The sequence below is a fragment of the Saimiri boliviensis genome, chromosome 16 (assembly GCF_048565385.1).
Source record: "Saimiri boliviensis isolate mSaiBol1 chromosome 16, mSaiBol1.pri, whole genome shotgun sequence".
Classification (NCBI taxonomy): domain Eukaryota; kingdom Metazoa; phylum Chordata; class Mammalia; order Primates; family Cebidae; genus Saimiri; species Saimiri boliviensis.
Window position 1 is genome coordinate 49792132 of NC_133464.1, and position 72089 is coordinate 49864220.

Here is a 72089-nt window from a genome sequence, read left to right on the forward strand (position 1 = left end):
CAGGGTCTATTTATTACCATGTCAGCTGTTGTCATAATTTTACGTACATCCTAATATATAAAGCTTTTTTTTTAACGACTTAATGACTCTTCAAAGAGCAATAAGTCCTGTGATTTGCAAATGAAAAGTAGATGTTTTCACTCAAATGGTTTAAGCACTGTGGAAAATTTTCAGTTAGTGCCAAAAAAAAAAAAAAAAAAAAAATTAAAATTTCGAAGTAAAAATAAACGGTAATCAACCATCCAATAACAGTTCAGAGGGGATGTAAAATCAAAGAGAAAGAGATTATTGAAATCAAAAAAATAATGAAAACGTTTGTAGGTTCAGAAGTTATGGGAATTAGGACTAGGAAGAACTGCAAATAAGAGAATCGTGATTGTCTTGCAACTTTGAAGAACATACCCACTTTAAACTGCCCTATTTTCTTCAGAGGCAAACTGGTGTCTGTCCGAACATCTGTCCTGAATATAAGTTTGCAAAAGTTTTTCTATAAAAGGGAGTCTAATATTCATGAGTGAGAACCCACTTTTTATTTTTAGGAGGAAAGTTATAAACAGCTCCTACTTCATGAAAACTCTATGCCTCCCTAAATATGCCCAATGCTTCTCTACTGATTTGGGAATATGAGTGAGTCTCACATTGAAGTGCCAGAAAAAGCTGAGGCTGTGGAATTAGGTAGGAATAAAAATGAAAGAATAAGGTAAGGAAGTTGACTATCTATTGATATCTTAAAAGACAAAGGAAGCCTCTTTAAACTTAAAATCTTTGATTCTCTGCTCCATTATGATTCATTTGTAAAATATACCACTATCTCCTTCAAATGTTATTCCTAAGACATTTATAACCCTCAGGAATGTCACATTAATTATAAACATTAACTTGTTACAATTATCAGTTATTAAATTTAAACATTTTAAACCATTAATAAAATCAGATTATTTTCCATGTTTTGCATCCAATGGAATAGTTTTCTATTTGAATTATGAAAATTTTTTGTGCACTCTGAAGGATCTGAGTAAGTTATGATGAAAAGAATATGGACAATAAAAACAAAACTAATCTTAATATAAAAATTTTAAGGAATGAACAAAATATTAGCATTTAGTTCCCTGAAATACAATGCCAAATCATTTGTAAATTCCTGTGAATGTCTGTGTGTAATACACATTATTCTTAGGTAATTTATTCAGAAGTACTTTCTACTTATTTTCAATGATAGAGGATTGCCCCATGGTTAATGCATTTGTGTAAAAAATGAAAGAGATCTGTAATGGGGGCATACGGCTTTGCCATTATTTTAAGTATGTATACTTAAAAGTGATGATTCTGATCTGTATGGTTTATATGAATAACTTCCACTTGGGAGATATGTTAAATTTCTCAGCATGTTGGAAGATCATTTTAATGTAGGAAATAGTAATTTATTATATGTATATTTGTTAACTGACATAGTGATTCTTAAAACAGAACACTTTTCTTTCTCACTGTTAAGATGAGAATCCTGGTATCACTAAGTGCTTGCAATCAAATTCCATATCTTTATGGAGAAAGAAATTAATATTAAACATTGACATTTTATGTATAATATGACAGAGTAATTTGTTTTGTTACCAGCGATTTGATAAATTGCAGTTTAGCATGAGCAATCTCTATAAGCATGTGTAAATGAACTGTAGACAAAAATATTGTTTATGGAATTCTGTATTTGTATATATTAATTGCCTGGGTTTTAAAGGATGACTGATGCATTATAATGTAAACTTCAAATGCCCTTCAAATTAACAGCCAGAGCATGAATTTAAATCTTACAAAGAAATAGCTTTAGAAGCTCTACTTTTTAATTTTGAAGATACCTATGAATATAAAGCTTTCTCTTATTTTAAAAAAAACTAGACTTTAAAAGCCTACTAAACACATTTTTAAATGCATTTATAAAACACAGTTTGTGTTAATGGGTAAAATTTCAGGGTTAAGTGAGAAAAATAAGTATCCCAAAGCTTCAAGCGTTTCATCCTCAAAATCAAGCATTGGTAGTAAAATGAATGAAATACTTGTCCCCAACTCTCTTCTTAATAAAAATACACTGAATTTAGGATGTGTGGCAAGTAGGGCTTTTCAGCGAGTCAGCCAATGGTGGTTATCTAAATGAACCAGAATCATCAACTCCAACAATGCTCACCTAATTTGTATCTTAAAACAATGTTTTCCCAAATTTCCTAGTATTCTATAACTAACAAAACCAAGAATTCTGATCTAAAACATTTTTTTTAAAGAATTTAGATAGTTTTTCTTTACCTGTTTTTATAGTTTCATTTCCATCTCCAGACAAAATCAGGGAGTGCTAAAAATAAGAAATGTGACTAATTTTCAATTACCTGTAATAAACGGAAGGCAAATAGGGAACCAGCATGATGGAATAAATTGCATCCACTGATAGTTTAAAAACCCAATTTTAAGCATTGCTTTCAACCTCTTTCTTATTAACAAATAAAACTGGACTTCTCTGAGTTCCACTTCCTGTTTCTTCCTCTGAAAATTCCCCCAATGGAGTTTGTGACCTGAAGATGCATCTCCAAAACGGGCACAAGGGGACCAAAGGAGAGCGAGAAACAGGATTACAAAGTCGATGTTTCATTCCAAATGCATAAAATCATAATAAATAACTGAATCACATTAAACGTTGCTTCAAAGAACTGATTTACTCATTTTAGAGACAGGTTTCAAATGGACCCTAGGGTTGGACTAGAGTTTATAGGATAGTAAGGTTCTTTCCAATATTAAAAGTACATGATTTTGTATATAACACAGAATTGTAGGCACATAAACTTCAGGGAGGCCGAGGCAGGGGATCACCAGGTCAGGAATTTAAGACCAGACTGACCAACATGGCGAAATCCTGTCTCTACTAAAAATACAAAAACTAGTAGAGTGTGGTGGTGAGTGCCTGCAATCCCAGCTACTCAGAAGGCTGCGGCAGGAGAATCACTTGAACCCGGGTGGTGGAGGTTGCAATAAGCTGAGATTGTGTGCCCAGCCTGAGCGACAGAGTGAGACTCCATTTCCGCCCCCACCAAAAAAAAAAAAAAGCAAAGTAATTTTATAATTCAGTAGTAAGAATGTTTAATGTTCATTTAAAATATACATCATTGTTCATTATATGAGGAAATGTAGATTTGTGCACAAACTTGATCTAGAAATCACAAAATCTAGTTTATTCTTAATCTTCTGATGCTTTGAGCAAATCATTTAATTTGGCCATAGTTTCCTTATTTGTATAAGGAAGAAAATAAAGATGTTGAGAACTATATAATTATTTATAAATTCCTTTCTGGATTTAATTTGATTAATCTAATTAAAAATCAGATGTAAGTGAAAATTCCTAGAAGAAAATAATTTTATGGGGTGAAAATTTGTTACGGAGAATTTGTACCTGAAATCTATGTTATTCTTTGCTGTATGTCTGTGGGTGCGCACGCACTCGCAAGTGTGTGTGTGTGTGTGTGTGTGTGTGTGTAACCTTTATTCTTTAAAATTTAGTGATGATGAGACCCATATATATGGGAGTTCACAGTGCAATTTTTCAACTTTTTTTGTCTAAAAATGTTCATCATAAAATTTTGGAAGTAAAAGTGAAAATTACCTCTAAATAAATTCAAGGTACATTAGAAGATAATTAAATATTGCATGAGTTCATCTTTTCTAATCAGACAAGTGTTTCTGGGTATATGGGACTAGTAGCACCTTCAGACGGTGCTGGTAAGAATGTAAAATGCAATAATCACTTTGACATGCAATTGGGAACTTTCTTCAAAATTTAAACATATAATGACTAGATAACCCAGCCATTTTACTCCTAGGTATTTACCCAAGAAAATTAAAAAAGAAACATACTTCACACAAGAATGGATATTTATAATAGCTTTACATATAAGAACCAAATGCTGGAAACAACTTGAATGTCCATCAACATGTGATGGATAAACTGTTTATCCAAGGGAATGCTCATCAGCAACAAAAAGAGATGAACTCTTGATAAACGTGGCAATATGAATGAACTTCAAAGCCATGCTGTTGAAAGAAGCCAGGCAAATGTAAATATTCTATGGTTTTAGAAAATTCAAACTGATGAAAGCCTATTAGTTGTTACCTGAAGACAAGGTGGAGAGAGGTTAGAGAACAGACCGTAAAACGGTGTGAAGAAACCTTTTGAAATGACACAAATATGTGTTGTGGTGATATCTTATTTTGGGGTGGTGGTGGCATGTGCATATGTTGAAAATTGCCAAGTTTTACACTTTAAGTATGTGCGATTTAGTTTAAGTATGCCTTCATGAAATTTCAGAAATTGGTAGAAATTGGTCTTTTCAAGCATTTTTGAACACACCAAGAGAAATACTATCAGAAGTATGATAAATATAAAGAATACTATAATATTAAATTTACAGGGTTTTCCTTGTGCAGAATGGCTTTTATGATTTCCAAGTGGCTTTCCTGGCTATGTGTTGTCCATCGTGGGTATGCCAGCTTCATAGACGTGCTCTGCAGGTATGCCACCTGCGCCATCACAGAGGATTCTACGCTTGGCTTAATGCTCTACTCTTGCCATCTCAAAACGTCTAAAAGTTTTTGAATAATGGGTCTTTATTGTCATTTGCCACTGTGTCTGGCAAATTATGTAGCCAGTCCTGTCCCGGATTTTAAAATCTTTAGAGAGGCAATTTAATGCAATTGAGACTTATGGTAATAAAGAGTAGATCTGATCTCCAAGTGTCTCTGTCCACATTTTGGAAATAAGTGACAAGATAAGGGAAATTAGATTGCAGTGTGGGTTTTGGGGGTATCACTGGCAGAATAGAATGTTAAAGACTCAAAGCACATGCTAAACAAAGGCTTTCCTGACTAAACTAGGAAACAGCAATCACCGGAGTTCTGGATATTTAATGAGAAACTCTCAGCAGGTTGAATTTCTTCTTTTATTTTTTTTCTCTATTTCAGGGTATTAAATTATACATCATTCCCCTGATGTATGCTCAGTAGTTAGAGGCCTCCTGTAAGCGTTATTAGAGAGTTGATGATGTACATGTTATTTGCTATGGGGCTTTGTAGAGACAAACACATTAAACTGTCCTCCACAGATGTTTTTCGTACCACAATTATCGAAACAGCCATGTACTGTACTAAAGTTTCCAAGCAAAAAGTAGAAACAGAGAACCATTGTAAGACTACTAACGTTATTCAATCTCCTTCCCCCTCCTCTTTAATTTTTACTAACAAGCATAATGAATATCAATAAACCAACCTGCACTATCAACAAGTGAAGTTGATTAATAATGTATCCCTAGGTAACTTGCTGGAATTTCTTTGTGAAACAAAAGCTTACCTTCTCTGTTCCTTCTGTTTCTTCTCCCACTTTAAAAGCTTCAGGTTTTTTGCATATTGCTGAGTGGAGACCAAGAAAAAGCTTTTGCCTTAGCTACACAGAAACCGACAAGAAAAATAACAAGTCCTAGGTCATTTGCTTGATGTCTTAGAGCTAGCTGTTTTTTAGAAACTGTTTATAAAATATTCTGAGACTTTGCTGAGCTATGAAACTTCGTCACTACAGGACAAGTACAGACAATAAAAATTCAGAAGCTGAAAGCAAGAAGGAGGTAAGTCGTTCATATTAATAACCATCAATTGGGCTTGCAGTAAGGATTAATATATAATGGTGGGTATCAACTTCACATTTCAGCTCAAAGGCAGGTTGTTCATATTACTGAGAAAACTAGTGTAAAGAAAGAACATGTTAGAGTCAGAACTCAGAGAACATAGGGCTGCAGTGTGTCACTGCAGCAAACACATTAGATTATTATATGACTAATGTCAATGGCCAAAGGCCTTTCACCCAAATGAATTTTGTGCCCTAAATATTGACAACTAATTCTACCCAGGGTATAGGGATGACCTTGAGCTAATTATTGATCAGGTGTCTGGCTTGAGAAGATCTCAAGATTTGCACTTGCAAACAGTTCAAGAATTATGACTGTGTTCTGGGTCATCCCAGATCCAGAGAGTATGAGGAAAACCACAATTACTAGAGGACCTCAGGATGTCCAGGCCCCAGATGTGCTGCTTCTGCCATATTGTGCAATGACCTTCAGGGTTACATGATTGTCAACTCTGATATCAGAGGTAATTCATTGCCCCCATCACCTCTTAAACTGTTAAAATGAATGCTCTATAAATTCAAAATAATATATCACACAAAAAGATTCCTAACCCAAGGGATCCTTAACCCAAGTTATATTTAGCCACATTGCCAAAGTGAACATTATTCCTGAATTCCACCTTTGTCATTGTTTTTTGGCTGTTGTTTTATCTTTTCAAACTTTACTTTTGTTACATCAACTTTTGTCCTACAGGCATGTAGTAGAGAAACCCTATCACACACACAAAAGTAGAGGAGAAAAAGTTATAGAAGCAAATTTACTTCCCAAAAGGAAGAAACTGTTCATTTTTCTAAGGTATAAGGCAGCATAAGACGTCTGTCTAGACTATCTCAGAAGATCATGCATAAAGAAAGGTAAAAAATTCAGAAGAAAAGAAAGCCTTTGATAGAAGCCAGGTCCTGCTTCTACTGTAATTTTAAAGGCAAAGATTTTTTATTTCTATTATAATACAATTGTATGGAATAGAAGACTAAGTGAAAAAACTAAACATTTAAGAAAAGAAGATGGTACATATTAAAAAATATTTTACATTATTTGGAGAAGGGAGAAGACATGAAATTCCTTGGTAGCATGCTGAATCCAGCTTGGTTTAATCTATACGAGGGTTTCTCACCCTTGTCACTGTTAACATTTTAAGCCAGATAATTCTTTGTCTTGTACATTCTAAAATATTTAGCAGAATGCCTGATCTATACCCATTACAATGGTCCCTCAGTATCCATGGAGGATTGCTTCCAGGACCACAGATGCTCAAATTTCTTATGTAAAATGTCATGGTATTTGCATACAACCTCTGCACATCTTTAAACCTTAAAGCATCTCTAGATTACTTGTAATACCTAATACAACATGAATTCTATGCATATAGTTTTGCATAGTATATTTTATTTGTATTAGTTTTAGCTGTTGTATTATTTATTTAAATATATATATATATATATATATATATATATATATATATATATATATGTGTGTGTGTGTGTGTGTGTTATAGTTGGTGGAATCTGCATTGGTGAAACCAACAGATACAAGAAGCCAATTCTATATGCCAGTAGCAATGTCTCTGTCTCCCAGGGAATGACAAAGAAAAACGACTCCAGGCATTGCTAAATGCCCCCTTGGGGGAGCTAAATGCTCCCAGTTGAGAACCGCTGCCCTGGACAGCACTACCTAGAAGATCACTTGGCACAGCCTCCTCGCAGAACCTTCACACAAGTGGTTTTATCTTCCTGGATTGTCTTCTTCAGGTATACATCAACTACATACGCTTTTCTTTCAGACTTTTACAAATGATTTTTTCTAAAACATAAAATGTTAAAAGTTATATTCCTTTATATTAACTAATATTTGCAAAGCACTTATATTTAGAACAGTGTACCATTCATTAAATTAGTTTTAAAAATAAGGCAATTTTCCTCCAAAAAGAGTTTGCAACCTACAAACAGGAATCCAAATCCCTAATATACATTACAGAGTAAATTAGCACCTTAAGAGAGGTCAAACGGTGTGGAGATTAAAATAAATATGACACCTAGACATACTGGTTGAATAATCTCAAGACTCTTTGCAGAGTAGTATACCCTAGGCCTATTCTGCTTCTTGAGGACATGTTTAAAAGCCACTGAATTTAAATTCATCCCCCAAAATTTCCTTTTCATTTTTAGGCATGTTAGGAGATACAGCAGAAAAACCATGAATTTATCTTAAGTGACTTAAATTTCAAGGCACTTAATTTGAGGTGCCTGGTTATTCCTCACTATTCCATGCTAATATTCTTACATCACATTTCCTGCAAATGACATTTATTTGCTCCTCACAGAACTAAGGTAATTAACTGATAGTATTACTAGCTACCTTTTATAGGATAGAACTAAAAGCCCAGGAAATTTCAATGATTTTTCAGGACTACTGAAGAAAATTACTTTACATCATCATTTTAAAACTAGCTATTCTCAGCTTAAATGTGGTTTAAAAGCTATGTCCTAATGAGTTTAAATTACAACCGACAGTAGCTTGAATCAGAATACCGTTTGACTGTAACCTAAAACACAGCTAACCTTGTTATTAAGAGATGGAACAGAAAAACGTTTCATACTTAAACCTTACCTATAAATATTCTTAGTGACCAAAGCTGTAGTTTCAAAAATAAATACATATCAAAAACTTGATGATTAGAAAAAAAGCTTAATTATTTTTTTCATTTTTCTAAGAAGAAGAACAAGTAAGTTAGGAGAAAAATACAAGATATCTATTAGCAGACAGGAAAACCAAATAAGGAAAACTAAGTTATTTCTTTAACTAACAGGCTAAGCAAAATAGACAGAAAAACAAATAGTTTTATGACTATGCCACAGAAATTTTCAGTATAGGAGATTAATTCACAGTAGTTTATTTTAACATATCTAAGAGTCAAAGACATGGTAGATTCTAGAAGAGTAATCTTCAGAATAGATAAGAGGCAATGCTATGACTAAACATAACTGAGGGCTGGGTGTGGTAGCTTACAACTGTAATTCCAGCACTTAGGGAAGCCAAGGCAGAGGGATCACTTGAGCCAAAAAGTTTGAGACCACCTTAGGCAGCATAGTGAGACTCCATTCCTTGGAAATATAACAAATTAATTCAATAAAATATAAACAAAGTTGAATAACCAAAGGATAGCTGATGTTTAAATAGACCTCTTGATCTAGTAAGGTATTTAAATTAATACTGATATTAATACTTACCAATTTATTAATATAACATTTATTATAAGTTATAATATTAAAAATTATTAATTTTTAATGATGCTTTATCCTCAGCATGAAACCACATTTTTGGGTAACTTGTAGGTTTAACCTACAAGGCGGTAATCATCTTGCCATTTTGCAAGTTAATTTAATGGTTGAGCATGTCGCTTTAGCACAGCTAACCCAAGTTGGAATTGAAACTCAGAACCAAAAGAAATTTAATTTGGGTTGTTTTAAGCCTCTAAGCTTGTGGTAATTTGTCGTAGCAGCAATAGAAAATTAATATATTACCAATATTTCCAGCTAAAATAAAAATATATAATTTGTCAGATATTTCTGAAAAAAAGTATTTGCATTAATGAATGTTTTATGTCCTCCAAAAATTAATTTGACTTCACACTCTGTAAAATGAGAAAGTTGAATTTCCTAGGCCATGGTAGGGTAGAAATAGAATATTTTGATCTGAAAATATCAGATTACATTGGCTTTTAATTCTAGGTCTAGTGTATTCCAGGATCAGCAGAGCCATATAGTATCTCTTTAAGGAGATGAAAATCAGGAAAGACCTTCCCATTAAGTTTGTTGTATGAGTGAAATGGAGAGTCTATCAAGTAACACCCAGAGCTCAAAGCAACCAAGAAATTTTAGAAGTCCATAAAAGGTTATCTAACTAAATATTTTGTCTTGGTGATTAACTGAATATAATCTTTTATGTACATCTGTGTTTTCTTCTGCAACCAAATATATATGTTTGCATGTATGTGTGTGTTTCTATGCATGCATATTCTTTTCTCATAACATTTAAATATGGAATTAAAGTTTTCAATTCATAGGAACTAAAGCTACTCTATAAGTATTTTCTGTTGGTGATGAGGAAAACAATGCTGATATTGTTAAGAAATATATTCACATTAACCTTAAGAATTCATAGTCTTTTGCACTTTTTCTCGGATAGTGCTTGAAAACGCCATATTCTGCTTTCAGAGTTGCAAGAGCACTATTTTCACTTTGACTGGTTGCCTGTCCACCTAATATCACATTTGTTCCTCTGATCGGGGAATAAAATTGAAGTTACTGGGTTGTTTTTTTTTTTTTTTGAAATTGACTGCTTCTGATAAAGAATCATTACTTTTCTAAGTAAAAACTTAAAATTATTTTGTCATTAGTTGTCTGGATTTTGAAAATACTCCCAAGTAATTATCTCATTTTGGTAAAATAAATTTGATTTCAGTAATCCATTTAAATTTAGAAAATTCTAAATTATGTCAGTGGCTATTGAACTACATGTAGTTTTTTCACATTTACTTGATTTATTTCAGTTTACTTCATTAGAAAAATCCACACTGCAAAACATAAGCTGAAGTGAGACCAGATAATAAAAGTGGTCTTTAAAAAGATTCATAAGTCCTATCACCTTTAGAAATATTGTTAAATCAAAGGACCTTTTCTTTTCTTGTGTTTAGGAGGTGGGGTTTGGCTCTATCACCCAGGCTGGAGTGCAATGGTGCAATCATAGCTCACTGTAGCCTGTCACTCCTGGGATAAAGTGATCCTCCCACCTCAGCCTCCAAAGTAGCTAGGACTAGGAGCACACCAGCACTCTTGGCTATTTAATTTTACTTTTTTTTTTTTAGAGATAAGTTCTCACTATATTGCCCAGTCTGGTTTTAAACTCTTGGCCTCAAGTGATCTTCCTGCCTTGGCATCCCAAAGTGGGAATTACAGGTGGTATGAGCCACTACTCCCAACATGATTTTCCTATGAAGGTTAACTTTAAATAAAGATTCTTTCTTACTTTCAAACTTTTTCCTCAGGACACAATTTTTAAAAAAGTTTCATTCTTTATATTATTTTACATAAAAAATAACCTTAAAATATACATACTAATCACTTACCACTCACTAAAAATTAAATGAAATTCTGAGTGCCTACTATGTAGAAGGCATTATGCTGTAGCAATAAGCATAATCAAAATTATGAAATAAACAATAGAATCCTGAGAAGCTAGCTGGAAGTGTTATTGAGCTTTTGGCTAGACTTAGCTTGGGGCAGCTCAGGCCAAGTCTGGAAATAATAAACTACACTGAGGAAGCGCAGGATGTCAGGCCGAAGCCCGATGAATGAGATGGAAACACAAGGCTTTAGTCAGTGGGCTTTGCTCTCACTGCCTTAAGTGTATGAGATGAACTTGGAAAAGTAGAACTTTCCCCTAGGCAGGGAAAGAGATGCGTGGGTACTTCTCCAAGATGGGCAGCTGCCAGTCTAGAAAACAAGCTAACCAGTGTGTACCAGTGACAGCCAAGAAAGCCAGGAAGCTTGCCAGGCAGGCAAGGATGATTAATATTCAGCCATTTATCCACCCACCAGGACTCATTCACACTTCAAACAACAAAAGTTGAATACAAAAAGCAATTATTTTACCCCATATAGGCATTTGCATTGCCTTGATTGCTAACTAGCTTGCTTAGTAGTCACTGTGATTAAATTATCCATGTTGTCTTCATTTTCTTTAACCTGATACTCTGGAAATACACAGTAAAATTGTTGGTGATTTGTTTCCAGCCAAATATTCTGTATTATGTACAGAATTTTAGAGCCCTGTAATACCTTCATATGCTTCTTGTTCTAAATTACCTTAGAAAATTAACAGGATTGTATTTCCTATACTAATGATAAAACTGGGACTCTAAAAAGACAAGGACGATTTCAAGAGATCAAATAAAGGTGACTGCAAACCTTTATGCGTTATGCTACCCTTCCCCTGTCATATTTGCTCAGTGTTGCTCTATTGTTATTGGAGCCCCTGCTGTTAAGTAAAAATAAATCATAATTAGCATTAATAAGTTACCTTTTGGGTAATAGGATTCCTAGGTGAGTCTGGCACAGATTCAGCCTTCCAGGAGAGTCTAATTAGAGTGTTATTATTCTCTAGCTATTACTTGCCAATTATTTAACGTAGTGTTTGATCACCAGCTTATTTCAACATCTAAGATTATTAGTGTACAGTTGAGACATCTTTTTGAGATTAGCTTTTACACTTTCTGGAAACAAGTATGTTTCTAGGGCAGTAAAGGAAGGAAAAGCCAAGATTATCTTGCTTGAATGATTTAGAACATTAAATATCCATCTCTATTTCTGTGGCATGAATTCATTCACTGAAGTTCATAACAGGATAAGGTTCATGAGGCTTATGAAATTATACCCAAACTCCATTTATGAACATCTGTCTACTTTAAGCCTCTGTAGTTTTTATAGTATCTGGGAAAAGTTGGAAGACTAGATTAAACTCTTAGAATCTCCTGAATCCACTGGTTAATAAAACATACAAAATATAATAAAGATTCAGTAAAAAAAAACAAAACAAAACAAAACAAAATATCAGCAACAGTTTAAAAAGGAAAGAGGTAAAACTTTACACTTTAAACTGTGGAATATAACAGCCAAATAAGAAATGGAATGTTTTGAGTTTGCCTAGAGTTCAACTCCTACTTCTCACATCTCTGCTTGAATACAATCAGGAAAGAAGGTAATGAAATGACATCTTCATTAATATCTTCCAATTTTCTGAATTGGGGGGATAAATTGTCAGTGATAGGAAAGGTCAAGGGACAAGATTTTTTGAGTGGTAGCTCTGACCTATCTGAGAACTTCAGTAGAGACAAGAAGTGTATAGAGGACTCTCCAGGACATTGTGCTACCAGGGATGGGGGTATTGGAGTCTATAAAAGGGCCAGTGAACAACAGCTTTCTTTTCTGTAATCAATTCCCAAACCTGTCAAGAAATAAGACAAAAGAATTAGCATATAGAGATTTAAAAATTACCTTTACTACTAATACAACTGTGTAAGAGAATATAGAATATACCTGCAAGAAAGTGGGCTTCCTGATACAAAATCATATAATTAGACTTACTCATGCCTTAACAACCAGGACTGAAAATCTCCACACCTCCCCATGTGAAGAAACACCTTTGTAAAAGTTAATGGAATCAAGGAGCAGGTCAGAGTCCATGCTTCATAAGGTGCCTCGGTTTTCAAGAGGAGAGTGGCTTAGTTACACATGCCTACTTTCATGGCCCAAAACACCGTGTAACACTCACTTTAGCTGGTCTTATTTTCAAAGTTAGTAGTAGAAAAAGGTCAGGTCTGTTTAGGGAAAATATCTTACAGGTGAAAGGCAGAGGACTGAAAAATAAGCACCCTTCCCAACTGGGCTTATTCTCCCTTCTGGATAGAGTGGGCTCTGCTATTAGGTCTTAGAAGAGAGATCAGAGACTTCAGAAGATCCCAGTCTTATCCCAGCTCTCCTTCTATCCCTGAGAAGTCCTAGGTCTCAGGAAAATTAATAGAAAAAACTGGTAATACAGAAAGAAAGGTAAATTAGTCACAGATAAGAGGAGTAACAAGAGATCTCTCTCACATTTCATCAGAGTAATTATGTCTGTACCTGAGAGATAAATGAAAAGTAATGGCATAGCAATTTTGCAAACATACTATAAATACATGTGAAAGAAAGGATGAACGAAGAAAGAAAGCATAAAAATGAGATATGCAGACAGGAGACAAAGTGTTCAAAATGGAATAGAATATGTAAGAAATCAAAGCACAACTATACAAGAGCTACAGATGAATACAAAATTTAACATAATATAAAAGAACTCAAAACTGAGGTAATTAAAAAAACAGAATGAGATTAAGAAACACAGTAAATTTAAAAGAAGTATAGAAATAAACAGTACCATTACAGATACGTTGCTTAATAAATAAGAACAAAATAGATATGGATGAGAAGAAAAAACGAACATAATTATATAGGTAAACAAAAAGAGGCAACAATAGAAACTAGTGATAAGGTGAAAAGTACATAGAACAGACATAAATGACCCAATATAAAGATGTTTGTGGTCTCTCAGATAAAAATAATATATGATGCACAAAAATATTTGGAAATATAGAAAAATACATATGAAATGGAGGAAGATATGACTGCCGATTGAAAAGATAATATCTCATGAGAAACACTGATGAAAATAAGCAGCAAAAAGGTAATCATGGTTAACCTATTGAACTATAAGGGAAGAATTTTGACTTACAAGTATAAAAAAAATCACTTACAAGAGAGAAAAATAATTCTAGACTCAGATCTAGCAATTATCAATTTTGGAATTGATTAAGGAATAAATACCCTTGCTATTATTTACAGCAATAATGCTAAAAAAAGAGTAAATTCTAAAATTTTTTAGGAAAGACATTTTGACTCAAAATCACACTTTGACAAATTTTCCTTCAGATTGGACATCAATAGGCTAATGCTGAAAATGAACTAATTCAGAATAAGTAAACGTTAAAACAATTTTAAATGATAGAAATCCAGTGAATAGAGAAATAAATCATAATCACTAAATGTTAACATGGATAAGTCTGGTGGTTTAGAATGATACAATGAGATATTAACTTCTCCTGCTTTATACTGTTTGAGTTTATTTAAAATGAACATATATAATTTTAATAAAAAAAGAACACTGTACTTCTCAAACACAAATAGCATAATTTTATTAGTGGAAAATTTTAAAAGTTTAATTTATAGTAACAGAAATAAATTGACATTTGATTAGGCCTAGGTGTAGGCAGCTGCCTGCAAAAATCATGGGGCAACTTTTCAGTGATGAAAATTTCTACAACTTGACTGGGGTTGTGCTTACCCCAGTTTATTAAAACTCATATAATATTATACTGAAAATAGGAGCATTTTATTCAATGTAAATTATATTTTTATAAAATAAACTTTAAAAATTAAATGTGAGAAATTCATAAAAACTATCAATAACATAGAGATGGGTATTTGCATCTCAAATATCCACACAAACACTTGCACACTCACACACATACTTTCAACCTAGTGGCTATGATGATTTTCCTACTAAAGTGCAATCAAACAAAATTTGATTCCAGAATTTAGCAAAAGAGGTTAAAGAGAAGCTCAAAAAAAACTAAAATGACTGATCCTCTTTGAGGTGCACAAAGATTCCTTGTAAGAGACTGTACTCCCTTAAGTCTTTTCCCATTTCCAGTGATTGGTATACATGTCATCAGTACACAGTGATTTTATAAGTTTCAGAAAAAATATTCAAAATCATTTACCAAATTTTCCCTTTAGACTCTAGATTCAATATGTTGTAGTACAGAGGAAGCTGATTGCTACAATTCAGTGTGCATCTGCTTTGATTTCTTTCATTCTGAAATATAGTCATTATAATTTAATCCTTACATATTTAAGACATGCTTAAAATACTTTAATTCTAAATTCAAGCTTTTAATACTCTGTGAATTTTTATGAGACATATGGCTTTTACTTTCATATTTATGTTTTACCCCATACATCTATGTATATACTGTATATATAGGTAGATAGGTAGGTAAAGAGATGATAGACGGATAGATACATATAGAGATTATTTGCTTTCCCTAGACATCTCCAAAAATCCACATATCCTTTCCAGGTCTTGCAAACCATATTGAGAGTAGGATCAATGTGAAACTAATTAAGTTCAGCTTTATGCACCCTAACTTGCGGGAGCCTTTATTAGTATTGCAAGTTGCCATGGTTGCCCAAGCTTACTGCTTTGAGACTTTTTCAGGCAATGGTACAGAGAGATGGAGCCCAAGTGGAGCTCAGTGGACTTCCTGAATTGAGGCAACAGCGCTGAGAATGTGTAGACACCAAGAGGCTAGAGCTCACAGGGCAGAGTACCAGAGAAGGAAAAGCTACACAGGCAGAAAAGGGGAGTAACATCTTAAAAGCCCCAAGTTGAAAAAGAAACAACAAGAAAAACCCGGCAATCTAGAATGTCTTGCCAAATTACTACCACTGATTATTTTACCGTGAGGGCCAATGAAGTCTCACAAATTCTAGGTAGTATTGTTTTTCACTTTGCCTATTTGATGGGCAAAATATATTATTTCATCTTCATTGCATTTAACCAGTTTGGAGAGATGCAGAACATTCTGCATAAGTATATTGGCTATTTATATTTCTTTTCTTCTGGGACTGTGAAAAAAGAATTTTAGAACAATTTGTAAACACAGGCAGGGATGATGGAAATCTGCCTTTATGTTGTGAGACCCCCTAGCCACAGCGTTGGGTTTGAGAAGCTGAATTTCTTTGAAGAGATCCTATAAATAACAAGGGAAGACATCAAAAACATTGAGGTACTGGATATATTTTACATATATATCCCTATATACATTTAAAATGTTGACAACAGAAATTTTGAGAACATAATATATAATGTTGGGCAAAAAGGACAGAATAGATCTCTTTCTGTTATCAAAATTCTTACGAGAATTTTGACTCAAAATAAAGTAAATTTGAGCGGCAATAAGTGTGGCAAAAAGCCATAGATTCAGTAGTAAAAGACAAACAAAGACTTGGACTCAAGTTTCTAGCACTGTTCTTGACATATACAAAATTCTGAATAAATATGTCATGAATGAATGAATGAATCAATCAATGAGCAACTGAATAAATGGTGGAAAACAAATTTGTCTAAGTGGTCTTCCCAGTAAGTTTATTTTTTCTGTTAAAATCCTTGTCATGTAATTTCTTACGCATCTGCTAAAACGTAGTAGATGCTGCTAGATTCTTCAGATTCTAGTAGAGAATCTGGATCATACTGAACATAAAATATTTATTAAGTGGGCAAATGAATGAAAAAATGAAGAAATGAAAGAATCAAATATGATAAAATATTTTATGCACTAGGGTTCACAACAAGTTATCTATTCCACATTTCTTATATACAGACAGTTTCATCACTTCAACAGCACTATGGCTTAATACAATGGCGCATGTCTGTAATCTTTAGAAGCCAAGGCAGGACAATTGCTTGAGGCCAGTAGTTCAATACCAGCTTGGACAATATAGTAAGAGCCTGTTTCTTCAAAAAAAATTTTTAGTTAGCCGGGTGTGGTGGCACACACCTGTCATCTTAGCTACTCAGGAGGCTGAAGCAGGAAGATCGCTGCAGTGAGCCATGATAGCACCACTGCACTCCAGCCTGGGCAACAGAAACATTGTCTCAAAAAACCCCCAAGAAATGACAACAGAAAAAACAAACAGCCTTTTATTCCCTAACTGAAGATGAGTTCTGGGATTTAGATATTGCCTGAATTTGTGTATTGTAGAACAAATATAATAAAGGTTTGGAATCATGTTCTTCATAATTTAAAGAAGAATGCAATTTTCTTTCTTCTCACTGTTTCCAAACTATCTCTGAATATCATTTCTCAAACTACACATCAAATTATGACTTCATTTTGCAAATAAAGTCAGTGCTTTCTGACTAAAAGGCAGCAGTTGGTCTGGAGGAATCAGGATTTATATAATTTACCAAAAAATATCAATATATTAATTTAAATTTGCTTTTTTTCTGGTTTGGCAGTTGTTACTTTTGCCCCAACATTAAAACACAGGTATCATTCCAAAAGTTTTATTCTTCCTGCCACAATCTTACGTGGCCTTCTATCACTAAGTGCCACTGAAACTTAAAATGGCAATTTAATACATGCCTTAAGAAGTTGTGAATTTTACTGTAATTTTAGATTGAATTTTACAATAAAATATAAATTTTTTACAGGAGACTAGTCATTCAAAATTAGTTTTATTTATTCCCACATGATCTACTTTGCAAATCTTATCTGAAGTTTTGCTGAATCCTAAATGATAGGTAATGTAATTGTAAAAAAGAAACAAGGAAAATAAAGAAAACAGATTTGTCAAAAGAAAATTTGTAACTACATATCAGAATTAAACTTGTCACTACTTTGAATTGGATTTTTATTATCTTTTAAAATCAAATTAATTTTATTTTCTTAAATCCCCTAAAAGTGTTCACCTGGTGTTCTGGTCTTTTCTAAATGGAAGCTATGGAACATTCTTTAATGTAAAATATATGATTTAAATATTTTGACTTGTATTTTAATAGCATTTGCTCCATATTTAGAGAACTCTTTTTAGAGTCCAGTTTTTTTCTATTTTATAACGTTAAGTGAAAACACAATTTTACAACTGTAGTTTTGATAAAGACAGTTTCAATTACCTCCTCTTAAAAAAAAATCACAAATACATATTGATCCCATTAGGAGAAAATACATGAAGAATGCTATTTTTTAAAATTTGATCTCTCTGATATTATTAAATGTTGCATTTAAGAAAAATACACATTTTCAAATATCACGTTTCACTGCTATTATTTTTCTATTTTTTAAACACTTTAGAACTTGTTTCAAATACCAACATTTAAATGTCATTTTATAAAACTAAGCAATGCACTTAATTATCACTTTACTGGTCAATTACTGAAATACCTTGCTTGTTTGGAATAATTCAACATAAGATTTTTCTATGTTCCCAATCTGAAAATCCCTGAAATTTCTGAAGCCATACATACAGCAGCCCTTTCAAACTGAGTAAAAGAATATATCTTGCTCTTCAATCTTGATGACATTTTATGATTGTCTGTGGCTTCTACAGTGGAGACATAATAGAGGAAAATGGGAACAATCTGTCAAAATGTATGAAGAATTGCTAGAAGTCATTTTGTTTGTTAAAGGCCAGTACAAAGTTCTAGGGCTTGGTCAATAAAATAGACCCAGATACTGTATAAAATCACACATGACTTTACACGTGTAAAAAAATAAATCAATATTTGTAAGAAAGTCTTATATTACTACAATTTTAAATGACTACTTATGTATAAGGGATGTAAACAAAAAGCTTCACTTTTTCTCCACATTAAAATTGATATTTTTTTCCAATTTTGGGACATATTTCTGTTTAGTAAATACCTTTAGATAATACTTCAGAGTAACTCATCAGTATCTATTTCCTGGGTAGAAAAAGAGGAGCTGGAGGACTAGGACCAAACTCAGTCATCTCCACTATTGCTGTTACCCACCACGTTCAAATCACTTCTGCACATATCCGCATTACTGGGTTTTAGGAGGGTCAGAGGAATGGACAGAGTTGTGGTCACTTTGTTCCTTGTATAGATGTTTCCACAGGCTTCTGAGCTCTGTGCTATTTGTGTGAGCTGCTCATTTTGTATGGAGGCATATTTCTTGCCAAAGGTGACTAAATCACATATTGTCATCTTCAGTGAACTTGTGTTAGTCATTCGCCACTCCTTTTCTAACTTGCCATTTATGTTACCAGAACAAGCATCCTTTGTAAGCCTTATCCAAATTCTGTTTTATTTTTGGATGTGCTTTAAAAAGAAAAATGCTTGGCTGAAGAGTCACTGGAGTGAGGATGTATTTTAATCTTTATATGTGGAGAACTTCTACATTGAACTCTCTAAGCTGTTCAGATGAGATCACTCACATTTCCATATTAAGAAATTTTCCAAATAATCTAGCATTCTGATCCAAAAATGGCTTAAAATAGATGTTTGCAAGGACAATAGAGGTGAGATATATAAACACTGGCTTAAATAAGACAACAGAAAACTTTTGTATAAGAACACCTTGTCCTGAAAATTGTAAGTTCTGACAATTCATTTTCATCTTATCTTTCATTGCTGTTAGGTGTTGTTAGCATTTTCCATCTCCAGCATTTTCCACTGATGCTGGTGGTCATATGATAAAAAGACTGTTTTTGAAGACTTCAGTATTGCCTGTTGGATTATAGTCAACTCTAATGAATATGAATTCCCAGCGTGATAAGCACAGTGCAGTTTAAGATTGTTGATCTTGGCCTCTCGCACAGGCTAACTGCATGACTCAGGGCAACATGCTTAATTCCCATGTGCCAGATCAGCCTCATTTCTAAACTTCATAACTAATAAAATTACTTAAAGCATAGGTTGTTTTGAGATTAAATGAGATAATGCCATATGCTTTGCAATAGTAAACACTCAAATAACATTATTATTAATAAAACTTCAGTTTTGTTCTTGCCTACCTCTAATCTATGCTTCCCACAGCAGCGGGTGTCATCGTTTTCAAAATTAAAACAAATCATGTCACCAGTGTGCTCAAACTCTGCAGGAACATTCTGTGCACGTAGAATAAATTCCAAACCCCTTACCAAGACCTGAAAAGGCATGGCATGGTGATCTGACTCCGGACTGCCTCTCTGGCCCCATCTCCGAGGGCTTAGTACTCCGGCCACACAGACCTTCTTGCCAGAGGACTTTGCACTGTTTCTTTCCTTTCCTTGGAGCACGGGATCTTTGCTGACTCACCCTTTATTGTCCTATAGTCCTCATCTCTAACGTAAGAGAAATCTTTCTTAACCATCATATTGCTCGGATCCTTTTCTTCACAAAGTTCAACACTAGCCAAAATTACCTTCTTTATCTCTTTATTATTTGTTCTCTGCCTCTCAGTAGACTAAAAGGTTCACAGATACATGCACATTTTCTGTCATATTTTCTATGATCTCTAATGCCACAATATCACTTGATAAATGTTTGTTTAGTGACTGAATATTTAATTACTTTAGCTCAAAGGTGATGTAACTTATGATAATTTGGTAAAAACTCACATCAGAGTAAAAATTTTTATGGCAAGAGGAGATGGTTTCCAGGCTAGAACATAATTGTTTATTTAAATGTTATAATTTCTCTTTGTCAGGGTTATGCACACCAGGAGAGGGTATTTAAGAAAAAACAAATAAACAAATTATCATATAAGACTCAAAAACCAAGTTCCAAGTCAAGAAACTATGTGAAAATAGGTAAAGGCTGTAAGATGACAGAATTCTGATGAAGAAAAGCCTAGATACAGTGAAAAAATACCTGGTCTCTGAACTTTCCAAATTTTTATGATTATTATTTTCATACAGAAAAACTCTTTCTCTCTCATTCTCTCTCCTCAATTGTTTCTGCAGATCTACTGATTATTTTTTTAGGTTTTTACAGTCTTCAACACCTTATCATTTACAACATTGACATTAAACAGATGACACATTTAAAACTGGAAAACTTGAAGAATGATTAATAGGACACTGTTGTCTAAAGAGCTCTGAACAGGATGATTGGTGTATATGCTGTGGCCCCTCACCGTGCTCAACTTTTACAACTCTTAAACCATAGTGTGCAAAGACGGGGAACTGTTACCATAACCCAGAGAGTTAAATGCATTGGGGAAAGGTAGCCAGACCACTGCTGTGGCTTTAGGAGGATTCAGCCAATTTGATTACAACCTAGCAAGCAGGGTGCCAGGGAATAAGCATCCTATCTCACTTCATCCAACATCCAGGCATCTACCCCTGGTGCCTCTAATTGTCCCACAGGGGAAGTCCATATCAGTAATCCCCCCACACTTACCCCAACAGGGAAGCACCCAGTTAGGGGACAGTGGATTTGAAGGTATAGAAAGAAGACTTTCAGGAAACCTTCTCCTCCATAGTTTGCGACTCATCTTTAACATGATTGAAATGATACCTAACTCTGACAAAACCTTTGCTACTTAAGCCCCTCTTGAATATTTAAGCTGCTTCTGCTCTGAATGCTACACATTCAAGGTCCCGTGCTTCTCTAAACTTTCCATTCTTCACCCTCCAGATTGTCGTTGCCCCTTCTCACAGGTTTTATTCTTTCTGCCAAAACATATGCTAACCAAAACATGTGCCATTCCAGAAAGCTGAAATAAGCAAACAGTGCAGTAAATCCTAAATGGCTTCTACTTTTTCTCTTTAGGGAAGAAATCTATTAACTCAGCTCCTATTTTCTTATTATCTCCCTTCTTCTATACTTTGACAATTTAACTCTCAAACGCCCACTAAAGTTACTTTATGTTCAGTTTACCTCTTAACAAATCATATTATCTTTCCTCAATTTTTCAATTTTTTTCTGTCTCCAAAAACACTGTAATCCTCAGCAATTTTTCTATGCTTTCCCTCAACATTTGCAACTATGTTACATGCTTCAATTTCATCCTAACTCTACATAGTTTTAGTTTTTATTTATTTCTCTCTATTCAAGTCTCCAGTGTATGGCATTACATTATTTCAAATACTTTTATTTATTATTTTACAGGTGAAAAGTCTTTCCAATTCTATTTTTATCCAACTAAGTAATTATGTCCTCTCACTTGATCTACTCACAGGCTGTTTTATATATCTCAGTTTCACTGTTTGTATAGTACCATGGGAGAAAAATATATCTCACTATTCTCACTTATAAACCAATTAGTGGCCAAGTCCTGTGCTTTTTTTTTACACTCCCTTTACTATCACTTTCCATCATCACCTTATCACTATCTTACCAAATTTAAACCTTGACATTTTTGCCTGGATTGCTAATGCCAACTAATGTGTTTTCTTCCCTCCAAAATCTTCCTGTACCAAACTACCTTTCTCAACACTGGTTAGAAATATCGTATAGCATCATGATCTTAAAAAGCAATTCCCCTAAAGAGAAATTTTCAATGGCACTTTCTTTGCATTCTAAAATACACATAATAATTACCCCAAGATCTTACAATTGTCTAGTCAATAGTTAATTTTTACATGCTTGTCATAAAAATTTACAAATAAAAATATTATAACAGCTAAAATGCAAATATTATTCATAATTGTTTTAAGACATTGATAATAGAATTCAGTTCTTCCCTAACGATTTAGTTGTGAGGACTCATTTTTGAATTTTTGCAGGTTATGTGTGGAAAGGAGGAAAGCCCTTAAATCCACATTGATATATGAAATTTTCAAATTAAAATATTTTCACTATTGTCAGTTATTAATTTTATGCTCATTATCTTATTCCACGTCTGTTTAAGGTCATGGCAAGATGTAGCCTTGTAACTAAATTTAGCGTTTTCACTGCAAAATTAGATCCTGCTCCTCTTGTATAATGAAAACGTTAACTAAAATGATAATAGGGAATAACTATAATTTTGATATTAATTATAAATAATAGAACTACACTTATAAGAGTCAAAAGAAAAGAATCTAGGAATTGCCATGAAGAATTAATTGTGCTTCTAGAAAAGATTTTAAAATTATTTCAAAATGAGTACAACTACTTAAGAGTAATATTTAGTGGGAGACAGGGATCGTCACACTGATAAATAAATGATTTTTATTATTAGAATGACATTTGAAATATTTAACACTACTTAAATGATTATCATCACAAACAATGTTTGACGTTTCTAGCTATGATTTAATGTTGCTATACAGTTCTTATATCAAGAATTTGGCTAACACCCATGATCATTAGCATTTATAAATAATAAAAATCCTTAAAGTCTTAAACTTTTCACCTTCCATAATTGTATTTGAAATTGTTTTATGATTCAAAAATATATGGTAAATCAATACAGGATCATAATCTTAAGTTATATTTCATAGAAATTATAACATTAGAATAACACTAATATGCCTTGAACTAGTGACTTTGTCAACTAGACATAATGAAGACTACCTTCAAAAATACAGTTCATTTAATGTGAAGACATAGAAAAGAAAGTACTTGTTAATCTAAAATAGTCATTCTGGTATGAAAGTCTGAAAGTACTTGAAGACTGAAATATTTGATGGAATAATTTCTAGAAAATATATTTTTACCCTCTTGTTATTTTATTATCTGATCATACAGCCCATCATTAGAGTATGCTTAATTAGCTAAATAGACTAGTTAAAATGAAAGTCTAAACATGATCTTGAATTAAAACATTCAAAAAGCTTTTCATCTTCCAAAAAATACTAAATTAAAAATTTAGCCATGTTCAGCCTGTGTAAAATAACAATGTCAACTGGCCAAAACCTATTGCCAAGTACACATTTTTCATTTCTGGAGTGTTAATAGTAGGTTTTAGTGTGCTATTAACTGCTACACTCAACAATAGGTACTCATCAGTATTCTGCTAACCTTTTAAGACTGAATCACATAAGACTTACTGTGAACTTCAAGGTTAACCTGACCATCTAGTAACAGTGGTCAAATTTTAACAAGATGGTCTCTCCCATATAGCAATATGATAAATCAATTACAATAGAGCTTTGATTTTTTAGAACGTTTTTTTATTCTTCATTTTCTTTCTTTCAGTCACTGAATGGTTAAGATCAGATATTTTTCTCCTAATTAAAATAGAAAATAATTTATAAGGAAGTTGATTGATTTACCAAATTCATACAGATATATAGAAACACAATACCAGAACCTAGGCTTCCTAATATTCTATGATTTTCCAGTGAGAAACAATGTGTGAAGAGGAGTGTGCACATTGTATCAAAGGTTTTTTATCACCATCATTATCTCCAGAGATTGTTCCATTGTTAGGCTCTATACAACCCACATTTCTATTTCTGTTACCATGAGATTTTTTAACCAACATTAGCTAGTTAATTTTTTCATTCTCTCTCTCTCTTTAAAATCTCAAAACAGTGTGACCCTAACCTTTCTATCTACCACTCCATCAATAGCATTTCAGCTGCATCACTTTCCTGCAATGGACTCCATGCAAATTCTTTTGACTCTCTGGAATAGTGGTTGTAGTAACTCCTGTATGTCCATCTAGAACCTCGGAAACATAGTTGCATTGGCTCACATAGGTAAAATGATTGCTGCTAATACTGCTTCAGAAATTAAGGGACAAAAAGGTCTGACTGTCTTCTTACTTTATCTTTTAATAAATATATATTTAAGAATCTCTGTCTGGCAAAGGTTAAAAACAGGTTATTCACAAGCTCAATCTGAAGGATTCGGAATAATTTCATGAATTCTACTATTAGGAAGAATATTCAGAATCCACAAGAGTAGGAAAGCTCTAGTCTGCCATTCCCTTTGTCTTTCTTTATTCTCCTGAGTCTTCATATTCTTTTTTGCTCTTTTCCTAAGTGTTGTCTACTTCATAGTTTTTCTGTAGATCCACTTCTCTACTTAAGTAATTTATCCAATTATACATGGCCAGCTGTGGCTTTCCTAGAATAATGATATTAGTTCTTGATCTTTAATGATTGTATGACTTAGACATTTCCAGTTAAATGACTCCATTTTTGTGTCTCAATTTTAATTTCTGGAAGAAAATCTGATTGGAACAGCTTGTGTTGAGTCAGTGCCTGTTTCCCCCATCCCCTTCAGCCATATCCAGAGTTGCATAACCATGTGACAAGTAGTGCTTCCTCTTTCAACTTGGAAAGAGGATCTAGTTGGCTCCTGTGAAGAAAAAACATTTGAAATTGACCAGTAACTCTAGTATGGTAGCTTTTGAAATTGGCATCTCTAGTATATTAGCTTTTATAGGACTAAAATGCAGTTACTACAGAACTATATTGAGGGTCTACAGAAACTACAATTCTAATGAAATCTTTTCAGCTTTGAATTATTGCCACTTTTCTGGAAGAAAAGAATGCATTCATTAGCACTAAAAATAATCAAACACATTCACCCAGTAATTCACTTGCAATAACTTGCATTAAGAAAAAAGGCAGAGTTGAGATGCAAGATTTTGCAACCAGATGATATGTACAATAATTAAAAGCTAGAAATAATCTAAAGGCACAAGAACAGGAAAATTGTTTAAGAAATGTTCTGACATATAGAATATTATGCAGATTCAAACGATGATGTAGATACATATTTAATGATAGATGAAATACCAAAAATATATTTATTAGAAAATGAAGGACAAATTTGTATATATGCTGGGATATAAATGAATAAATAAGTTTAGTGCTCAGAACTATGCTAGACACTTTCAATATTATGTGAATTTAGAGGACTAAATACAATTTACTGCTCAGAACAATGCTAGACACTTTCAATCCCAGTTATGTTTGTGAATGTATGTGAATATATATACCAACGTGTGCATACATAGATAATATATGAAAAGTCAGAAAAATTTTGTATACCTTCAAAATCACCATTGAAAGGAAAATTAATGAGATGTTCCTTTAATTCAGACACTGTTCTGTTTTTTTTAGTTTGGTAATCTTACCTTTCTTACCCCAAACTCTATACTAGCATAAGACATCTTGGCAGTACCAGGAAGACTAGCTGTGATACCATGAATTCTGTGACATGAAATTCCAGATGTTAATAAAGACACAGGAGAAGGAGAAAGAAATCAGGTAACTGGAATGTAAATATTCTTTTCATGATTCTCATATATTTTTAACAGAGTATCATTAATGGCAGTAGAAAGGGAAAGATCTAAATTTCCTTTCACATCTAGAAATTTTCAAAATACTTTTGTTTTGTATTAAGATTTCTTGAAGTTTTTCTATTCTAATCCATAATATATGCATGAACATTTTAGTATTAAAAGTGGTATTTTTCCTCCCACCCAAGAAAAACTTTTGTGCAAAATTAACTCTTAAGAAAGATGAATAGTGGCTGAGCAGATCACTTGAACCCAGGAGTTTGAGACCATCCTGGGCAATATGTCAAAACCCCATCTTTTTAAAAAATAATACAAAAATTAGCTGGATGTGGTGGTGGGTAGCTGTAGTCTCAGTTACTCAGGAGGCTGAGGTGGGAGAACCACTGAGCCCCAAAGGTTGAGGCTGCAGTGAGCCTTGATCACACCACTGCACTCTAGCCTGGGTGACAGAGCAAGAAATTGCCTCAAAAAAAAAAATGTTATATTTATCCTTCAGAATTAGATAGTGCCCGGAACACTATCATGTCATCAATGGTAATAATGTATTCCTTTGAGGACTACAGAATTTCATTATTTCAAATTCTATGAAAGCTGTTAAAAATAAAAGTTTGCTCCAAACTCCTGGTATAACAAAAGGAGTATCCACTGATGGTTAAGGGGTAAAGTCAGTATCACAAAATTCTATACTCCATTAGCACATAAAAGAAATAAATATTTATTTGGAATCATTCAAGGACAGAGAAAAGAATAAACTGCTATCATTAATAAAATTTTGACTTGCAATTTTATACCACATGTAAATATAAGATGAAGCAAATGTATGAGCTTAAGAATGAGAAAGTATAACATAAAAAAATTAGTAAACTATTACTAAACAACTATGAGTAAACTAAAATCATCTATAATAAAAACACACATCACTTTTGAATTATAGTTTAAAACAATTCAAATTTGAGGATGTGTGTGTGTGTGTGTGTGTGTGTGTGTGTGTGTGTGTGTTCAGTCCTAACTTTGCATGGTAGGAGGGGACCATAAAAACAATCCATTATCACCCAGGCTGAAACTATGCAAAGAAATCCTTTACTCAATGGGAAAATGAAATTGTTCTATGATCTTAAAATATTTTTGTCAAAACACGTAAAACGTGTACTAAAAGTTAAAAATACATAGGAAAATAAAACATAAGTAAAACTAAGATTTACTTAATATACTATAATTTAAAATATTAGGAATCCTTAGAATTATAGTATTTTATTTCTTTATAAAATTGATCAGAGGTAGTTTGAACAGCATTTATTTTCTTATCATGCAGGAACCATCCTTCCTATGCCATAGTGAGTTGTCACAGTTCTTTCTATGTTTGGATCAGTGTATTAGTTTTCTATTACTGCACTAACATTATCACAAGTTTAGTGACGTAAAACAATACAAACTTACTATCTTACAGTTGTGTATGGCAGCAGTCTGACATAGGTCTCACTAGGCTTAAATAAGGATATCAGTGGGACTGTTTGTCTTTCTGGGGGTTCTGCAGGACAATCCATTTTCTTGCATTTTCCAGCTTCTAGAGGCCATTTCTTGGCTCATGGTCCCCTTCTTCAATCTTCTAAGACAATAACGTTGCATTTCTCTGACCATTTCTTCTATAATCAGATCTCCCTCTCACTCCTATCATCTGCCTTTCTCTTCCATTTTGTAAAGACCCTTGTAATTACATGGGGCCCACCTGAATCATCCAGGTTAATTTGTTTAAAGTCAATAGATTAGAAATATTAATTCCATCTGCAACCTTAATTCCCTTTTCCATTCGACCTAATATATTCATCAGATTCAGGTAGGACATGGACATCTTTTGGAAGGCCATTATTCTGTCAATCATAATCACCTTCCAACATTTTATCCCTTGTATTTTGATGATGTGAAACATCACCAAAAGTTTCTTTAACATGAAATATTTTTCCAGGGTCACTTCATCTGTAACATTTTCCTTTTCGTCACGATCACTTTTCTCATTTATGTCAAAAAGTTCACCTCCATTAAGTTCCTCTGGCTGCATAACTCAAGTCTCTCCTTTATGGCCACTTTATAATCCTGTGTCTTTTGTTGCACAAGCTCTTGATGAGACTGCCTTCTGAAAAAGATATTTCTCATCAATCATAAATATTTGATGACCATCATAACTATCTGCATTAATTAGTCTTTGGAATCTGGTTTTTACAGTAGTATTCTTTTACAGTAGTATTCTTAGTTATGCTAGGAGTTTCATCAGATAATTTAACACTAATCATTAATTTATGCCCACCTTTGAAACAGTAAAACCAGCATTAACTGAGAGTAAATGCTCTTTTTTAGAGTCCTTGCAATTAATTGCTATTTTCTTTCAATGCAGCATATAACTTCCTCACTCTGGCCTGAATGCTAGACAAACTAGTTTCCTCTAGTGTAATCTTTGTGATCTTTGTTTAAATATAGTTTTCGGCCGGGCGCGGTGGCTCAAGCCTGTAATCCCAGCACTTTGGGAGGCCGAGGAGGGCAGATCACGAGGTCAAGAGATCGAGACCATCCTGGTCAACATGGTGAAACCCCGTCTCTACTAAAAATACAAAAATTAGCTGGGCATGGTGGCACGTGCCTGTAATCCCAGCTTCTCAGGAGGCTGAGGCAGGAGAATTGCCTGAACCCAGGAGGCGGAGGTTGCAGTGAGCCGAGATCGCGCCATTGAACTCCAGCCTGGGTAACAAGAGCGAAACTCTGTCTCAAAAAAAAAAAAAAAAAGGTGTATATATATATATATATATATATATATATATATATATATATAGTTTTCAAACCAAAATAGAAATTAATGTCCCATTTTAACCATAGCCATGTCTCCTTTTTGTGCAATTTCAACTAAAAAATGTTAAAGTAACTTACCGTTTTTCTATCCATTGGACTTTTTCAGTATGATTCATAGATAGTTTTAAATAAGCCTAGGGCTTGCTCTATTATTAGCTTTCTTATTGCCATTTTAAAATCTTGTAATTATATCTAATGTCACTTACAGCATTATCATTTTGGATTTTTTTTTCTGCTTACTTTCATTTTTGTTAGCCAATTCCCTCTCCTATTATTCACTTTTGTGAAATGCAGAATGCATGTATCATATGGATAAGGAGGTAACACAAATGCATGCTTTGCTGTGTGAGAATAAACTAAATAACAGATGAGCAATGTCTTAGTTCATCTTATGCTGCCATTACAGAATACCACAGACTATGCAACTTATAATGAATAGAAATTTAATGGCTCATGGTTCTGTAGGCTGGGAAGTTCGGGAGTGAGGAATCAGCATCTGACAAGGCCCTTCTTACTGCCTCATCCCATGGCAGAGGGAAAAACCCAAAGAGGGGATATGTGTGAGAGAACGACTGAACAAGAGAGGGCCAAACCAGCCCTTACGTAAGAGACACAATCCCATGACAACAAGCTCACTCCTGTAATAACAGCATCAATCCATTCATTCGGGTGGTGTCCCCGTAATACAAACACATCTCATTAGGCCCCATGCCCCAACGCTGTCACATTGGGGATCAAGTTTTCAACACATAAACTTTGGAAGCACATTCAAACCATAGCAAACAGTAATTAACAGACTTTGAAGTGATATGATTGGCCACGGATTATGATACACATCTATTATATGGATAGTTATCTGTGGATTGAAAAGCTAGTAGTCAAGTTTGTACTTTATGCAGTTACTCATAGTATACCATAGTAACTGAAATTTAAGCCATATTGTTTGGGAATTGGTTTTATTTAACTAACTGTGGGAAGTAAAATTTGTACATGCCATAATTGTCAAAGTAAGGACTTCCTATGTATGTATGTATACCATAGAGATATGTATTCCTAAAATTACAGATTATTTCAACAAACTCATATGGTATTATTTCTCTTGTCTCTGTCAATTTAAGAAATATAGTTAAAATGCTTTTGAAAAACAGAGGCAAACACTAATGGAATTGAAAAGAAAAAAAATACACTTCCTAATGTATTTAATTTAAAAATATGCAGGACACACCACTCCCTCAGCACTTCTTCTTATGATACATCCTGACTTGGAAACAGATGATCAAAAAAGAAACAACAAAAATAATAGGAGTCAGAAATTGCATGGCTTTAATGTGGAGGAGGATTAAAAAACTCACAGAACAATTGATTAGTCCACTTTATGCTAATATATGTGAAAATATCCCTGTGAAAATTATTTATTGGAAGAATACAAGCAACCAAGAAACTTAATAAAAAGAATAATCAATGGAGATCTTTAAGCAATGTCAAAAATACCTTCCCAACCAAAACTTAAGGTTTTTGTTTTGTATTTACTCATATTACATAGCAAACATTCAGAAAATAATTGATTCCTGATATATTTGAACTTTTCCAGAATACAAAGTGTTGGAAACCATTCTCAATGTGTCTTTCACAATGTGGTGTTCCTCACCTTTTGAAGCAAACAGAATTGTGAAAGTTCTTAACATCTAACTTGCTCGATACTATATTTTCAAAGATATTTGTATAGCAAGTAGCTTCAGAAAATAGAAACACTGTTTACCATTGGAGCAGATTTATTCACTGTCCAATATTATAAAAAATACTTATCTGTAGAGGAGATGTGCATGTACTGTTTGCTAGCAGCCTCCTAATCAAGATAAGGTTTTCTAAACTTAGGGTTTTTCTCTCCTCACTCCAGTGGGGTGTATATTGCATGGCAGTTATCTTGTTGCCCTGTGGAAAGTGAGGCTTAAGGAAGCAGCACAACATTGTCACTCTGGCTCGGTCTATTGTTGCTGGTAACACATTGTCTTTTATCTCCATCACAAAGGTCTCCTGTCTAGTCCAGTAGCTCTCAAACTATGTCAAGTTAACTTGTTTAGCTTGTAGGGAAGGTAACAATATTGGAATCTTTGCAGTTCTTGAAGAAAAAACACGGAAAACATCCCAATTCCTTGGATAAATCTAATATGTAAATCAGACAATGAAACTGTAAAAAGAAAATATCTACAAATTTATGTATAAAGGTGCAAAAATCCTAAATAAAAATCAGCTTATAGAACTCAGATCAATTTTATTCCTATTATTAAATAATATATTTAAGTCATATGTATTCTGGGAATATAACCATAGAACTAGAATAGAACTATATTTGGTATATTCATACTAATAATCTCAAAAATATTTATAAAATTTAGAATTACTTAAAATATGCTAAAATATATACTATAAAATATGTCTTAAGATGGATACCTGCATTCTAAAGTTAGAATATATGTTAATTCATAAATGAATAAACAACATTTATGAAACATTTCCATTGAAGTGTAACATCCACTGGATAAGATAAAGATTATAATGCAAACTTCTATTATTCAAATTATTAAGGCTTTTAAAGCAATAACCAAAGATGAGCTTTATGTACTGAAAAGAAGGAACTTTTTGTATTATATTTAGATAAAATTATTACATAATAATAGAGGCAAAAATTATTCATTTTGTATTTCAATCAAAATTTGAAATACCATTATAATACATTTTGAACCAGAAATTAAATACATAGAAGAACTTTGTTCCCTCTCTAAAGCAATTGAAAATGAAGGATGATCAGGATCCATATCAAGCCAGGTACTAAAACTTAAAATATAGCTAAAATAAAGTAATCAAAGACCCTAAAATGTATACACTACTTTGTATTTGAGTTGTCACTCTTTGACTTTTTTCATTTTGTATTTTAATATAAATTAGTGCTTTCAGATACTATTTTATTTTCGTATTTTTAGTTAATAATACCAATAGTTTAGGATATTTTCAAAAATCACAAAATGTATTAAAAAAGGACATAGAAATAGAAATTAACCATAATTCCATTATATGAAAACATTTGTTTATTTTTATTCATTATTTATTTTATTCATTAAAAGAGCAATATATTTTGATGATGAAAAATGAGAACCTGCAGATAAGCCAAAAGACAAAATGAATTTAAAATCTCTGATAAGCACACCTCTTAGAGACAACTACAGTTAACACATCCATAAATGTATCTCTACACATTTTTCTATGCATATAGATTAAATGCCAATATTCTGCTTAGCAACCTGAATTTTTCAGTTAACTATACATCATAAACATCTACAAATCTATCTATAACATCTACAAATCTATCTACATCATTTACAACTGGATAAAAATTGTTTGTTTTATTAATGCACTATAATTTATTTAATGACTATTTCTATATATTAAGGATCTCCCCTTCTCAACATTTTAATTTAATAAATAAGGCTATGGTGGATCTTTTTCAGACCCAGCTGGATATATTGTCTGGGTTTTATAATCTAGGCTCTAGGCTTCAAAACTTGGTTCAAGAACTAACAGTCATGGTGTTTCTGATCATTGCTTGTGTTACATTTGCCAGTGAATGTATCCTGTCAGGGACTTAATTAACTGCAGATGCACAGCCATTGTTCCCTCAGAAAATTCAACAATTCATCCTGCAACAAAAGGGCAGGAGAGACTAACTGTAGTCTAACTAAAGACTACATTCTCTAAAGAAACTCCTGGTCAGCAAAATCTCACAATGATGAAATTTCAGATGTCATGGATTAATGTGCTGTGGCCTAATGTCATCTGCCTGTGGACAAAAGAAGGAACTAAGAAAGATAAAAGTGGCCCCTGACATTTTTACCAGTGAACTAGTCTGGTACTATAAAATAAGTCTTGTTTTTTTTTTTTCTGCTGAACATAAACAATCTTATAGAATATCAACAACAGAAAAGGCCACGGGTGACCATGGGACCATCATGGCTCAAGACCAAAACGAGGTCATTTTATAATCATGCTTACACAGAGACAAAAACCTAATCATTGCGCAAACTCAAAAATGACCTCAATATTCCCTTCTCCTGCCTAATACATGGATAACTGGTTTCTCAACCAGTTACAGCTTGGACCTCATTCTAGGGTGCCCTTCTAGATAAGATTAGCATAACTCATCATAGAATTACTCCCACTTCCTGACAGCATCCAAGCCAGAGCACTTACTTTCACAATTTTTTTCTAAAACCATCCAAATCAGGATAATAAACCTAAATCCCATAATAAGTCCTTTCAATAGTGTCGCACTGAGATGCCCCATAGTTCCTGATGATGTGAGTTCCTCATTACAATGAGTCACAGTCCCAAATTATTCAACCACAGCCTGGTGGTCTTTGGTGGCAAAGCACCGACAGTTTTGAAACATTTAGAAGAATTTCTGGCACACGGCGAGTGCTTAATAAAAGTGAGCCATTATCATTATAGGAGGCAGTGTGTCGTGCACTAAAATCTACAGATTTAGAAATTAGACCTCTGCTCTATGCTTTCAGACAAATTCCAGATTTCTCTAGACATTGGTTTCTTTATGTGAAATGTGAGATTTAGTCCAATCATTTACAACATTGTCCTGTAGACAAATTAGTATTATTAGATGAGGTGATTAGATGAAGCACTCATTTAATGTTGATTTCCGACTCATACTTTCCCATTTATTCTACAAAATTTACACCCCATCTCTAAAACAATAAGTGAATTCTCAACAGCACATACCATTTGTTTTCAGTTCTTGTATAGATGCCCACAGTAAGTAGAAACAAAGACATTAATAAATCCTTTAAATAAGTGGGGATTATTTATGCAGAAACAGTTCTCTTTTTCTATACAAAAGGCTGCTGTAAATGCTTAACCTGATAGTAAGGGAATGAGAGAGCAAAATATAGCTTTGTCTCTTGACCAAGGTACAAATGATCAGGACCAGATAGAAATATTCTGAGAGTCTGGGCAGTCACTTATACACAGCCCCTCCCACACTTATTTAATACATTATTTAATGACTTAAAAATTCAATTTATGTACAGCGGTAGCCACTTACTGCATAACTAAAACTTTATTTGCATATAAAAACTCTTTAGTAGTCAATACACTAACCAAGAATATTTGGCATGAAAAGAAAATAATATAACTTTTTCCTCTTTTTCCGATACAGATCCATTAAAGAAAAAAAGAAAATATAAAAAAAATTTTTTTTTACGGCATTTTTTAACATTATTTATAATTCAGTAAGAGAATAAGAGAAGAAAAAGGGAAAGATTACAGGCCATACTCAAATCAAACACAAAAACAGAAATGTGCCTACTTAAACTGAAACTCAGTGAATATCTTCCATGAAGAGCTCAATTTTCTTGCTTCAGATATCTTTAAATTTATCTAAGCATATTATATTATTTATTGTTTTTTAAGAGACTGACAGTTGTCTCTGTGAAACAAACTGACACACCTCAGATGAAGGGGCTAATGCAAAGAGGAGTTACAGTAGAGAAAATTTGGTCTGGTAGAAGTCAACTTTTAGTATGTTAGAATATGTCTTAGCATACATCTAATCAGTTTGTTTTATTTTTCCTTCTGTTATTTTAATAGAACGTTAACCTCATAATTTAAATTACTGCAACTATTGTTGAAAGTAATAGAATGAAATATTAACTTGTGACACTTACTAACATTGGTAATAATTAGAAAATTATTTAGGAAATATGAAATAAATGGAATTTAGAAGCAGTTTCATGGGAATGTATTAGTGTGTTTTACTCACTGTCATGTGATTTCTTGAATCTTTTTTATTGCTTACATTTTACTACACTTAAATGTATATTCAATATATAGATATGTAAAGGTATATTCCAACATTAACCATGTCATAAAATACACTCACATTAATTAAAACTCATCCTTTATTTAAATAATTTAAAATGTAGATTTTGCATTTTTCTTCTACTTGTTCATAATTATTACATTATTGACCTTTAAAAAATTGGTAATTGAGTTACAATCACTCACTGTTCTATTTACCAGTTTTCTAAACATATGCTCATGCCTTGAGCATGGCTGATGCTCATCTCCTGTTTGTTTTACCACATATGAATAGATTTGAATAAAAAATATGGGTAAAACTCTGGTATTAGTTATTAGTGATTATTAGTTTGTGATTCCACATGTAGTTTGGTTGGGGGGAGCTGTAAAGAGCAAGTCTTTATAAATGTTTCTTAGGCATATTTAAATAAAAAAATTAATCATCTTATGTATATTAATAAATCACAGTAACCAGACCAGGTGTGCCAGAGGCTAAGCATTCTATATTTTGTGTAATTGTATTATTTGACTTTGCGAATCCATTCCACCAATCAAGTAGGAAATAAAAATAACCAGTATTTCCTGGTGTTTTTTCTTCCTCCTTCTAGAGTTGAGAAAACTGCTTAGGAAATCTAGGGGTGATCAAGACTGTCATAAAAATCTCTATTTGACTAAACTTTAGATAGAGTTCTTCCCAGTATCCCTTTTCTTAGATAATTTACTTTAGAAAACTCTCTAATTGTAACCTTTTTCTCTGTCCCTTTGAGATGTAAATTTTTAAAGGCCTCTTGCCAATTTTACAACCCAGGAATGTCTTTCTCAAGGTCCTGGAAGCCATCCTTTTAAAATTAAAGATAGCACCTCTGTATTCCAATCTCTGTGAGATGATGTCATGGGATGCTTGTGGTACCACTTTGGCAGCTGGAAACCTCTGTGGCCAGTGGCACCTTTGCCTGAGTTTTCCTTGGGCCTGCTGGGCTCATTCCACCCACTCAGCCTTGCAGGCTATGCCTGGCTCATGCTACCAGCCCAGATTCCATGCCTGCTAAGGCTGAGCCACATGCAGGGATGAGCAAGCATGGGTTCCAGCCACTATGCACAAGGCACACTGGCTGAGGTGGGGCAGGCAGCTCCAGGTGCTGGCATGGACGCCAGCTTCCTGTGAGGCTGTGGCTAGACCAGGCACATCGCAAGTGGCTTTCACTGTGGGCACTAGGGAACATGGTGGTGCCGGGAATTTTGGAGATGGCAGGAAACCACAGAGACCCAAAGAGGGTGTCACAGCCCTGGCTTGGGAAGCTCCTAGGTCTGGGCCCCGCAAAGGGCTGCAGCTCTTCTCTTTTTTCTTCTATCCTTCCCATGCTTGCAACATGGTGAGCAATGAGGTTGTGTTTCAGCCTTGTTTGTGGTATGGCCCTTTAAGTCCTGCCATTTGGTGGATCCTGAGTTCTTGTCCCACTTCCAAGGAGAATAAAGTATGCAGACAACTGGTGAGTGAGCAAGGTGAAGTGCTTTACTGAGCAACAGTAGAGCTCTCAGGAGGCCCAAAGTGGTTACCTCCTCTCTGCAGGCAGGTTGTCCTGCCATCCATCCGTGCAGCCCAGAGCAGAGAGGGGACCCAGAGTGGGTAGCTCCTATCCTCATACAGGTCATCCCAGTGAGCGTACAGCTTTCAATGGAGAGGAGACCTATTATGGGTAGTTCCTCTCCACAGGTAGGTCATCCCATTTTCTGGCCAACTTTGGCTGAGTCTGAGGTTTTTATGGGCTTCAGATTGAAGGAAGTACACACTGATTGGTCCATGGGTGGCCATGGGTGGGTCAGAAAAAGCACCATAAGTTCTCACTCTGATCCACTGAATTGAGAGCCTCATCCCCAGGCTTCAGGCCATCCATGACTTGAAGGTGGGGTTTCACCAGGGACCCACCTTTTTCTGCTTAGGAGCCTGTCTACCTCCTGATGCTGTTCATGGGGCCAGGCTGCTCATGCTGAGGGGTGCCTGCAGTCTTACACCAAGCTGCCCTCTGTACCCCCTCAGCCTCCCTAACATGCTCATCAGTGGCCAAAATCTGGAGGGGCCTGAGGCAGCAGGGGGCTAGCATGTCAGCACCACACTGAGTACACACACACAGCCAAGTTGTGATAGCACCCGGCTCAGCCACACTTTTCTCCAAAATTGAAGTGGGCACTGGGAGTGTGGAGAGGCCTGGCAGTGGGAGCAGGTACTGCTGAGCCTGTTGCAGCAAGGGGACTTCCTGGACTCCTGAGAGCACAGGAATGTCTGCGGCCACAGCCACAGCCACAGCTTGGCAGCTGCAGCTGTACCTGGGAGCACAGGGCTTCCTCTTGACTGACTGAGAAAGGGACAGGGCTCCCTCCTCTTCCTGGCTCCCACTGGTTCCATGGAGTGTGCAGCCCCAGCTGCACCTCTCCAACTGCAACCAGTGTCTTTGCAGTAGCTGCTCCAGATGGGCTGCCACTGCCATCAATGATACTAGCCTAACTTTATTAGGTGCCAATTTGCAAGCACAGATGGCCTAATCACAGGGGAAAACATCTGCACACCCCAGAATAACTCAAAGTGTTCAACACATGCCATTGATAAATTGCAACCTCTACCATCCTGTACTTGTCCACTAACTCTCTCCAGTGCTTAAAAACTCTTCCACCCTTTATTCATACAATCAGACACTATAATTTCCATTCATCCTTGAAAATTGCTCTATCACTCTTGCTCTAGAATTCATCTCCACATGGCTAAATTATTTTAAGATTCTCCTCACTAGAATGCCCTTGCATGAGATCTGCAAGCAATAGAAGCCAAGTCTTATTAGCTTACACAAAAATGACATTTGTTGAAAGGGTAGCTCAAAATATCACTGGGATAGATAGCCCCAAATTGTGTTTGAAGCCAAGATCTAAAGCACAGTGTTGCAGAATTGCTGACATTAATGACTCTGTTAGGCATAACACTACTTGCCTGGCCAAGTCCACCAACCCTGATCCTGGCATTTCTCTACCTCTGCTTTCTCTGGAAAGAAGACCTGGCCACTGCTGCTGCTGTTGCTGCTACTACCATCTCCAGTCTGAGTGCAGTGTAGAGTTTTCCTTTTTATGGTACCCTTGCTAGGACATGTGCACATTCTCTCACTGGGACAATGTCTTTTTATATTCCATAGTGAGAACTGAGCTCTGTTATATAAGCTGGAAAATTCTAAAATTATTAGAGTGTTTTAGATGCTGAGTTCTAAAATAATGAAAAAAAAAACTTTATGTAAGTTACCTCTTCTTTCAATCTGACATAAAAATCCAATATCGCTTACATTATCTTGTCAAGACCTTGCTTTCAAAAATCTGCTAGTTCTCAGTAACTGAGTAACACTGATATTCTAAAGTAGGCATGTATGATCTTCCATTATTAGAGCACATTGTAACTATGCAATCTCCCTTCCTCTATGCTTAATGAAAATCCCAGCTTCTTAGTATCCCTAGAATGCAAATTTCAAGGTCAATCTTTTACACATTTTTATCCTAAGGCCTTTTCCTTAATTTTTCTATGCAAATCAGAATGGTAAACAAACATCAACTCTAGTGACATCTGTAATGAAAGGCAGGGTCTTGCAATACTATAATGAGAATAATTAATACTGGTCTGTGTTCTGTAGGAAAAGACTAATTTGTGATGTTTGTCATGGATGGAGGAAACGAAAGTGATTCCCTCATGCAAAATTTCTTTCTTCCCTGGTCCAAATATACTCAACTTTTAAAACTATTCAAGAATAACTTTCCTATAAAGCCTTGTCCATCTATTATACCTCACTATCATCAATCTATGTTAACAACTTATATAGCACTTGTTTTTTATACTTATTTTGGCACTTTTCTGTGTCTTTTCACAGTGTCATGAGCATATCATATCTGCTTGTGTCACATTGCCTAGATAAGTTCCTATAGGTAGGGTGTATTAGTCTGTTCTCACACTGCTATAAGGATATACCTGAGACTGAGTAACTTAAAATGAAAGCATTTTAATGGACTCACAGTTCCACATAGGGAGGCTTCAAAATCATGGAAGAAGTTGAAGAAAGAGCAAAGGCATGTCTTACATGCCATCAGGCAAGAGAACATGTGCAGGGGAACTGTCCTTTATAAAACCATCAGATCTCAAGAGACTTATTCACTATCACAAGAACAGCACAGGAAAAAAACCATTCCCATGATTCAATTACCTCACACTGGATCCCTCCCATGACATGTGGGGATTATGGGAGCTACAATTCAAGATGAGATTTGGGCAGAGACACAGCCAAACCATATCATAGGGATTATTATTTTTCCTTCTTTTCCATGTCAGCACATTGATCTGTCCTCTGTCCTCTGCAGATAGTCAAAAGGCTTATTAACATAAGGAACAAATACCACTGAAAACTTACTTCAGATTTTGTCTCTTCGTTTAAAACATGAGGCTCTCTTATTCTCCACAGTGACTTCTATAAAATTTTGTGCTGTTCTTGCAGTACAAGCTTGGCTTCTGAAGTTCCTAACACATCTCTGGCAACAATGCCAGTAGATAAATTGGCTCAGCATCTTGAGTAGATTCCCTAAGGTTCCTTGGAGCCCAGCAGCTGCTACAAATGTGTTGCACTTGATTCTTTTGGCAAGTCTCATTATGTTCCCCTCAGTCACCTGTTCTCACACTGTTTTGGCAAATTCACCTGTTGTGACAAATGCTCTCTCTTTTCAGCCAAGCAGTGATTCAGCAAATACCTTAATCAGACATTTCATCTTCTAAGGCTTTATATGCATTTGCTATTCTTTTGTTGTATGATTTTATGCAGTTCCTATCATTATTCCTGTGTGCTAAAGAAAATAATGTCTCAGGTCCTAAGAGAAAATCCTTTCTAAAGAGTCTGTTGTGAGAAAACTATGATGATATTTTTTGAGTGTTTTGGTTTTGAATTTTGAGGATGTGAGTGTATGTACATACTAGTTCTAGATGGCTCAGAGAAAATTGGCAGAAAACTGTATGTATATGTACATATGTATGTGTGTGTATACATATATGTGTATACACACATACATATATTTAAATTTTCTGTAAAACATCATTAATTTTAAAAAAAAGTCAAAATTGCTTTCATCATTAACTTGTGATAGAGTTAAACACTCTCTACTAAATTAGAAAGCTATTGAGTTATCCTGCAATTTTATTCAAATAACAGACATTTCACACACATTTTCTAATATGTTTATTCATTTAGTAATATTAAATTTCAAGCTTGCTGGACATCTTTTTTACCACAGACCTTCTTTCAACTGCCTAAACCAACAGTCAATTTGCAAACTACCTTTTCACTATTATCACCACCCAGCCAAATGCATGCCCTGAATCCCTGCCACATCATTCCTCACCATCCAGGACACTGTCTGCTCTTTACAGAACCTCCAAATCTGCTCGTTATTTCTTCCTCCTAAAATACCTCCATAAACCTCTTTTTTGCCAGACAGTTGTATGCTAAGCCACCAAAACCCAGTTCATCTGCCTCCTCTTCTGTACAGCTCTCCTCAGATTCCCAAGGCTGACTAAAAATGATCCACTCTTTAACTTCCCATAGAACACTTATCTACTACAATGAACTGGATTTCATAGTTGTTACATTATCTGTTACTAAGAACCTCCATGACTGGAGATTGTGAGCCATGAATAGTACATGACACATATGATACACTCAGTAAGTATTGGGAAAAAATGACTGAATTTGCTGTCATTTTTGTTAGGTTTTGATTGTTCTTAAAAGAATATTGAGATAGAGATTTTTACTTCCAGTATTATGGTGGAATATATTTTTTCAATAACTCTTTCACTGAAAATAATTTAATATGCCAGATAAAATATAAAAAGCATAATTTTAAGTCTGTTACTAGATTGGCAAAATAATTAGAAATACAAAAAGCCCAAAGGCAAAGCCAACAGAGAAACCTGGTGATTTTGAGCTTCCAGTTTAACTTCTGAAGAGTATATAGTGTGTCAGACATGAAGCCAAGGCTTCACCCAAGTTTGAGTCTGCTAAGAGCCCACTGCATGATACTGGCAACTCAAAGCAGTACACATTGAATGTAAGGGTGCAATTGAACAGATCTGCTATGCAGGAGGGAAGGACACCAAAGGATGGGAATTTTCCTTTTGTTTTCTACCTCATTACTGGGTAGGGAAGAAAATATATTTTCTCCCCACATTTCTAACCTCATTTTAGCCCTCATTTAAATGTATGCCTCCAAATCACAACATTTGCATGGTTCCAAAATCCTCAAAGGAAAACCTTAATCCAAAATGCCTATTGGTTAGTAGCACTTCAAGATACCTGGCAGAAGAAAACACAAATCATTTTTCATTCAACTTAAGAATCATTACTGAAAAATTTTTTATGAACATATAAATTATAGTACAAAATTACAAGCTATACAAATAATACACTGTAAAATCCAAGGTAAGGACAAAAAAAATTGGACATATATGGCTTTTAGGTATTAAATTGATCTGAAATTGAATATATAACTAATATATTAACAGTCTGTTACTGGTGTATAGGAATGCTTGTGATTTTTGCACGTTGATTTTGTTTCCTGAGACTTTGCTGAAGTTGTTTATCAGTTTCAGGAGAATTTGGGCTGAGATGATGGGGTCTTCTAGATATACAATCATGTCATCTGCAAATAGAGACAATTTGATTTCCTCCTTTCCAATTTGAATACCCTTTATTTCTTTTTCTTGCTTGATTGCTCTGGCTAGAACTTGCAGTACTATATTGAATAGGAGTGGTGAGAGAGGGCATCCTTGTCTAGTGCCAGATTTCAAAGGGAATGCTTCCAGTTTTTGCCCATTCAGTATGATAATGGCTGTTGGTTTGTCGTAAATAGCTTTTATTGTTTTGAGATACCTTCCGTCAATACCTAGTTTATTGAGGGTTTTTACCATAAAGGGCTGTTGAATTTTGTCAAAGGCCTTCTCTGCATCAATTGAGATAATCATGTGGTTTTTGTCTTTGGTTCTTATTTATGTGGTGAATTACGTTTATGGACTTGCGTATGTTGAACCAGCCTTGCATCGCCGGGATGAATCCTACTTGATCATGGTGGATGAGCTTTTTGATATGCTGTTGCAATCGGTTTGCCAGTATTTTATTGAAGATTTTTGCATCTATGTTCATCATGGATATTGGCCTGAAATTTTCTTTTCTTGTTGAGTCTCTGCCTGGTTTTGGTATCAGGATGATATTTGTCTCATAAAATGATTTGGGAAGGATTCCCTTTTTTGGGATTGTCTGGAATAGTTTCAGAAGGAATGGTATCAGCTCCTCTTTGTATGTCTGGTAGAATTCGGCTGTGAACCCATCTGGACCTGGGTTTCTTTTGGGTGGTAGGCTCTTTATTGCTGCCTCGATTTCAGACCTTGTTATTGGTCTATTCAGGGGTTCGGCTTCTTCTGGGTTTAGGCTTGGGAGGATGCGGATGTCCAGGAATTTATCCATTTCTTCCAGGTTTACTAGTTTATGTGCATAGAGTTATTTATAATAATCTCTGATGATGGTTTGTATTTCTGTGGAATCTGTGGTGATATCCCCTTTATCGTTTTTTATTGCATCAATTTGGTTATTCTCTCTTTTCTTTTTTATTAATCTGGCTAGTGGTCTGTCTATTTTGTTGATCTTTTCGAAAAACCAGCTCCTGGATTTATTGATTTTTTGAAGAGTTTTTTGTGTCTCTATTTCCTTCAGTTCTGTTCTGATCTTAGTTATTTCCTGTCTTCTGCTAGGTTTTGAGTTTTTTTGATCTTGCTCCTCTAGCTCTTTCAATTTTGATGATAGGGTGTCAATTTTAGATCTCTCCTTTCTTCTCATGTGGGCACTCATTGCTATATATTTTCCTCTAGAGACTGCTTTAAATGTGTCCCAGAGATTCTGGTATGTTGTGTCTTTATTCTCGTTGGTTTCGAAGAACATCTTTATTTCTGCCTTCATTTCATTGTTTATCCAGTCAACATTCAAGAGCAAGTTGTTCAGTTTCCATGAAGCTGTGCGGTTCTGAGTTAGTTTCTGCATTCTGAGTTCTAACTCGATTGCGCTGTGGTCTGAGAGACTGTTTGTTATGATTTCTGTTCTTTTGCATTTGCTGAGGAGTGATTTACTGCCAATTATGTGGTCAATTTTAGAGTAGGTGTGATGTGGTGCTGAGAAGAATGTATATTCTGTGGATTTAGGTGGAGAGTTCTGTAAATGTCTATTAGGTTTGCTTGTTCCAGGTCTGAGTTCAGGTCCTGGATATCCCTGTTGATTTTCTGTCTGGTTGATCTGGCTAATATTGACAATGGGGTGTTAAAGTCTCCCACTATTATTTGTGTGGGAGTCTAAGTCTCTTTGTAAGTCATTAAGAACTTGCCTTATGTATCTGGGTGCTCCTGTATTGGGTGCGTATATATTTAGGATCGTTAGCTCTTCTTGTTGCAGTGATCCTTTTACCATTATGTAATGTCTTTGTCTCTTTTGATCTTTGTTGCTTTAAAATCTATTTTATCAGAGATGAGAATTGCAACTCCTGCTTTTTTTTTTTTTTCTCTCCATTTGCTTGTTAGATCTTCCTCCATCCCTTTATTTTGAGCCTTTGTGTATCCTTGCATGTAAGATGGGTTTCCTGGATACAGCACACTGATGGGTTTTGGCTTTTTATCCAATTTGCCAGTCTGTGTCTTTTGATTGGGGCATTTAGTCCATTTACATTTAGGGATAGTATTGTTATGTGTGAATTTGATACTGTCATTTTGATGCTACCTGGCTGTTTTGTTGGTTAATTGATGCAGATTCTTGATTGTGTTGATGCTCTTTTACCATTTGGTGTGTTTTTGGAGTGGCTGGTACTGGTTGTTCCTTTATATGTGTAGAGCCTCTTTCAGGAGTTCTTGTAGAGCAGGTTTGGTGGTGATGAAATCTCTGAGTACTTGCTTGTTTGCAAAGGATTTTATTTTTCCTTCACTTATGAAGCTTAGTTTGGCTAGATAGGAGATTCTGGGTTGAAAGTTCTTTTCTTTAAGGATGTTGAATATTGGCCCCCAATCTCTTCTGGCTTGTAGGGTTTCTGCTGAGAGATCTGCTGTGAGTCTAATGGGCTTCCCTTTGTGGGTAACCTGACCTTTCTCTCTGGCTGCCCTTAGCATTTTCTCTTTCATTTCAACCCTGGTGAATCTGATGATTATGTGCCTTGGGGTTGCTCTTCTAGAGGAATATCTTTGTGGTGTTCTCTGTATTTCCTGGATTTGAATATTGGCCTGCCTTGCTAGGTTGGGGAAGTTTTCCTGGATAATATCCTGAAGAGTATTTTCCAGCTTGGATTCATTCTCTTCATCATGTTCAGGTACACCTATCAAACATAGATTACGTCTTTTCACATAGTCCCACATTTCCTGAAGATTTTGTTCATTCCTTTTTGTTCTTTTTTCTCTGTTCTTGCCTTCTCTTTTTATTTCATTGAGTTGATCTTCCACCTCTGATATCCTTTCTTCTGCTTGGTCAATTCGGCTGTTGAAACTTGTGCATGCTTCACAAAGTTCTCGTGTTGTGTTTTTCAGCTCCATCAATTCACTTATATTCCTTTCTATGCTGTCCATTCTCGTTAGCATTTCGTCCAATCTTTTTTCAAGGTTCCTAGTTTCTTTGCGTTGGGTTAGAACATGTTCTTTTAGCCCACTGTAGTTTCTTACTACCCACCTTCTGAAATCTGATTCTGTCATTTCATCACCCTCCTTCTCCATCCGGTCTGGTTCCCTTGCTGGTGAGGAGTTGTGATCCCTTTTAGGAGGAGAGGTGTTCTGGTTTTGGGAGGTTTCATCCTTTTTGTGCTGGTTTCTTCCCATTTTTTGTGGGTTTAGCCACCTGCTGTCCTTGTAGTTACTGTCTTTCAGATTGGGTCTCCGAGTGAGCTTCTAGTTCATGGATGCTGAAGTTACTTTTTTTTTTTTTTTAAGCTTTCCTTCTAACAGTCTGGCCCCTCTGCTGTAGGACTGCTGAGGTCCTCTCTGGGCCCTGCTTGCTTGGGGATCACCTGCAGCAGCTGCAGAACCGTAAGGGTGGCTACCAGTTTCCTCTTCCGCTATCTTTGTCTCAGAAGGATGCTTGCCAACTGTCAGTCTGTTCTCTCCTTTATGAGGTGAATCTTTGGATCTATACACCAGTAACAGACTTAAAGAAAGCCAAATCAAGAACGAACTGCCATTCACAATTGCTAAAAAGAGAAAAAAATACCTAGGAATACAACTAACAAGGAACATAAAGGACCTCTTTAAGGAGAACTACAAGCCACTGCTCAACGAAATAAGAGAGGACACAAACAGATGGGGAAACATTCCATGTTCATGGTTAGGAAGAATCAACATCGTGAAAATGGCCATACTGCCCAAAGTAATTTACAAATTCAATGCTATTCCCATCAAGCTACCAATGACCTTCTTCACAGAACTGGAAAAAAAACACCTTAAACTTCATATGGAACCAAAAGAGAGCCTGCATAGCCAAGTCAATTCTAAGCAAAAAGAACAAAGCAGGAGGCATCACACTACCGGACTTCAAACTATACTACAAGGCTACAGTAATCAAAACAGCATGGTACTGGTACCAAAACAGAGATATAGACCAATGGAACAGAACAGAGGCCTCAGAGGAAATACAACATACCGACAACCATCTGATCTTCGACAAACCTGACAAAAACAAGCAATGGGGAAAGGATTCTCTGTTTAATAAATGGTGTTGGGAAAACTGGCTAGCCACGTGCAGAAAGCAGAAACAGGACCCCTTCCTGACACCTTACACCAAAATTAACTCCAGATGGATTAAAGATTTAAACATCAGACCTAACACCATAAAAACCCTAGAAAAAAATCTAGGCAAAACCATTCAGGACATAGGCGTAGGCAAGGACTTCATGACCAAAACGCCAAAAGCAATGGCAACAAAAGCCAATATAGACAAATGGGACCTAATCAAACTCCACAGCTTCTGCACAGCAAAAGAAACAGTCAGTAGAGTGAATCGGTAACCAACAGAATGAGAAAAAATTTTTGCAGTCTACCCATCTGACAAGGGGCTGATATCCAGAATTTACAAAGAACTAAAACAGATCTACAAGAAAAAAACAAACAAGCCCATTCGAAAATGGGCAAAGGATATGAACAGATACTTTACAGAAGAAGACATACAGGAGACCAACAAACATATGAAAAAATGCTCATCATCACTGGTCATTAGAGAAATGCAAATCAAAACCACATTGAGATACCATCTCACACCAGTTAGAATGGCGATCATTAAAAAATCTGGAAACAACAGATGCTGGAGAGGATGTGGAGAGATAGGAACACTTTTACACTGTTGGTGGGAATGTAAATTAATTCAACCACTGTGGAAGACAGTGTGGTGATTCCTCAATGACCTAAAAATAGAAATCCCATTTGACCCAGCAATCCCATTACTGGGTATATATCCAAAGGATTATAAATCATTCTACTATAAGGACACATGCACATGAATGTTCATTGCAGCACTGTTTACAATAGCAAAGACCTGGTACCAACCCAAATGCCCAACAATGATAGACTTCATAGGGAAAATGTGGTACATACACACCATGGAATATTACGCAGCCATCAAAAATGATGAGTTCACATCCTTTGTAGGGACATGGATGAACCTGGAAACCATCATTCTCAGCAAACTGACACAAGAGCAGAAAATCAAACACCGCATGTTCTCACTCATAGGCGGGTGTTGAACAATGAGAACACATGGACACAGGGAGGGGAGCACTACACACTGGGGTCCGTTGGGGGGAAATGGGGGAGGGACAGGGGTGGGGAGGTGGGAAGAGATAGCATGGGGAGAAATGACAGATACAGGCGAGGGGACGGAAGGCAGCAAACCACACTGCCATGTGTGTACCTATGCAACAATCTTGCATGTTCTTCACATGTACCCCAAAACCTAAAATGCAATTAAAAAAAAACAGTCTGGGTGTGGTGGCTCATACCTCTAATCCCATCACTTTCAGAGGCTGAGGCAGGTGGATCAATGGAAGTCAAGAGTTTGAGACTAGCCTGGCCAACATGGTGAAACCCCATCCCTACTAAAAGTACAAAAAATTAGCCAGGAATGGTGCTGTGTGCCTGTAATTCCAGCTACTCAGTAGGCTGAGGCACGAGAATCACTTGAACCCAGGAGGCAGAAGCTGTAGTGAGCCCATGCCACTGCATTCCAGCCTGGGTGATGAAGTGAGATTCTGTCTCAAAATAAATAAATAAACAAGCAAACAAGCATAATTATTGTATACATATTAATTAACATGTTTAAATAAATGAACAGAGACTTTTAAATATAATCAAGGAATAAAATATTTTTAAATAGCCAAAAAATCAGAAAAAAAGCAAATATAACTTCTATAGTGATATTATTTAACTAAAAATTGAAATGAATTTTATTTGAATGGATTAAAGAGCAGACTAGAAATAGCTAAGAATACAATTAGAGAAATTATAGATTAATCTGTAAAAATTATTCATATTCCAAGCATGAAATTCAAGAAGGTAAAAAAACTAAAGACATTTATAAAGACTAAAATAATAATATTTTAAAGTATGAAAGGGTGATATTACATTTCATGAATATAACAAAAAATAATTATTCAATTTCCTCAAATAATTTATAGTTTTATGGAATGCCAATACATTTACAAGCAGAAATATTTTGGAACTTAAGTAAGTAGCATCTAACGTGATTTGTGAGGCACTATCTGAGAAGGGCCAAAACACACTGGAAAGAACAAGGGGAAGATATTTTCCATATCAGTTACTGAGATCTGTTAAAAACATATTAAAATGTATTATAATGGTGTGTTTAAGTACAAGAATGGAGAAATAGACCAACAAAACAGAATGAAGAATTCAAGCTATAGCAAAATACACAAAATGAAGCTCAATACATCAACATGGATCAATTTGACAAACGTAATATAGATTTTTCTGTTTCTGTGTTACTTTGCTAAGGATAATGGTCTCCAGCTCCATCCATGTCCCTGCAACGAATACGATCTCTTTATTTTTTATGCCTGCATAGTATGCTGTGGTGTTTGTGTACCACGTTTTGTTTATAGTTTATCATTGATGGGCATTTGGGTTGATTCCATGTCTTTGCTATTGCGAATAGTGCTGCAATGAACATACGTGTGCATGTGTCTTTATAATAGAATAATTTATATTGCTCTGGGTATATACCCAGTAATGGGATTGCTAGGTAGAATGGCATTTATGTCTTTAGACCACATTTTCTCACTTACAAGTGGTAGGTAAATGGTGAGAACACACAGGCGCATATAGGGGAACAACACACACTGGGGCCTTTCAGAGTGTGGAATGTGAGAGGTGAGAGGAGGGAGTGGAGCTGGAAAGATAATGTGTAGTTGACTTAATCCCTGGGCAAGGAATTAATTGTACAACAAACCCCATGACACAAGTTTACGTATGAAACAATCTTGCATGTGTACTTTGAACTTAAAAGTTAAAAACAGTAATGTTGAGCATCAGTTACATCATGAAAGAAAATATGTCATTATTCCATTTACATGAAGATTAAAATATTGTTAAATTAAGTGACATATACTTTAGCAATATAGTCACATGTGGTAAAACACTAAAGAAAAACTAGGAAATAGAAGACACAACATCAAGAAAATGAATGATTCTAATGAGTAGAAAAGAAGAACTGAAACAAGGAAAAAGCACACAGCAGAAATCTAGGAGCCTGGTCATACTCTCTTGCTTGTATTGTACAGTGAAACTACAAGGGTTTGCATTAATATTATATACTCTTTATGCCGCTATTTGCATATATTAGAAATATTGATTTACATATTTTAATAAAAATCAAGATTTGAATTTGAGCAACTAGAATTTATTGATTAATCTACTGAGGACCTTCTATATACAAAGTACTGTTTTGAGTTTTGGGATAAAGCAGTAAATATACCAGATTAACTTTTCACAGTAGTGTGGCTGAAGTTCTAGTTTCAGAAATAGAATGATCAGCACAATCTTTTTACCTTACTAAGAAACTGAGAAATCAAAAGACCAGATGACTTTTACATAGTTTTAAAATCAGGATGAAGTCCAGATTTAAATGTAGACTATCCTGATAACCAGTGCAGTGCTCCTTTCATTACAAATTCAGCTATCTACATGAGGTAGAAATGCTGTCTGATAGACACAGAGATGAAGAAAAGGTGGATGGGCAGAGGGAGACATACACATTCATAAAGATTATACCTAAACAAAAACAAAATGATACATTAAGGATATGTTCCTGTAAGGAGTTATCTATTGGATTCTAATAGCACACACTATTTCATTTCCAAATAGTCCTCACAAAATGTCATCTCCTGACAAATGCAGTTATTCACATCTCATTTTTATTTCAAATGGTGACAAAGACACTAAAATATACCCTTCAATGCCCCAAATTAAATGAGAGTATTTGAACATAAACTAATCAATAATAGCAAATTGTTTAAATAGATTCTTTAGTAGTGACATAGTGACAATAGGAATACTTTATTTTTCCTCTCTCTCTCTCTCTCTCTCTCTCTCTCTCTCTCTCTCTCTTTACTATGTCAGGACTAACTGATAACTGATTAACACAAGAAAGCTTAGTTAATTTGAAAAGAGCCGTATCTAAGTAACATCCTATATTAAAGAACAAGCATAAATTATGTGTTTTTGCATCTTTAAAATTAAAATGTATAAAGTACAAATTAGTGCTTACAATCCTATACTAACCCTACATACCAGTAAACATTAAGAAAACCTCCTACATAGTAATGTGTAACTCCACTTTTTTTTCCTGGAAATGTCAATGCTATTTACAACAATACACTAATTGAAATATTTACTGTAATATTATTAAGGCTAATTTGATTATCTAATTCCAAAGGTAATCAGTAAAAACTACTGTTTCTCTTTCCTTGAGGAAAGTAAACGATTGTGCAACAATTACAGTAAACTTATTCTTTGTTTTGACTTTTTACCTTGTTTTGTGTTTTGCTTAGAACTAGCAAAAACACAAACATATCTATTCTGCCCAACAACGGGTATGAGAGACACACCACATTATATATTATATATTGTACACAGAGCTGGTAGGGATAAAGAAGTAGGTAAGAATTGCACAATGCCAAGAGAGAACACAATTTTTTTAAAAATAGTGAGTTGACGTGGTTTTACTGAGGACTTCTTAAAATTTGATTTTTATAGAAATATAAAATGTTGCATGCAAACTACAAATCATATATATTATTAGGTAAACGTAAAAGAATTGATTAAAAAGTCCCTATATCTGTCATAGTTTCAAATTATTCAGCCATTCATAAAAGCTACTCATTAATAAAGTCCACTATTTTCCTTTTTTTATTAATAAAATGGTGTGTCTGGATTATCAAATTATCTCCTATTCAGAAAAAAATACTTATTCTCATAAAGATTCATAGAAATAAATAACACAGTGGATATCCAGAATTCAAAATTAGCAAATGAGGAAAATACAGGATATGGTTTTAGCTTATTTAATATCTCTGATACATAAAGTTAACAGTACTCAAATAGATGGAGAAATATGGCATTTTAAAAAACATACAGTGTAAATGTCATCACTTAACGCTCTGAATCAAAATGACAGGATTACCAATAAACCATGAAATTACTTTTTGACCTGGAAATTTAATTTATATACTCGTAGTTTTACTAGTCAGTGGCTGTTATAATACTCATTTCTACTTTGTATAACTCTGTACCTTCTGTATTGCCAGGTATACATATAACTATTTTGATCACTTAGCATTATAACATTGTATCCTTTGAAGACTGAGGTTTTCATCTGCTGCTTCAGTCTTAACAGTATTCTGTTCCGTTTTATTAACATCTTAATATATTCCAACAAGATGTTCATTTATTTATTCTACAACATTCTAGATGCTTGAGGTGGAAAGATAAGTGAGACATCATCACTGCCTATATGATTCTGGCATCTTATTCAGTGAGACCAACAGGAACATAAATAAGTATCATCTAATGTGGAAAGTATGATATTCAAAGTGCTTTGAGAAATACAGTGTGGCAAATGCCGTATGTAAACTTACCCCACAACTTACTCCTTTTCCCCCAATTTCTTCTATACAGATTTATAAGCCAAAAACTGATTTATTAGACCTACTGCACCCAGAGAATGCTTTGTGAATCAATTCTTGTCAATGAAATATACGTGGACATCTGCTGGTGCTACCTCTTCCCTCCTTCCTCCTACCTGAAATGTGGATGTGATGTCTGACTGTGGGTCATTTCAGTTGCAGCTGTAAGGATAAAGGCCACATGCTAAGAATGCAGAACATGTGTTAATTTCTCATGTCAATACTTAAATACTATCCTCAAATCTCTTGTTGTATAAGATATAAAGACCCCTCCCTTATTTAAGCCATTGTTGCAGAGTGTTCTACTACATACAGCTGAATCCCAACCTAAGTGATGCGATAGAGAAGGGTAAGCTAATTCTGCTTGGAATACTAAGTGATTTCTGATATGAACACGATGGGAGGGCCTTGAAAGAAGTGTAGGAGCTCAGAAACAAAGAGGGGAAGAAAACTGAACAAAGCAGAGGGAAGAATAGTGTTTGGAGAATGAAAGCAGGCATCCAACAGAAGCAAATAAAGATGGAAATATGGACTGGAATTTGATATATGGTCCAGAAGTCTGTATTTTATTTACTGTGTTCCAGTGCCTGTTGTCACCTAATGCCACACAATTTGTTTTGGGGTTCTGGGTTAAAGTTTGAGAATGCACAAAATTCAAGCAAGGTTTAGAAGGTGAAGTAAACTGGAAACCATTATTTTCAGGAGGCCCCGTAGGTCATCCTCAGTAGCTACAGCAACCTTACCATGAAATTTCAATACATGATTGCAGAAGTCAGTGACGACTTTTTGGAATTCTCCACAAATTCCGTCTTTTCTGACTACTTTGAGAAGTTATTTGTAATCATTTCTGCTGCACTCTTTCAGACATTTGCTCTTCCAGCTCCTCTGACATTAATGCAAACCCTATTTCTATAACCAACACCGTAAAGGTAGTGTCTTGTGCAAATAAACACACACTGATATACCTTGTAACCAATGAGAGGCAATATTTTTATTAATTTTCATCTGGTTCTTCTGCCTCTTTTCTACTTTCCTCTACTCCATCCACTACACTGCCTCCAGAATGAAAGTATACTCAGCATGAATACTGTATACTTTCAAAGATGTCATTTCTATTATCAACCCCTTTGGAAAAAAACCTTATATATAGCATATGATAAAATATGCAGGTAATACTGAGTCAGAAAAGTAAAATATAGCCCCTTTCACTTTTGTTCAAACACTATCAAAAGAGATGTAGGTTATACAATTACACTGTTTCATAATCTTACCAGGTGCTAATGAAACCACTAGTGTCCACACATGATAACGTATGGCAGGGGTCCCCAAACTATGGCCCGTGGGCCGCATGTGGCCCCCTGAGGCCATTTATCTGGTCCCCGCTGCACTTCAGGAAGGGGCACCTCTTTCACTGGTGGTCAGTGAGGGGAGCACAGGATTCATCTGCATCCTGTGCTCCTGGAGTACTGTATGTGGCGGTGCCGCAAAGCACGGTGTCACTCATGTACAGTACTACTTCCGGTGACGTAGGACGCATGTGTCACGGCTCCAGAATTGCGTCATATGACACACATCCAGTCTGCAGCTGCGGCGCCCCACATCACCGGAAGCAGTGTGAAATAGCAGAAGCAGGAAGAAAGGCAAAGCACTATAACCATTACTACACAGTACAATGGCCCCCACACTCCCCCAAATGTACGACAACATAATGGCCCCTATAACCTCCCTTTGCCCAAAAGTCTCCCCCGACATTACTACACACCGTGTTTCCCCTATTATAAGACCCTGTCTTATATTAATTTTACCCCCAGAAGACGGGGCTGTCTTATTTTTAGGAGGTGTCTTATAATCGGGGAAACATGCAGCAGTGAGCTTCCCACAGAAGAGGCCCACCACTGCTGCAGATGTCCAGGATGCTGTATACACAGTGTCACAGGCTGATTACCGCCATCCCTGTAGACAGCACTGGAGGCGGTGCTGGGCCTGTGACACTGTATACCGCTGTCTGGGATAGTGGAGGCAGCAGCGCTGGCTGTGAAGGGTGTCACACCTTGCACAGTCCAGCCCTCCACTGAGGGACAGTGAACTGGGCCCCTGTGTAAAAAGTTTGGGGACCCCTGATGTATGGAGAAGAGAATGCATGGGCATAAGGAATTAAAAGATAATATACTTAGCATGTATTTTCCACATGCAGTTCTCAATAATGAGATGCAGTCACAAATTTCAAAAGACTGAGAAAAATACATCTCCAGGCATTCTTTTATCATCCCTAAGTTCAGCACTATTGAAACCTTACCCATAGAAAAGTAACATTGAAATACTTCGGATGATGATGATGCAATGTAACACAAAGAGAGAGAAACAGAGTGTGTGTGTGTGTGTGTTTGTGTGTGTGTGTTTATTGGTAGAGACAGTTCTTTGTAAATCCTGACTCTACTCCTTACTGCTATGTGAGTTTGAGAACATGTAACATCTTAGCAAGTTTCCTCACTGACAATGATAGATGATAGCACCCATCCCAAAAGTTGATACATGGTTTTTTTGTTGTTGTTTTTTGTTTTTTTTTTGTAATTTTTGTTTTATTTGTGAAGTTTAAATCAGGTATATATAACATGGCTATTACAGAGTTGACAACTATATATATTTCAGACTATTATAAGTAATATTTCATATTTGCCAGCCCAAATTAAGCTGGCAAATTTGACATAGTAATTACAAGAATCTGAAATGTTTGAGAAGGAACGTTTCAGTTTAAGAAATACTTCTAAAAGAAGAGTGATTTTCCCACATGTCTATACTCCTTAATCAACAAAGGTTGACGTGATTAACGCTAATATGAAATAATATTATGATAGGTTCTTTACAAATTCAAAAGTCTATTTCATTACCTTTTCATTTCCAGAAAGTAATTGTTAGCATCATCCCAAATGGAAGCAGAAAAATAAAAATAAAACATGACAAGTAAGTGAATGGTAGAAAACAATCTATGTGAGATTAGGTTTTATCTAAGCAGGTCTTGGCAATTTATTATCCTTGATTATTTCAAAAGTATAATGAATAAAAAATTACGTCATTGTTTTTTGTGATGAGAAATACATATATTCACATTCCAAATATGGTCTGAGCCATTTTCTCTTTTTATTTCAAGGACATTTTAGACATCTCTACTATTCAGCTTTTTTGTTTGTTTGTTTTGTTTTTTGAGACAGTCTTGCTCTTGTTGCCCAGGCTGGAGTGCAATGGCGCAATATCAGCTCACCGCAGCCTCCTCTGCCTTCTGGGTTCAAGTGATTCTCTTGTCTCCCTAGTAGCTGGGATTACAGGCATGAGCCACTACACGTGGCAAATTTTGTATTTTTAGTAGAGATTGAGTTTCTCCATGTTGGTCAGGCTGGTCTCAAACCCCCGACCTCAGGTGATCCGCCCACCTCAGCCTCCCAAAGTGCTGGGATTACAAGCGTGAACCACTGCACCTGGCCACTCTTCAGTTTTGTATTGTAATTTCATGCAGGTAAAGTACAAAGGATTGTCATATAAGCAACTGGCTATTCAGGCACTGAGACAAAACTTTAATAATCAGTGATAATGTATCTTATTTTAGCAGAGAATACTAGTATGCCTTTAATGCGGTAACCTTTGACTGTATAGTATAACAAACTCTTTATTTCCCTTCTGTAGTGAGAGGGGGAAACTATCCTCCATGTTAAATGATATTCACGTTTAACTGATTATCCTTGAGAAAATAGACTTATCTGTTTTCAGCAGAACTCCAGGAAAAAAAAAATTTTTACATCTGGTAAGTAATACTGTATATTTTATAGTTTTTCTCATTGAAAAGAAATGAAAAAGAGATTATTATATTGATGAATTTGCTCTGGTACATAAATTTCTGTAATTAAGCTCAAATTGGTCATTCTAGTGGCAGAGGATAAAACTGCACAAGACTTAAATGCAAGCATAGAAATCATAAAATATTTAAATTTCAGAGCTTATTAAACATCTCCCTTCCAGAATTTAATTAAGCTCTTGAAGAATACTATTGTACTTGTAACTAGGAGAAGATGTTTCTTATTTTCTAAGTTCTCCTAAAATTTATATAGTTAAAATACTAATATGACTTTACAAAGTAGACTATCCCTATGAAAGTATTTAGTTAACAACATTAGCTACCTAGAGCTACTTAGTTCGAAAATAAACAGAAAATTAATAACTGACTATCAACTTTTAACTTTTTCTTCTGGAAAAAGTGATTTTCAGTCTTGTAAAATTTTCTAACTTTTCTTGTCACTTTTTAAACACTATATCCTTCTCGACAATTTTTAAATGAAGTATTGAGAAAAAAAGACATAAAATTATGCTATCACAATTATCTTGTAACTTTTTCTCTTAATCACTTAGATGCAAATCAAATGGTTTTCAGAAACAGTAGTGACATTCTGCCAAAATGTAATTGGCTGTAAACACTGATTTTCTTTTTTGTGCCTCATTTTAAATTATTTTGCTTTGACACCTTCTTCTCATTGGGATTACTCAGGAGTCATGGCTATCCATATTTTGCATTTAGATCTGTCGTTAAAAAAACACAGTTCCTGCTTTAATTTATATGGCCAATGAGAGTGCTTGATTGAGTCTGAGGTTAAATAAGAAACCTTTTTTTGATACACATATTTGAGAATCAAAACAAAAATGAATGGATTGATGAAATTCCTGGTCACAGCATTACGTCTGAAATTAAGGAAGTATTTTTGCTTGTGACATTTCTCCTCTGAAGATACTATTTGCTCAAGTGTGATTAAATTACATTTATTGCAAAATGGAAAAGCTCCAGGGATGTGGCTGGGAATGGTGGTGCTCATCTGTAATCCCAGCACTTTGGGAGGTCAAGACAGAAGGATGGCTTGAGATCAGAAATTTGCGATCAGCCTGGGCAACACAGTGAGATCTCATTTTTACTAAAATTTTTTTAAAAAATTGATAAGCATAGCAGCACACACCTGTAGTCCCAGCTACTCAGGGGGCTGAGCCTGGGAGGTAGAGGCTGCAGTGAGCTGTAATAGCACCAGTGTACTCCAGCTGGGGCAACACAATGAGACCCTCATCTCAAAAATATTTTTACAATTTAAATAATATTTTAAAAATCTCCATGATGTGAGTTAGTGTGGGGGTAAAGCAGGTGAAGATAAACATTAAGACACATGGTGGACCTTGCAGAACTTGAGAGTAAAGAGAAAAGAAACCTCTTACTTCTGTGTCAAACATGTCCTATTATGTGACAAAGATGTAAAAAATCATGGTAGATCCAAATGTTAGTTTTCAAGCAAGAATTTGGTTGCTGAGATTTTAGCAAATTAACCTTCTAAAAAGAAATGTAATGTCACTCAGGCTTGAGGCTGAGTAAGTGTAAGTTAAGGTTAAGGTGAGTATGTCCATTTACTGTGATGAAAAGTTCTGCTTTTCTCTCTAAGCTTGCTAAGGATCAGAGACAGAAAATGTGTTGTTTTCTTAACCCAAGCACATACCAAACCTAAAATACTGAATAACAAACATATACTATAGTTTTAAAATGTAAATTGTTTTGAAAAGAATTAGTGAAAATTGAAAATACCTTTAGTCTATAATAAGAAATTGCTATTTCCAGTAGATGAATTCAGTGCAGTCATAAAAATTCATAATTATAAAAAGCACAGATATATGTACAAATATTCATACAATAATGTTAAGTAAAAAGACTTAATTCAAAGTCTGTATTATAATTAAGATTGATATGATGTAGAAAGAAACAGAAAAAGTAAAAAAGGGTGCATATTAGAGGAATTAACAGGGCCTTCCCATAATTTTATTTTATATATTTTGCAATTATTTACAGAAAGTTCGGTGCAACAAAATAAAATAGGAAGAGTATAGAAAAAGTGGCTTAACTTACTGATGATCAACTTCTAATAGGTAGTAAAAGACTAGAAAAATGTCAGTATGTAAACTGAACATACTCATACTCTCCAGGCCAGAAATTTCACATCTAGGCATATATGCAACATAAATGTATACACAGACTCATCAAAAGGCATATTTTAAAATATTGGTAGCAGTGTTTATCACAGCTCTAAATAAGAAACTATTTAAATATCTATCAACAGTGCAATGGATAAATAAACTGTATATATGCACGCCAGTGAATACTACACAGCAATAAGAATAGACCTACTACAACGTGTGGCAATGTGAACAAATATCAGAAACAGTGTTGAACAGGATAGAAATACATACTCTTTTGTACCTGGCTTTGTATGTGTAATTGTATACTTAGACATTTCCATTTATATTCAAGTAATTGGAAATCAGCCTTAAATCCTTCTAGATGGTATTCATACACTTCAAACCACGGTGGGGAATAAAAACTGCTAGAGGAAACCAAGAAACACAATGGCCAATTAGGAGTCAACCAAGAAACACAATGGCCCATTAGGAGTCAATACACATATCAAAATTGAAATCCTCTACAGTGAGGTAAATTCACTTTTACCTAAAGATTTTTTTATGTGACAATTATCCCTTATTCTAAATATACATTTATGCATAAATACTTTATGGGTATATGTGTATATCTACATATGTGTGCATATGCAGATATGTATTCTAAAACTCAACTAAACAAAAATAGCTGCATGTCCACAAAATAATTGTATTCTTTTCCCATTGTTTTGCTGGGAAGTAGGAGTGTAGCCAGGGCCTATATTTACTAGCCTTTCAACCCTTCTCTATCAAGTAGTTTAGATGACTACCTACAGCCCATGAAGTGTGAGCAAAAGGGATGCTCTTTGGCAAAGAGCAAGTGCACTGTCTTTACACTGTCTTCTGCCATTTGCCAAGAGGACCCAGAGAATATAGGGCAGGACCCCAAGGTTCTGATGATGGAAGTATAGTAAGATGGCCATACCATGAGTCTTCACATTTCAAACTGTAAAGCTGCCTATCTACTAGAATCGTGTACATTTTGACATGACCCCAAAATAAACTTATATTGGGTTATATCTAAAATTTTGAACAAATTTCAAAGCATATCATAACAGTTTAGTTTAGATGTTTGTTTACTCAATGCTTTCTTGACCCAGTTTTTTGGCCCTAGCTAAAGACTGGTCAGTTCACCTTTGTGAGCAGCTGAATTAAGTTCACATCCCAGCTGCTTCACTTATCAGACTCTCACACTCCAAGCAACAAAGCACTTCACCTAATTGCCCTGGGCTAATTAGCAGACATCTAAGGACAGCCCAAATGCCTTCAGAGCCCACAAAATTATTCACATTAGCCAGTCCTCAAGAAGCCCAGGAAACCTAGCTAAGCTCAACCTGCTTGTCCTATGTAAGACGCATCCTGCAGTTCCAGCTTACCTCTGTGTACAATTCCTTGGGTGGCCCAGCCTGGCATCCTCTTCTCATTTGGAGTTGTAAGGAAGAATTTTGCCTTCCAAATCTATCCAAGTGTGGTGTCCTGCCATCAAAAGAACGTTAAGTCTTATAAAACATGAATTTAGTACTATCTGAATTAAAATATATCCTAAGCTGCTTTCCATTAAATGTAGGTATTAAGCATTCACAGCATTGTGCTCTTTCCCCAAGAATACCAAAGACATATTGTTTAGTAGTTTGTATATTTGCCAAGACACACATCCAAAAAACTTCAGGGATGGTTGAGTACACATGATATTTAACTAGCAATTAGGTTTATTAGGCTGTCCAGTATCTGCATTTCAATGTGCTTTTGTGATTGCCTTATAATTATCTTTGCAGAAAATATAGTAAAGTGTAAAACTCTAGTTCTTTGTGAAAAACTATCATTGAATGAAAGATAAACCTCAATGAAATCTAAAAGAGGACTAACGTGGTACAAGAAACAAAAACTCCTCAAATAAATGTGATTCGGGAACAAGTTGAGAGCCTGTATAAATACAGTCATATTCTGACATTTCAGGTGTTTCAAAGGTATCAGTCACATCCCTCCAAAATTATAATATCTAATTATGTAGTTCAATTTTTCTTGGCTTCTTATGGTTTTCTCTTTGCCAATCTACCTTAATTTTTACATATGACTAATTCAAGAGATGTGAATTTTTCAAGGATTGAAGATGATTGCATGCAATTAGGAGTTCAAATGTGGAAAGACAACAGCAATCTCAATATATATTCATGCTTCTTTCTTTCTTTCTCCATTTGTGCTAATAAGAGCATATCTGGGTCCTCTTCAATGTAAACTTTGCAACTAGGTACTTCCATGAACAAGAGTGGGAAATGTGCATTAATTTCTGTTTCTTGATGATTTAGGATATTTTTTAAAGAGGGGGGTAAGAATAAAATACACATACCATGACAAACATATACTTATTTTGTGAACGATGTTCATTTATATATAAACATCAATTTAGTTAAATCACCTACTAAAAGGACTTTTAAACAATAGCTATGCTGATCTACTCAGCTGTAGATTTAAATAAACAGGTAAAGAGAACCATATAATGTAATGGTTAAAGTCACATACTCTAGAGCCAAATCATCTGCATTTGCTTCCCAGTTCCTCCATTTGAGTAAGTCTTTCCACCTGCTTGGACTTCAGTTGAATAATCTATAAAATGGAGATAATGGTAGTAGCTACCTCATAGTGTTGTTTTAAAGACTAAGTAGATGCATGTATATATTAAATTAATATATATTAAATGATGTGTAAAGTGCTTACAACTGTGCCTCACACTAGTATTATTATTTGGTGTGATAAAAATCGTGGCAGTGAGGAGATCGAAGGTCTGTAACTAGTCCTCTGTATAACTGTGAACAAGTCCTTTACTTCTCTGGGTTTCCAAGTCTATATCTGCACAATGAGTGATTTGGGCTACATAATTTCTAAGGTTTTTTAGCCCTACATTTCTGAAAGTCAAATAATACTTTATAGAAGTTACTTCAGTTATTACTCTTCCAATCACATTCTTATAAATGCCTTAATAGGCTGTGTGTGGAATCTTTAGTGTTGTAGTTTTTTGGTTAAAGGTGAGGGTTGAATGAGTTAGCTGTCGAGATCATTTCAGTTTCATGTTTCATTTTCCTTGCTATATGTGTATCTCCCAAAATAGGACAATAATTTAAGAAGCTGTATTTCCTGTGAGATATTATATCATACTTATGTAGCAACAATCAAACCAAGGAGAAATAGGTTTCTGTAGGAGGCATATGGCAATATATTCAAGCTTATGTATAAGGCATTTGAGGTCGGGGCATGGAAGAATACTGAGGCATTATGTGTACGTTACTTGTACATGGGAATGAAACTCCTTGACCCTGAAAACAGGACAGGGAGCGGAGTGTGTGGTGTGATAAGGAATGCTGAAAACGGTTCCTGAGAATGCAGTTTCAGTGTGTTCAAGGTCACAGGTGCCTCAGCAGCCCACCTCAAATGACCATCTAGTGGATGTTTGTAGTTAATGCAAGCCATTTCAATAAATACTTGGTGGACTGATGCTGGGGTGGACTCTCTTGGAAGAGCTACCCCTTAGCCCCACTCAGCTGAATTTTCTGAAAATTTTATTCTTGGCATTCACTGCAAGCTACAAGCTCTGCAACTGGTGCTCCTGACGTGATTGCCGTGAAGTTACACATGAACAAGGACAGCTCATCAATTTTCAGGGAATCCCAGTAAGGGACAGTCCTGACTCCCATCAGGAGGATGGGACACATGTGTAAAATATCAGGGGCTAGGTTATCACGGGTCAAGAAATCACCAAAAAGCAGAGTGTATTTTTTAAAACTGCAACAGCTACTTAAGGCTATTCAGTGCACTACAGAGCCTGGCGCTCTGCACAAGCCTACGCTCTTAATTCGGCAGGAATGCCCGTGGTTTTCTGATCAAGGAACCTTAGATTTAGAGTTATGGGAGCAAGTAGGTTGCTGCCTGTAAAGAGGCTATGAGCAACGCCATTTTACTAACATTACTATTTTGACCACCTGGGAGCAGGAGGTGGGACGTGGCGGCTTGTAATAATGGAAGTAGGAGCGAAGCAATAGCTTCCCACCTCTTTGTCTGCACCTCTGTGATCAGCAATTAGAGCATAGATCCCCAGTATTTGGAAGATAGGGTCCTTTTGTGCCCACCTTGGCATCCGTAATCTGTGTGTAGGTTGCTCCAGGAACACATGCACAGCTGTCTGCTCTGAATCTGGGGTGCAGGATGGGTGTCTGCTACTGTTCTGAGAGCTGAAATTGACTAAAATTAACTGCAGTTTACCATCCAAGCCTTTCTCTGGAAGTTTCGAGCCTTTAGTAGACTCCAGATTTCCAAAATACTTACATCAGACAGATTCTGCCAGTGCAATTATTGTCTAGGTAGAGAGATGGAGTCCAGAGGCTTCCTCTTCTGTCATCTTCTTTACCTTAACTTTTAAAGAAATAGACTTATTACATATAGTTTAAAATATCCAAAATTAAATTTGCTTTTCTATGGCTAACTTACTAATAAAAAGCAATATCTGCTGCACATAATAAGTTCAATATAACACCTGATTTGGGATTTATATTACTGCACTGTATTAAATTGAATTTGTATCATTTAATAATAGTTTCAGCTTAAAGATGAGCATTTGTATAAGGTTTTCAATTGTAGAGATAATTAAAAGTGTCTTTGTCTTTCAATATTATCTTTAACTAGTATTGTGGCCATGATTAAAATATGTCTGCAGAAATTGAGTTGAGCTATAATATCACATGGAAAAGAATTATTAGTTAATTATCAACTTCTAAATCTGTTTCCTTTTAACATTCACATACAGAAGTTTATAATTGCTGTCATTTTCCCACGGATGCACTGTATTTTTTAAAAATCAGTTTCAAAATAAGACACAGATGGTCTTTGTTCCAAAAATCTCTGGTTTCCTTCTCCTTCACTGACCACATAGTCAATAAGCATGAATCACAAAGCTGAGACTTAACATTTTCCTTAATTAGACTGGGGGAATAATAAATCAAGGATTCATTTCTGGAGATGGCAAACTTCACAGATACAATGCTGTGGGGAGCAGATAGACATCTGTTTCATGGGAATGTTGCTAATGGTGATCAGTTACACATTAATGCATAATTTGCACTCATTTTTAATGGGTCAGAGCTTATTAGGTTAACCCCCATTTTTTGTTACTGAAGTTCAGGCTGCTTTAATGTGATGAATACATAACTCCCGAGATTTATTCAGGTCAGATGTTTAAGTGTTGCAGTAAATGTTCCATCTCAGCTTTCTGATGGATCTGAAGCAGTGTACGGTCAATTGAACCCCACTCTTGAACATATCCTGAAAATAATATATAGGCTTTTTTCTTTTGAGTCACTGATATAAAAATACTTTTGGAAAAACAGATTGAATTTATTTAGATTATTCTTCAATAATATTTCTGAAGAATAGAAACTATGACAGAGATAACAAATCCACCAAATTACGGTGGGGGTCACTATTGAGGTTTCTCTGGAAGAAGTTCGAATCAAAATTTCTTTGAGGCTGACTTTAGGTGATGTAAGAATAAAGACAACTGAGAGCCCTATTGCAAGGGAAGGCGAGGAGAACCATCAAAGAAGAAACAGGACTAAGAATTTTCCTATAGAAATGTTGTTGCATATAATTGTTGACTCCCTCTGATGACCACTGCAGTCTTCAATAGAATTCATCTCAACAAAATTCTTTCACAAATTTAGTAGAAATACTTTTGGCATAAATCAGTGAAGAGGCTTAAATCTTGGAACAGAATAGGAGAGAAAGCAAAACAGCAGGAGATGGGGGCAAAGGACCACAGAAAACTACCCTATAGACTGCGGCAATGAACAAGGATTAGGTTCCACAAGCAAGTGGGATTTATCATAATCTCTGCATGAGAATCCCGTCAGATTTATAAATAAATGTTTGCCATTTGTTTAAATAAAACGGTAAGGACATGACACATTAAATGCATAAATTTTTAGTGGTAGAGAGACAAAGAGGCCTATTATGAATACATGTAAGAAAAATTTTCTTGAATAATTCAAGTATCATCTAGTTGAGACCTGAAATATGAAAAGGAACTACCCATGTGTAGGAAATGTGGAGAGTGCTGGTGCATGCCAAAGAAACTAGTTTATATTGGCCAGGAATGGTGGTTCACACTTGTAATCCCAGCACTTTGGGAGGCGAATGCAGGTGGATCACCTGGGGTCAGGAGTTCAAGACCAGCCTGACCAACATGGCGAAACCGTTTCTCTACTAAAAATACAAAAATTAGCCAGGCATAGTGGCAGGCACCTGTAATCCCAGCTACTTGTGAGGCTGAGGCAGGAGAATCACTTGAACACAGGAGGCAGAGGTTGCAGTGAACCGAGATCACACCACTGCACTCCAGCCTGGGTGACAGAGTGAGACTCCATCTCAAAACAAAACAAAACAAAACAAAACAAAACCAATGGTTTATGCAAAGTCTAGGTAGAAAAGAAAATATTCCATAAAGAATGGAAATGACATGATTTATCAGATTTATAAAAGTATATGAATATGAATATAGAATTGTAGAATATGAAATATAGTATGTTGAAAAATAATAAATATACTAGAGTCAGATCTTTAAAAGCCCTCTACTCTGTTCTATGGAGTTGGGAGTTGATCTTGAAGAAAACAGAGAGTTATTAAATACTTTTCAAAAGGGAATTAATAATGTTAGCAGTATCACACTTACACCCAGATGAATGGGCCCTGGTTCATGGCTTCTTCTAATTATGATTCTCCTCATAGGGCAAGAAGGTGAAATGGCCAAGGGCACAGGCCCACCTGGAGCCTGTGCCCACCCTTCTATAGCACTCTCTGTGTATATAGTCCCCAGTACACCATACCTAGATAATCCCAAACTGCTTCCATGGTCTCTGTGGCCCCTTCCCTGGGTCTGTCCCTTTATGGGTTAATCTCAACTATGGGCTCACCTATAGGCTGGAATAAAGGGCCTTGAGCAACTGTTTTGGGAAGGATGATAATGGGCAATAATCGGACATACAGGTTGGAGTGGCTACATATATGTGCCTGGAGCCCCTGGGAGTAATGAATGGAGCTTGAGGGCAGAGATGCTATTAGTCAGGATTCTCCAAAGAGACAAAACCAATAAGATAGATGATGATGATGATAGATAGATAGATAGAGATGAGAGGGGGTTATAAGGGGAATTGGCTCTTGTGATTATGAATACTGAGAAGTTCCATGACAGATCATCTGTAAGTGGGAGACTCTGGGGTGCTGGTAGCATGGCTCAATCCAAGAACAAACTCCTCAGAACCAGAAAGCTGAATGTGTAATTCTCAGTCCAAGGCCACAGGACTGATGATCTTGTGGGGATGGGTGGTACATCCTGGAATCCAAAGAAAGGCCAGAGAGCCTGGAGTTCTGATGTCCAAGGGCGGGGGAAGAAGGGTTTACCAGCTCTGTTTTTTGTTTGTTTGTTTTTGCTTTATCTTGGACTCTAGCCAATTGGATGGTCCCTGCCCAAAATGAGGGTAGATCTCCAACCCTGCAATCCACTGACTAACACACCAATCTCTTCCAGAAACATTCTCACAGACACATACAGAAATAATGCTTTAGCAGTTCTGCAGATATTGCTTAATCTGGTCAATTTGACACCTAAAATTATCCATCACAGAAGCCATGCAATTCCATTTATGCTCTTGCCTGAGCTTCACTGATTTTAAAACTGGGTCTGATAATTATATTTGTGCTTTAGAAGGATCACTCTGACTATGTTGCAGAGACTGAAATGGAAGCAAAAAAAGACTAGTAAAAGCATAACATTTAATTATCTGTCAAAATATTTTAAGTAAGAGTGGCTATGGCCTAATCTAGGGTTGTGATAGTGAAAATGGAGATGATATGATAGAACATGATGTTTGGTTAAGGTGAAGGCTGAGATGGAGAGAGAAATTAAAAATGATATCCAGATTTTCAATTCTTACAACTGGGTTGATTACAGCATATTGCATTTCAATAAACACAATAAGAAACAGAATAGTTTACCAGCAGATTATGTTAAATTCAATTTATATGCACTTATAGTTCCTGTGGGAATTAAGATGAAGATGCTCAATAGAGCATGCATTTTATGATACAAAGAACTATGTGCTGTAGACATAAATGTAGAACTTATTAGCAAATAGATAGTAACTGAAGTTCCTGGGGTGAATGAGATCATCTGAGGAGTGATAGGTGAAAAGAGAAGAGAGCTGAGGACAGATTTAAAGAGTAAAGCCAGCATTTAAGGGATAAGAATGAGAAAAGGGCTTCACTATTAAGTGCATTGCCAAGGAAGTTAATTAAATAGGCTGAATAAAATGAGTCAATAAAATTAAATGCAGTTTGTGTGTTAATATCCAATACTACCTATTAATCCTGGAGGTATATCCTGAAAATATGTTCAGCAATTTAAAAATAATGTTTAATTATATACAATACATGAACCAATGCAAGTAACTCACTTTTTACAAATAATATTCTTTAAAGGGGTATTTTTAGGGATCATAAAAATTCGCCTTATTTATTAATTATAATTGAAACTGAAGATATTGGTTATATGCACTATTATGGAATATTTACATTTAATTGCATTAAAATTATTTAATTGGCATACTCTTCTTTGAGTACCGTTATGTCAGAGACCATGTTGAGAATATTTAACATAATCCCATTTAATTCTCATGAAAAACATAAAACAGCTACTGTTTCCGCCTTTCATGAAGGAACAAACTAAAGTTTAGAGAAATGGAGCAACTTGATCAATATCACAGAGCTCACAGATGACAGAGTTGAACTTGGGCTAATTAGTATCAAGCGTATTAACATTATAAATGTATTTTGGTATCAGAAAAGGAAGTACAGATAAATAAACTCTTAGCAGTTGATTTGAATTATCATAATTTATTGTAATAAATAATTTTAGGACATCTGCATATTGACTTTCTTATCATGTGTTCACTACTTTAAAAAATGAATCAACTTTAAATTACTTAGTTTTGCTGCATGGTAAGTAACTAGAATGGGATCAATTTTAATTGAAGTATTTAAATATCAGTTTATCTTGAAACAATATCCAATTTTTGACACCTGCACTATTCAAGTTACATAGAAAAACAAATTCATAACTTGAAAGAATTGAGAAAAACAATTTGAATATGTGAAAATTTGTAATGAAAGAATATTTAAAATTCAGTTTGCTAATTAGATCATAGCTAACACATAATCATAAATAATTTTTTTAAGAGTCAGGGTCTCACTCTGTTGCCTGGAATGGTGCAATGGCATGATCACAGCTCCCCATAGCTTTGAACTCCTGAGCTCAGATGAAATTACCAACTCAAGTTCCCCAGTTCTTAGGACGATAGGCGTGTACCACCTTGCCTTGCTAATTGTTTTATTTTTTTGTAGAGACAGGGTCTCACTGTGTTGTCCAGATAGGTCTCTAATTCCTGGTCTCAAGGGATTGTCTCACATCAGCCTCCTGAGTAGCTGGCATTATAGTCATCAGCCATTGTGCATGGCTACTAATTTTAAACATTATAGACAGATTATTTCTAGGTAAAGTGATGTAAGTAAAGTAAAATATATAAAGTAAAATAACTTAACTATTGATTACTACCATGCAAAGTGACACTGCTAAGGACTTGAAATATTTTAAGTTAATTCTCTTAATATTATATATATACTATTTATTTGTTTAACAGGATTTTTTCTTTTAGCATAAAAGTAAATGTTAGCATCATTCCTATTCAAATCATTAAAAATTCCTAGTGAGGCATAGCTAACGAAATATGGCATTATTCTTAATTACTATAATAACCTGTAAGTATTTCCATATGCTATGTTAAAGATAAAGATAAACTATCCAAATGAGTTTGAGTTAGTTACATTATGAAGTTAGCATGTCATAAAGTTAGGTGTCAATACTGAGGAATGTAAAGTGGATAGACAATGTAAATGAATAAAGACCTTTCAAGAGTAAATCAATAGAAACTTGGGCAAGAAATAAAATAGGCAGTAGCGGAAAGAGGGAAATATTTACTTTCAGAAAATCAATTCAAAGAGATGCTCCATCTTTTTATAAATACATATAAAACAACCAATTAAGATTGATATATATGCATACATACTAGAAAAAGAGAAAAAAGACAGCAAAAGAGGGAGGAAGACATTTTAGTAAAGTAGACAAACCGGCAAAACTACCATTTCTAAGTATTGATTTTAATAAACATTTTAAACTTTTTCTGACTATGGTCTATTTTTCAATAACTGTTATCATCAATAATGAAATTTTATTGAGTCATGATTTCCCCAAATAGAAATACTTTATCCAAATATTTTAGATACTCTTAGACACTATATCAATTTTTACACACTGAGTTTGCTATTTGTAAGTTGCTCTTAATATATATTGAGCTTATTTCCCTACTTTTAGATTTATCATATCATTAGTGACTTAATTTCTTTTATATAGTTTAATATTTTAAGATTCACTAAGAAATAGAAAGGAGAGAAAAGACATAGGATCATTAGTATTGTCAAGTTGTCAACAGACTAAAAGAAAAAGGTGCATGTTTCTCTGCCTCAAATTACATGATCTTATGAAAACTCTATACTCACACCTACCTATTCATTGAACTTTAAATGGGTTAGTTGCTTAATCACACCTCAGAACTTTTCTCTCATTTAATTATTCATTCAAAATACTTGAGAACATCTCCCATGTATCAGACACTATATTTTTTGTGCTCAGAGTGCAGAAATAAGCAACATAGCCCTTAATCACATTGAACCCACAGTCTATGGGAACAAAAGTAAAAACCAGTGATTACAATGTGGTTTGTTAACCATCTCATAAATGTATGCCCAGGTGCTGTGAAAGCAAAGGAAAGACCTGACTTATGAATTAGCCTATCATACCTGGGAAATTTTCTCAGAAGAGGTTGATTACTTTTGAGGTGAGTCCCAAAGTCCATGAAGAAGATTCTTCAGCAGGGAAGAGTGGTCAGAATGTTCCCTTAAGTAAACATAGCAGGCAGAAGGATGAAGCATTAAGTTAAAAAACTGAATATCGATTAGAATGGCTTAAGTAGAGATTGCATATGGGACAATAGAAAAGAGAGCAAGAAAAAGAGTCAGGAGATTTTATTTGTTCAGTAAAGACATTTGAAAATGATCCCAAAATCTAGAAACCACAGAAAAATTTTAAAGAAATCTGTATATTTATCTAACTGGAATCTTGACATGAATAATCTCAAAGTATGTGCTTTGACAAGAGATTCAGGCATCAGAAAAGGACACAAATGAATATGCTCTTGCAATAACCTAAATGAGAAATGAGAAAGTAAGGTAGTTGTCATGGGGACAGACTTAGAAGAAAATAGGAGTAAAAGATTGCATGTGAAGAGGTGATTAAGAGGACTCTGACTGACATAGATAGACGTAAGCATTCATCGATGATGAGGTTACAGGTATAAAATAAAGGTAGAACACGTCTTCGGAATAGTATATGATGGACTGTGCCTTTGAAATATCAAGATGTTAGTGACCAGCAAATCAAAGTAGGATACTCAGACCTGAATCTCAAGAGAAAGGTAGAGACAAATGTCTCAGAAAAGCAACATGATGTAAGTGATAGCATTTGGCTGAAGTCATGTAAGGAGACCAGGAAGAGTGAGAACAGATGCAAGGACAGTCTCATATTATTTTACTCAGAGAAGGAAACTTTAATCTATGAAAATTAGATTTTGGATTTTTAGAGGATATAAATCTATTTTTTTTTACAAATATAAGTAACTCAGATCCACACATTGAGCTGTGTGTGTGTGTGTGTGTGTGTGTGTGTGTGTGTGTGTGTGTATTTGAGACAGAGTCTCACTCTGTCACCCAGGCTGGAGTGCAGTGGCACAATGTCACTTAACTGCAATCTCTGCTTCCTGGGTCCAAGTGATTCTCCTGAATTAGCCTTCCAATTAGTTGAGACCACAGGTGTGCACCACCATGCCCAGCTAATTTTTTTTTATTGTATTTTTAGTAGAGATGGTATTTCACCATGTTGGCCAGGCTAGTCTCGAACTCCTGACCTAAGGTGATCGGCCCATATCAGCCTCTCAAAGTGCTGGGATTATAGACATGAGCCACTGCCCCTGGCTGTAATATCATCTTTTAATCTAATCTTCACATCATGTTCAGAGCCAGATTCATCTTGAAGCAAATGAAATTTACTTGCATAGATTCCTTCCAATGCCCAGAAAAGGGCCACCAATGTGTTTAACACCAATGTGTTGATTTTTTAAAAGTTTGCAATAGATATTTTAACTGCAACGGGTTAAGAACACTGTCTTTTTTTGCTATTCAACTCCTCTTGTTAGATGGCGCAGCATATTTGGGAACATTTGAGGATATAGCTAAGGAGAAGTTAAGTTGAAGATACATTTAGTTTGAGTTTAGTGGAAAATGTTGATGAGATTCAGTCACTTCTGTGCATAACTAGATGACTGCTGCCTGTTTCAATATAGGAATAACTTCTAGAAATACTCTTCTACCTACTGACTTAAAGTGCTGCAGGAATGAAATCCCATTACGATATGAGCAGGTCCTATGACATCCCAATCTATAAGTTGAGGAATATATGTTTGTAATATGTTAGGAACCAGAATATGTGTAAAATTCCCCAAAAGTATATGCATATATTGAAAAACATCCTTAAAGGATTTCCCAATTTTGAAACACAATTCTAGAAATTGCACGATATTTTCAATAAGAAATTAGAATACTAAAAGGAATACTAACAAGTTATAAAAAATGTTTTTATATTTTAATGTTTTTATATTTTGATTAAGTATTCTAGAGAAAAATTTTTTTTTCTTTTGTTTTATAGAAAGATACAAGAAAACTTGCAGTATGAAGAGGTGATCAAAGAGCATGCAGACAAATATGGGGCAGGGGTTGGAACTGTTATAAGGGGGCATTGTAATTCAAAAAATATCATGCAGATTTTCTGGATTTCTGTAATATTAGTGGTTTCCACTAACATTTTAAAATGCATTGTTGGTTTAAATTTATTTTCTCCTTTTAGATCAATGTTCACTTGTGTACTTAATTTTGAATTTATAATCTTACATTAGTTTGTTAAAAAGAAACTCAAATTGTATAAATTCTGTCTCAATAAAAACTAGTTTTTCCCGGATAATGCTCTTGTCACTGCCATAGAGAAAGGACAATGGTTTGAAAATATTTCTTCCATATGCACTACACTATGGTTGAAAAACAATAGAGAAAGCATTACTGAATACTATTTATATTCATTAAAATTATATCTAGATGCTTGACTAATAGTTGAGTTTTTTAAATGATGTTTAGTCCACCACTTAAAACATCATTGTCACACAACAAATTTACATCAATTTTGGAATGTTATAATCTATACATCATTGACTTAAAGGCATGTAGGTTTATTTTACACTTTTGAAATTATTTTCTGCTCTGTCAAAGTACATAGTTTAATATTACAGTGTATATTCCCTTTATTGCTTAAACAGAGAGAATATGTTATTATTGAATTTAAAGTTCTTGAAAAAAAAATACGTATTTCGAAAATTGTCCATGCATAATGACAGCTCCAAAAAATTATTTTTTGTTTTATTCCACCAGAATATCACAATGACCTACAACATTACAGCTAGACCCACTCTTAGGTATCTTTGGAGTACAAAAGGGTAAAAAAAACTATAAAAATCACTGTTCTAATAAGTTAAGCATAAGCCTGTTAGGTACTGATATTTAGAGATGAATAAAAGGAAAAAAATTTCTAAAATGTCAATTGTGCAGTTTGTGCTAACCTGAAGCATTGCAAAATTGCAAAATACCCACAGGCAGACAACAGGAGAAGTTTTACATTCGTAGTAGAATGGGAGGGATGGATTTCTAAAAGCTAACCACTTTTATAAAATTTCTCCATGTATGGAGTGAATTAGACATATACACATTTTTCTTTTGAAGTCATTTATAGCCTCATTTATCGGGATCAACATTTTAAACTCTGTATTTATAACTTTTAAATTTTTCTTATCTCTAATATGGGAATTTATAGTTCTTAAAGTAGGGAATAAGTAAAATTTCCATATTATTTAAATCTAGGAATGCATGCCAGATTACTTTCACAGAAATGTTTCCAGTATCTAACCTAAGTATATATGTTTAGCTGTTCATAAAAAATACACAGGAGGAATTTCACTGAAATTTCTTCAGTGGGAACATGTGTATAATGTGCAATTGATGTCATTTCACACTACCTCTATCTTTCTTAAGTTCTCTCTCTTTATTCTTCTCCAACATCTCATTAGAATAGCCATTTGTACTTATATAAAAATGAACATATCCAATGACACAGAGAAATATGAGTAACAGTTGATCATATCCAGTATAGAGGCAGAAAAGTGTAATATCTTTTCTCACATGTCATATGTATCAAAGTCCACACATCTATAACAAAAGACAGGTTAGCAAGAGAAAAGCATAACAAATTTATTTAATCAGTTTTATATGGCACAGGAGCCTTCAGAAATGAAAGCTCCAAGATTCAGCAAAAACTGAATAATTTTTAAATTATTTTTTGTAATAATGTTATGCTTAAGTGAGATGAAGAATGGACAGCTGTGGAGAAATGTGAGTGGACAAAAGGGTATTGTATCAGTCCATTTTCACACTGCTGATAGACATACCTGAGACTGAGCAGTTAACAAGGGAAAGATATTCAATGGAGAACCTATAGTACCACATGGCCAGGAAAGCCTCATAATCATAGCAGAAAGTGAAAGGCACATCTCACATGGCAGCAGAGAAGAGAAGGAGGCTTGTGCAGGAAAAATCCCCCTTAAAAAAACTATCAGGTCTCATGAGAGTTGCTATCATGAGAACAGCTCAGGAAAGACCTGTCCCCTATAATTCAGTTACCTCCTGTCAGGCCCCTCCCATAACACATGAGAATTCAAGATGAGATTTGGGTGGGGACACAGCCA